Raw genomic sequence first — 72,089 nt, forward strand, 5'->3', positions numbered from 1 at the left:
TTGACAATTACCCTCGCGATAGATCAGATTAAATCTTACTTTCTGTCTTTGAAGAAAGAGCAAGACTGCTCATGTTACATGTATTTTCATAGACAGCATAATGATACGAATCAAAATTAATCTCTCGTTGCTTTTCGCATTGTGAAGGCAGTCGAGTAACCCTTCCACATAAATATATATTATGCATGGGAAAATAATGTCAACGACAAAGACTCTGTAGTTGGTAGTTTACATGTTTAGTATTGCCAACAACGAGTTTATATCGATGGCTGTAATTCTATATAATCAGTTTGACTAAAATACATTTGATATTTGCATTAGCGTCTGACATCTTTATTTGTTAATGAGGTTACTAAGTGTCTGCAATAGAGATGATTAACCCCTTTACACAGAAAAAAGTGCCTACATAGACTGTCTTTCTCTAAACATTCAAAGTACACATGCTGAACCAGTAGCAGGAATTATGTCATTCAAAGCAGACATACCTTATACATTGGGACTGGGTATCACTACCCATCAGTGGTAATCAGAACCTGTTTTCATTCATCACATTCTTTTCATTTTTACTACTGAAAGCTGTGAAACTGTTAACTATCTACAAATAAAGGAAACAGGATAAATGATGATAAATATTCAACATATTGTTTGTTCTTATAATATGAGTACCCCATGGCAGAGCAAATAACAATCATGTTTGTGTAAAATATATTGAACGATCGTATTATCAAACAATGTGTATAGCTATGTGTTTGTAATTGTGTAAAGTACAGTCGTTTGGGCTGACTAGAACTGCAACAAACTGTTTAGTCCTGAGATGACTTATACATCTTAGGAGACGATGGTTGAGGATGTCAAAGGTCCAGGCAGACCAATACGTTATCAGAAATATGAGATCCAATGCGTTGTTTATCTCACTGACAATTTGTAACGTGCACGAACAATATATTTTGTAACATCATAGTGAACCTTGACATTGCTAAACACACTGTTCATGCCTATTCGCCTTTATACACCTTTATTTATTTACGAACTGTTTATATGTTATAGATACAAACATTTGCAGACGTATTGATGGTTGTTTGTTGATACTACATTGATGCGTTTGGTTAACTGTTTTTTTCTTAAACGTTATTGTTAGTTGATGACTCAATTGTATATCTACTAGTATGAATGAGTGAATGAAACAATGTAAACAATGTCAGCTCTGAGATATGTATTATTTGACTCCGTAGCCCTTTGATACCAGAGCTTTGATTTAAACTCGTCAACTGGCATTGATCATCAGCTGCTGACCGTACTCTAGTATTTGTATAAGTAGGCTGTAAACAAGAATGTAAATCAACGCCACACACACGGAAAGAAACTTGTTAAGCATACATGGCAAAACACATTTTACCACTTGGTCCTGTTCTGACGACGATAAATGATTAGTTATTTTATTGTAATTAAATTCGATCGGCTCACTCTAATTATGATTCATTTGAAATTTGCGAGCCTGTCAGATCCGCGTGTGGCTAAGAAAACTTTGTATAATTGATAGTTGTTTTTCTGTACAATAGACGACTTATAGTCCCGGTTATATTTGACAGCTCTCGTTGAAACAGTCTTACGTATGTGTTCTCATACGACGGTTTTCTAGTATACACGACTCTAACAACAGCAAATGAAAACAGAGTCAATTATGTCTAGACATTTATTTCAGCGTTCCCTCTAAACGCACGTACTGCTGCCTGTCCCATCTCTCTCTCTCTCTCTCTCTCTCTCTCTCTCTCTCTCTCTCTCTCTCTCTCTCTCTCTCTCTCTCTCTCTCTCTCTCTCTCTCTCTCTCTCTCTCTCTCTCTCTCTCTCTCTCTCTCTCTCTCTCTCTCCCTCCCTCCCTTCCTCCCTTTCTCCCTCCCTCCCTGTTGGGATTTATATGTAGATTTATGTTCTCGTCCTGTTTCATGTCAACTAGCATCCATTCTACACTGAGAAAGATGACGATATGGAATACATAAGACTGGCATACTAATGTCTACCATATATAAACGTTTATTTCAACACTTGAGTATGGTCTGATGTATGGTCTCCATAACGTCCATCGTCAGTAACATCATGTACTCTGGTTGTCGAGAAATCTAATATGGGAGGTTACAGTTAGGAGATGAACGTAATCTAATTCGTTGCTGTCATATACTTTGATTAGACATCATATAACTGAAACTTGATGAAACAGGCTGCGATTATTTACATTCATTACTGTCTAGGCAAAGGCAATAGTTTTGCCTGGTGGCATATTGCTTGCAATATTGTTGCGATTACCTGCGCCGCCGGATAACTTCAACAAACAGCCTCATCAAAAAGAAAGAGGTCTCATTTGTAGGGATTCGTAACAATCGACCATGCAAATATTACCTGAAGCATAATAGTTTTACACATATTTTCCATATGTACCATTTTGACGGCGAAATTCTTGTTAGTATTTTCTATTTCCTTTTACAGTATCAATATCGTAATGTTATGAAAATAACTCGTCTGTGATACATTTACCACAAACTACACATCAGATAGACGCGATGATCGAGTGCCGAATACCAATTGAGTACTTTAACAGGTCATAATAGTTCAATGCTTATTCGTAAAATTATACGTCAAGAAGTCGTAATAGTAATAAATAAAAATTCAAGGTCGCATGACTTCCAGGAATACGGTTGTAACCGGTGGTCATGACCTTGTCATCCCGACTGTTAACAGTAAACAAAACGTAATGTATTTTGGAAACAGCTTTCTCTCCGGTATTTGTATCAGCATGATCCCTTGTATAAAATGGGTCATACGTGGAACATTTCTTCGATCATAAATTAAGAATGGTTTCAGTGTGATATTATCAAGAAACTATGTCTATATCTTTCTTACAAACCAATTTGCACCAGTCTGTCTGACAATTAGCGTTCAATATACTATAGTACCAAATTTAAAACAACTGATTTGATGTCTTTCACGCCAAAGGTGGTGACTAAAATACGTCGCTAAGTGTTAGAATATCCTGAAGGTACGAAAGCTAATCGCGTACAGTTTTATCCTTTCGAGATTAGTTTCAAAGTGCAACTAGTATTTCAATGTTCGGGATGAATAACTAATATAACTAATAAATGAAGATGGTCTTGGGTGGTCATTATCGGTTTATAGCTGAAATTGAATATTTAATAAACGGATATCAATGTCTTTTCTGTGAATAATTGACCGGTTTATTATTAATTAACATTGCTAAAATCACCAGAACCTGTCTTGATGCCGACAAGATCACTGATCATCAGTTAACCAACTAGAGACTTGACAGCCATTTGCAATCCTTGTTTGTATATAGCGTATAGCATTAATGTTATTGTGTTATCTATTTTGAGGTGGCACTTCCGCATTCTCAGTGACATCACACTCTACTGTGATCCACACACCTATTAAAGGATGACGAAGCCTTCTTATGACAGGCAAGGTATAACGTTATTTTACAAAATCTTCGTACTATAAAAGGAGGACCAAGAAATACAAGAAATTCTGTTGAGTTCTACTAGAAACAAATGATAGTCTTGATGACAATACAGTATCTTTTCTTCAGAATCTGACAATAATCCAAAGGTTTATACCTTCCGGAAGGAAAAGTTATTGTATGTATGTATGTATGTATGTATGTATGTATGTATGTATGTATGTATGTATGTATGTGTGTGTGTGTGTGTGTGTGTGCGTGCGTGCGTGCGTGCGTGCGTATGTATGTATGTATGTATGTAAGTATGTATGTATGTATGTATGTATGTATGTATGTATGTATATGTATGCATGGTGAAGAATGAAAGAATGAAGAATGGAAATATGAAGAATGGAAACTTTCATATAATATATAACATCCATTTACAACAAAAATAATTTGTCCTTATAGCCTATTTTAAAAAATTGTTACAATTGTTAAAAATGGCGAATCTCTCACACAGCTATGGCATTTCTCTCATGATTGTTACAAGCAATCAGTTAACTTCCCTTTTCAGTTCAGTTTTTGCTTTTCAAATCTGTACAGTTAGCAGTAAAATGCAGACCACAAACGTGCAAAAAATACAACTTACTTTTTTTTTCGACCAGGAGACGTAATTAGAGAATGAGACACGTTCATCTCGTATTTTACAAAATAAGTTACATCAATTATTGTGGAAATGAAAGAAATTCCGGTGTTTTATCAACGAATGCTGAGGTCAAACTATTCAATGAACTGTGAAGGTTACGTTAGAACAGTTGTAAATATGGAATGCGTATTCGGTATTAGCGTTAGGTTCAACAGTCGTACATTTTATTGACGCAAGCAACACTAGTCAAAATAGTAGACCACACATCGCAGCGTTAAATTAAGACTAAAAGCAAAGCAGACATGCTTATTACATATTTACATGCCAAAACACTTAAAAACTAAAAAGTATGTTATGCTCGTAGAAATCATTGATAATGTCTTTACTTTACTTTTTGAAACATGTTTAGTGCCGTCAATGAAAAGTCCCTCGGTTTCTAACAACCATCATACATGATTAATTTGCATAGGTGTATTACACATTCCACAATCACGTTCCTTGATAGAGTGTTTTTCTATCAAGCCATGACGTCATTGAACAAGAGTGACATAACTTCACAACTGTTTCAACACACGGGTAGATATACCAATAGATTGGAAAACACGGCACCACGGGTTATGTTACAATATGATCGGTGTTAGGGACCAATTACATGCACCAGCATGACGTACAATCGTGGGTAATTTATTTTATAATTAGCCGTGTTCAGATGACATTTATGAAGCCCCAGACACGACTGCAAATGCACCCTTACAAATACGACAACCAATTAATATATCACGAAGAGAATGCCATGTATTGACAGTGTTAAATGACCACATGAAGGTGTCATAATTTGAAATCATTAGTTTTCAGAGAGACGTGTTGAAAGTCATTTTGATTAATAGGGTTACGTTCTCGTATAACAGTTTGCAAATAACTGTCATTGCCAGTGAAGTACTAGAATAATGCCTTACAGTGGAATAGATAGCATTGTTACCTCGAGCTATAAAACCTAATATCGGGGAATTAATCACAAGCATTGTGTAAAGGTCGAAGAACAACACCTTTAAAGTGGCCATAGTGATACAACAATTATTCCTACTTGATAAATAAGGTGAAATAACAGCTCAAATCTGTGTTTGTAACGTAACAATTGCATAGACAGTTTAATTTGTCTTCACACATTTCTAAATAAACTGGATAAATACACCTGTGCATACTATCACTACGTCACGTCCAGTCTGTGCGTGCGCCTGCCGCTTCCCTATATAATAACAATTTTGATTAATTTGCGTACTTGTGCTAAATGATTACGTGTGATTATTCACTTTGTTCATAAATCACTTAATGTACATACAATAACAGACTTGTACACATTTATTTTTGAATTTTTAGCAATTTCTGCTGTATGTTTTGTTTATATTGTTTCTCGTCCATATGTGGTTTGTATGGCGCATATAGTAAAGTGTTGTTATTCATCGCCTTATTTGATTATGTGCTGGTTAAATGCGACAAAGAACTCGTAATCGTAAACCTAGCGCCATAAAGGTCAATAAGTTGCAATCCCTGAGTAGTCCTACGAGGCCGATTAACAGTAGACATATTACATATATTTATAGTTTCTAAATTTCAGTCATTGAAGTTCAATTTGGCTGATGGACAGTGAATATTGATTTATTCACGCCGGAATAACGTCAATTAACCACCCGATCTAGAAATATAGTTCTTGATTCGTTACCTCATATGCTGAAAATTAAGTGTTTCAAATGAGAGCATTCTCTGGTCAAGAAGCTTTCGCATGTTAATAAATATGTGTATGTGCCACCTTTATCAAGACGCTGTTCACGTTGCCTGAATAACAGGTGTCTTAAATGAATGTATAACTGATTTTAAATGCAACCGCTGTGTTCATTTGGTAAGATGTAAACCTTCTTTGACTGGGGACGTAGCATGCGGCATATAGTATTATGAGCGTAACAATGTTCATGCTGTAGGTTGCAATGTCAGTACGTGTATATTCATGTAGTTATTTTCACTTACAGACAAATACAGGTGGAATATTATACTTAAAATCAAATCGTTATTGTTTGCAGAATGTACCAACAACTTCAAAGCGTAACCTTTCAAGAGTAAAATTACAGAAAGTAAAATACCAAACAAAATACCATGAAGTAAAATTTATTTCATGAACATCGCTCCTACCCATACTTTATTATTTTACATAAATGTTAAAAGAGAAAACCAAATTGTAACATTTAAACATGAATTAATTATTAATTACTCGGCACGATAAATCATTTAGTTTTATGAATAGCAACCAGGGTAACACCTTCCAACAACTGTCATAATCTAAGGTTATTTAAAAACTCTATAAAAACTCTATAGCTATCAAATTAACTGTATTTTAGTAATTACATCAAATCATGCGAAAAATTACTATCATAACAAATCCCTTCTAAATGACTATTCATTAAATTTGCATAAGTTATTAATGATGGCGTTATTGTGACAAGCGCAAGAAGGGATGTATGTCTAGTCTATTCCAGTCTTTTCTTTACACAATTAGTTTCATGAAAACTGCCACTGGAACGTTTGTGTAAATACTGTACATCATGAACAGTATTGCGTCAGTTCTTTGGGTTATGCAACTGTAATATAATACCGTACAGCACATCAAATCAAATTGATTTTGTGGGTCCACACATAAAAATCAACGCCCCAAATGCGATCACGATTACAATACGTGGCCTTTACTACTTGTGGACACAATCGCCCCTAAGAAACAGTATATTGCCTACTTATTGGTATGCTAACGATTTTTAGTGAATATGTTGTTGGTCATCTGGTCGAGAAAAAATAATAAACCAGTTTAACGTTACCGTTAGTGCATCTTTAACATTTGTGATTATAAATAACGTGTACATGTATTTCTGGTATGAGCATGTGTAGAGCATTGTTTGGGGAAAGGGTACCAGATTGACAAAAAAGAAAACGTTAATAATTATGAAAAATTGCATTTACTTAGACCGTACGATTGTATCAGGAACAAATATCCTAGGACGAAGTCACTTTTACGCATGATTTACTTTCAGACTTCAGTTTGTTGTACAAACATTTGGTTATAAAATGTCAATTTACTACCATTTAAATTATACAAAGTGTCATTAATAAAGATCAGTGCGAGTCCCATTGCTAATAATTAACCTCTATAAGCTCGACAATACATGCATTGACTTAATTAAGGTGTGCGGGAAAATAACAGAATAGATCCTAATTTCCTGCAGAAGAAAATTAAGATTAACTGTAATTAAACGTTATTTTGGATAAATATCGTATTTTACGGTGCCAATATAAACAATGTAATTGTTAGATTTATGGACCTCATGAGTATGCGGTTATATACATACACACACACACACACATATATATATATATATATATATATATATATATATATATATATATATATATATATATATATATATATATATATAACCGCATATTGCGGACCCGATATCTCACACAATAACAACCAACACCTTCACACACACAGTACCAACCTACCAACACATAGACAATAGTGCAGTGATGATATATCTATTGTCTGTACTCTATATAAACAGCACACCCAGAGAGTAGAAACCAGTTATCTGATGATCGCACTATGCGTGAAACTTCGAGTTACAACCAAGAAAGAGTTCCAGAACTTCCAAAACCATATATATATATATATATATATATATATATATATATATATATATATATATATATATATATATATATATATATATATATATATATATATATATATATATATATATATATATATATATATAATCGTTTCGAACCAAGTAACTGTGCTGAGGAAGTCAGTGATTCAGTGATGTCATACTAACAGCAGTCGCTATGTACTGAAACAGAATGTGTTTGACCCTTGTAACCTTGGAAACTATGGGTTGTTATTTCTAGTTGGGTTAATCGGTTCGGCCATCCTTCTCACTAATGAGAGGGTGATTATGAACGCCAAATGTTGTAAGGTGTAATTGTATTCAAAACATTAATTAAAAGAGTTGCACGTTGCTGTGTTGGATTACTAAATATCATACAACTGTAACGCCTTTTACATTGACTTTAGCCATTTTGCTTTGAATTACAAATCTCCTTGTGTCGGGCTCCGAATCTGTATTGTTGTCGAATATTTGCCCCTACCTCGGTATTTCTTTCTTTCCTTTCTCTGTGTTATTCCTTCGGTTGTTCTCTCCTCCTCATCTTCTTCATTTCAAAATTTTTTAATACTTCGGGTGGATTTCAGGCACTTGGTTCATTAATTATTTAACTTTAATCAGGATAGGTAAAGTGTTGTAATGTTGCATAAAACTCGAATAGAACACATGATGAACTAGCTGATCAAATACAATGAAAGTCAGGTGGCTTGAAATAGAACGCCGTCTGGCTCCACACGTATATTATAACATTGCAAAATTTTATCATCTGTCGCGACAGAAATATTCATATTACATCATAGTCTGAAAAAAAATTAATGGCGCCAAAATACTAACGATATTTAACTTTAAAGAGTAAAATGTTATTGGGTTTTCACTACCGCACGGCCAGTATAGTTTGTGTTGCTAAAATTGCAACATTGTTTTTTTTTTCGGCTTCATGAAAATATCAATTATTACATACAACTGACTTGACTTTCATAGACTATATAATTATCGCTTTGGTCTTGGTAGAAATTATAAGGAAATAAAAAATCAATAATCTAAAGTACAAATGTAATAAATCAAACAAGTAATTTAAATATGTTAATCGTTCCATTGTTTCGTTTCAAATGTACAGGATATGTACATAGATATAAAGTGAAGATTGTGGACAGTGAGTAAGTATCGAAATAACCTCTGCTGATCTATTTTAGATTTTCATTTTCTTAAAAAGTGGATCAGGTGTTGAAGATTATTTTGTAAATCAATTTCTGAATAATCAAGGGTATGTATTTAAAAAAGGAGGTAAATATTCTAAAATGATAGAGTAATAAGATATCGGAATTAAAAATATAAAGTATTTGTTTTTCGTGCAAAGATTATTCAGTTCAGTATTGCAGCACATTTTTCACTAAGAACAATGAAAATTGAAAACAGGCTACATTTAAAAATATCGTTCTTGAATTTATTAACTTATAAATTGAGACGTTAATTAATGTTTGTGCGCTACGGGCGACAGTGATATGTTTGTGCATTCCAATCAAGTTCTCCTCAGCGGTCGGGTACAATTAGGTTGCCTCGACCCCCGGTCAGAATCTTCCGAAACGCGTTTCTAAATTCTTTGTTGAACACGGTATAAATGACTGGATTTAACGCCGAATTGCACCATCCCAACCACGTGACAAATGAGAACAAAGTGTCTGATAAAATACAATCCCTACACACGCCTAAGATAATGTTCACAGTAAAGAACGGTAGCCAGCAAAGAATGAAAACTCCCATCACTATAGCTAGTGTCCTAGCTGCCTTACGTTCTTTCGCTATTGATATTTGGGATCGTTCATTACGTCGTGTGTCCTTGGCCGGTATATGACGACGAGATGTTGTAGGACTTGAGTGTTCCTCGACATTTTCCACATTGACGTCTCCAGGTTGCACTTGAAGAACTGAGGCAACGGTGGCGATAGGACCAATTGTCCGAGCTCGTCGCTGTGCAGTACGGAATATCTTGTAATACAGAATAACCATCAAAAAACATGGGAAATAGAAGGACACACAAGATGAAATGACAATGTAAAATGGGTCGTCCGATAATACACAACCGCGGGTAGGAAGCCGATTGTTGGCTTTCAAGGCGATGGCGGCAGGGAACGATAAAACAGCTGAGACGGTCCAAACTATGGCGATGTTAACTTTGGCCATCCAAGGAGTACGCTTCAAAGAGTACTTTAACGGTGAGGTCACTGCACGGAAGCGATCCACCGAGATGGCACAAAGGTTAAGGATTGACGCTGTACACAAAAAGATGTCGAGTGAAACCCACAAACCGCAGAATATTTCACCGAAATGCCACGTGCCTTGACTCACTTCTAGAGATGTTGCAAACGGTAATATTACCGATGAAAGTAAAAGGTCTGATATTGCTAAGGATACGATGTAATAGTTGCCAACGACTCTCAAAGTTCGAGTTTTCAACACTGCAACACAAACTAGAATATTTCCGAATAAACCAAGTGACATAATACATACCAAAATTATCACTATTGTCACAGTGCGTGCGACATATTGTTCTGAGTTATTCAAATCCAATGTCACATTTGTTGTGTTTGATTTTGTCTCCATATTTCGAACGAGTTAATCCGGGTAATGCTAAGGGCTTGGTTGCTAACACCAATATCCGAATAGCTCAGCTATGGTTGAAGCATAGGCCAACATATCAAAGGCTCGCCAACACTGTGACCAGGAACATTGGCTATACATAGCAATGAGTTCAATTCACCCGGGGTACAGCGACCTAGCTCTCTCGCTGATGAAAAGAATACTTTCTTTACATACATCCGTGCTTGACACAATCTTCAAGTTCGATTTTCGTTTTCGCGTGTAGTTCGTCGCGGGGAACACGCTGCTGGGTAGCCTCCATATGCAGGTTTCTCCTAGCACGACCACTGAACGCTCGATCTATTCTGACGCATGATTTGGCGTTCTGGCGTTCACAGCAGTCGGCTCATGCGTACTCGACTAATTTACCATGCGTGTGAAAGCAAATATTGCGATACGCGGGGAGTCCTGAATATGAAAAAAACAGCCAGTCAGTAATAGACATTCACTCAAGTATGTACTTGTGATCGCCATTCGCCCAACATGTAACCTGACATAGCATCACATTATCTTAATTCGGCAGTTCTTGCTGTAAAATGTAAAAATTGCCCTACAAAGGAAATACACGAGAATTACGACCATGATATGGCGAGCAGCTGCAATTAAAGTTACGGTCAATGTAGTACGAATGACGTCAACTCATTGTGCCTTAAATGTGCATTTGCAATGTCTCGGAATCAAAATAATCAAACAACATTAAGAACCCAAAAAACCTTGATAGACGATCCGACATTCATTGACTTAACATTTCGATATTGCTATTTAATTACATACATACATAAACGGGATTTAGTTTAGTTAGTGTTGCGATACTCAAGAGACGAGAAACCAGAGCTTTGAAAGCCATCTCTTGTAGGTGATGAATGAAATGCATGGATATTTCTGGTAATATCAGACAGAAATATTCCTTAGGTTAATGCTTTTGTAAACAATCGATAAATATACATGTACAGTTGAACAGTATGGATGTTACAAGCACCTTTACTTGTATCACTAAAGTACTAATGTACGTATTGTATTGCATGCCACATATGTGTTTATATATATATATATATATATATATATATATATATATATATATATATATATATATATATATATATATATATATATATGTGCGTGCGTGTGTGTGTGTGTGTGTGTGTGTACGCAATGAATACATTTACGCATGAATATAGACTATCGTCTTTTATAGGCGATCACTTGAATTGTGGAAACCTCCGTCTTAGACAAATAAAATCGGAACTATCCCGTATCTGTGAACTTCATCTAACGATCACAGTGTACTAGATACGTCTATTTTAGGTGTTTGCAAGGTTTCTGTTAATGAAGATCAGGTGACGTTGAAGGAGGAGGGATTATTTTCCGCCTGGGTACCTTAAAACTCTTAGGAGTGAACAAATTCTTTATGTCATTTTCTGCCATCTAATTACGTCCATTCTATCTATCAGGGTGCGTTTTACGGTTCTTTATGGTACTCGTGATTTTAAGATCAGATTCTGTCTATGCGTACCTTACCGTTTATTAGAATTTGCGGTGTATCATTCTTTTCCGGTTACTACACAGATACAAGTCAGGCTTTATACGTACTTATGTCTTGTCTTTATCCTTATCCTTGTTGAGGAATATTTATTCGAAATGTCGGATTGTGTTTATTGATTGGGACAGTTTTACTCGTTACAATTACAGAATTATATTGGCTTGTATTTTGAAGTATTTAATACTGTTATGCCTGCATGACAACAAGATTAAAGTAATTGTGCTGTAAATACAGTCTCTAATATAGAGTACCAAAAAAATACATTTAGTGTGGCCTTAACTACCAGGTATGTATCTTAAAATTTGACTTAAAATGCTAACACTCTAATGCAATTACTCGTTTATTTCAATATTTGCTGCATTAGATTTTAAGTATAATTATTGCTATATCTTGAAATAATTATGCTGCTAAGCTATGAACAGACGCATAAGATCTCAGACCTTATATTTGTGTCCGTCAGAGCGAGTTCTGTACGTCTGCTGGAGTTACAATGGTAAAATTAATAATCTGATCAATGGTATGGTATATGCAGAGCAGGTTATTTAAAAACAATTAACGTTTCAAATTCACCAATGTATAGGGATAATAGACCATGTAACGAAACAAAAAAAAACGTCGTTGCCTTTATTATTCACCATATTTTGACTCTCAGACAAGGCAACATAATCATTACTCAGTCATGCAAATAATTAGCGATGAATGGAGACAGATTGTTGACCAGCAGGCATATAATTATAAGAATGTATCGGTTAGGCAGATCTTAAACTCATTAATCAAATGTGATGTAATTACCGATAATACCCAGGCCTAAAGGTGATGTCGATGATCATATTCAAAACCCTTCTGGTAGTAAAGTAGCTGTCGATTTCATGATGTTTATTTCCTTCTTTTACTTGACAAGTACATTTCGCATGGTAGTCTTTCAGGGGTGGGGAAGATTATTAGACAATGATAATGACCCGGATTGGCCAGGGTGGTGGTACCCAGTACAATTTACAGAGAAAATAAGTGTTAAAATATAAATTATGAAATTTATTCAATTTTTTCATTATCCTGATAGTAAACAGTTTGCGAATTAAATCGAAGATAATTAAAGTTTACACTTTGCAATTATAACTTTAAGTTGATGGAGGAGCATTCCAATATCACCAATAATAGTACCAGTATGGGTGATCACTGATACTATAGAATATACCACTCCTTGTACCTATGCCAAACATAAATCTTAAGATGACAAATTTGGCAGTAGATTGGTTTGCATCTACACCAGAATCGCGGACTATAATATTCAAAGGAGTACCCTATGGGATGTCATTATGTCTGTGCTTTATTGGTATGTTTGACTGATCATCTGTTGAATGTGGATTTAGGGTGTAGCCAATATCATGTAATACAATAAAAGTATGCCGAGAATACTACAACGGGGGGGGGGATACCATGGCGGGAGGGGAACATTGTGAGATTTTGGGACCAATTCATAATAATCTCTTGTGCTATAATGTAAGGTTGAGTAAAACTACATATTCCTGATCACAATGCATACTGGTGGTTGACAACAAGAGAAAAATACTAGTGTGTTACATAGTATAAAGCTGTATGCCATGCTACTTAGTATTGAAAATATGTAATAGTGCAGGCATATATTTGGAAAAGGCTATACGCCGAGTTTGGTTTTATTTCAGTAATCTCTCCCACCCTATACCATCGTGTACCTTTGAAAACAAAGGAAACCCTATTTTTAGTTATTTAATTACTGTTCTAGTCTGATAATTATCTAAGTACTTATTTAAAACCGCGTATCACAGCTGCAGCTGACTGAGCACTAGTTACAGCCCACTAGCTTGTCAAAGTCATTATGATTGTGACGTTCTCGTTCGTGCTTGAAAATCCAAAAGGAAAACAAGGAGAATAGTGAATTGAAAATGGTCTCATTCGGGAATATCCTAACGCCTAAGGTAACATTCGTCGTTGGTCTCGTTCACCGAAGAGAATTTCATTACGCTCCCATTGTATTGCGAGATATTATTTGAAAAATCACTTGGAAATTTTGCATGCCCAATGAAAACAAAATTGCAAACCCAGCATGAGTAGATTTGATGTTACGCAATTCAACTCTGTGTTCAAACATATTTCGTTTTGTCCAACTTAATTACATAGCCACAACTTACACCTAAGCCAGATACAGAACAGATGGCGAAACTGCCACACAACGGAAATGTCGTAGTTATTGACAACGATTGATATGGCAGCTATGGATTCGTGCTGACATTTGCACATACCACATTTAAATAGCATATAGTTTTCGCTCTTAAACTGCGAGACTTGGAATGTCTGAAAACTCGTACATTAGCACCAATAGTTCTTCATTAAAGGGGTATGCTTAACTGATACCTTTCCAAATACGATTAAGAAAGAGTGGCGAGTATGTCTGAAACACCGACCGTTAGGCTACACTGGCTACAACTAGAACATTTGTTTGAAAATGAGTTATGTACAATAATTTAGTTGTCGTACACCCTGAACAGTATTGCATCACATGTGGGTAAACGTATTTTGTAGCTATGTATATACATTATGATAAATAACTAAATAAATGATTGATTTTTGGGTCCGCACCTAAAATAAGCGCCATCATAGAGCGGTCACAATTTCAACCTATTTCTGTACTTCTTATCATTATGGATAATATCGGCCACTGTAATATCTAATTGTTGGTATTCTAAGTGTTCAGTGAATATATCAATACGACAGAGCAAGATTTAAATTTTCCACTGCACAACCTACAGATAATAATGACCACTAAATAACCATTAAAGTGGCATTTTTAAGTAAATGAAAAAAATAGTGAATATATCTTTCGGTTATTTGATGGAAAAAAATGTCCCATTTGCAGCTAGAGCAGGTGTAACGGACACTGAGTGTAAATACATGTACATAGTTAGCAATTCCTGTGTTTAGCATATTATATTGATCAAGCCATAATACTTGAAAAAAAGAATGGAATTTATCCAAATAAAAAGCAAGAGGTTTTGTCGACTTTGATTATGAGATACATGAACCAACAAACAGATGAACATAATTCTTGATCAATGATTACAAAGAGTTACAATTGAATTTCGCACAATATTCGCCCTAGCGTAATGCTTTAGATAAAGTATTCGTCAATATTCGAAACTTATTTTTTTTACTTGAGTGAATTATAAGCCAGCGAAATGATAAGGTTTTTTTTTTGTTTTTTTTAAAATAATATTAATTTTGCAGAACATATTATGGTTGCAATTTAAAGAAGTTACTGTTATTTCCATATTTAAAAATTCATAAGATCCCGTCATACAATTAATGATAAAGTTGGCAACACATTTTATCACCCCGTGGGGACACTGTGCAAACGACATCCGGGAATTGAAATTAACATTACGTACAGATAGCCAACAACATTTCATTACTGCGCTGTATGTCGGTAAATTGAGCCCTTGGAAAGACGACAATGGCAGTTATTTATTTGAAATAACCCAAACGGGCCCCGAGTTCGTTGAATCCCTCTGCCAAAGAAAAATTTTTATGTGAAAATATTAAACTTTCCTATAGTTGGACAAAGCTTAGGTCAGATATTGTATTTTACAAGTTATATGTTTACTTTATGTAAGCGATACACTTACATTTATTTGTTAAAGATTTGATGTGTGTATTTAAGACGTGTGGATATTGCTTGGAGAATCCCTATTTTTATCTCAAAATATACCAGAATGGCCATTGGGCCTAACTAAATAAATTATGTGGATCCGATTACGCTCAATTTTAGAATAGGTGGGGATAGGTAGATTTTTTATATTTCTTTTTTTTCGTATGTGAGTTTTCCTTTGTTTTCCATATGTCTTTGTGTTATTGGTATCTTCCCATCAGATGTACAGCCATACGATATTTGAAGAATAGTACATTGTATATTGTCTTTTTAAATTTGATGTCAATCATCCACCATTTCTTGCCAGACATCACAGTTTTCGCAAATTTATAAAAAAAATTCTCGAATACGTAAAAAATGGATCGGCATGATAAACGGGGGTGGGGGGGGGGTCGGGTAATCGGAACCAGACATTTTTTTCTAGGCCTTAGACATGGTATCATTTTCCATTTCCATACAACAGGTGTCGCTAATTAATATTCCTTCGTGTAGTTGATACTTCCGGGTCCAGTCACAACTCCCAATGCCAAGAAGATAGCTTGATACAGCTACTGTCTACTTAACGTACCAAACGCAATGTCTCATTGAAAGAATCTCAATGAAACGGTATGACGTCACCAAGAATTGTCTCGAAAATCGTACATATCAATTTTACCATCACCATACCATAAGTTATGATCTTTGGTTCTATTATAGCATACAACTCGATGTAGTGTGTCTGATAAAGAATCTATCGAGCCCGATAGGTTGATTTGTAGTTGCTTCTGAGAAGTAAACCTTCCACGGGAGAAGCACGCGTAGATATCGTGTTTCATTATGTGCTTGACAGTTTCTTAAACATACTGATCATACTAACTGACATTTAAGAGTGAAAGTATAAAGTGTTCAACACGAGATCACAGTGTGTGGTTCGTACATTCATCTTTACAGTATGACATGGAAAACTTCTGAAAGCCTACGTTAATAGTATCAATTAATTCATTGGATAAACACCCCCCCCCCCCCACATTCCTAAATATTCTTTGATGTATGATACTGGAAATATGTTGATGTAACCACCCCACAGTATGCATAGTTGTCATTACTATAGTTTTGGTGGGGTGGGGTGTTGAAATGGGGCGGGGGAACATGAATAATCAATCAATGAATAATGTTTGACGCACTATTTACAATCGTTGTTACGCTCGCCGACCCTTTTGCGATATGAGCAGAAGATAACCACGACTTTAGGAAGTTTCCATTGCGTACATTTTATTTTTTGCATTTTTCTTTTTTCTCAATTATAAAATTTGTATCACTTGGATACTTTTCAATGTCTTAATGATATTGGTCTCAGGATATGTACGTCTGTTCGTTGTTATACTGTAAACATTCAACAAGATGCAATCCAGTCTCTTTTTGTTACGTTCGACTTGTATTCTAATGATGGTGGTGGTGATTATGGTGGTGGTGGTGGTGGTGGTGGTGGTGGTGGTGGTGGTGGTGGTGGTGGTGGTGATGATGATGATGATGATGATGATGATGATGATGATAATGGGGTGGTGGTGATGGTGGTAAGGAGGAGGAGGAGAGGGGTGGCGGTGGTAACGACAACGAGGATGGCGACAATGTGTTTTTATACTTTGAACAAAACATACATGTACTACCTCTGCAATTCAATTCACCATACTACAGAACATACCATGGATAAATAGATAGACTTGAAGAAGTATCTTACTATTAAACTCGAGGCTATTGATATTATGTAGTTGTGAATACATGCTGACAAGACACGTGCCATTTTCAAACAAGATATAGTTACTCTGTATGAGACTTGGCATGCTCATAAGCTATAAATTTACCCCCACAGAAACCAAATACGTAAGGAATGTCCAAATTCATTACTGACATCCCTCGTTAATACAGTTATCTATATTCCGTATCACCACAAGCGGAGTAATCTTGAAATATTTAGCTTTTACTCAGTAAAACTCTTTAACATCGCTAAATTTACTTTGAGGCGATCATAAGATACATCATTCTGCATTCTTGCCACGATTGTGGTGAAATACATTGCAGAACAAATATGAAAAATGAAAAATTGTAATGTTTGACCCAGGATGACATATTTGTTATTTGCACACTTCAGCAATAGTTTATCACACCGACGCCAATTTCTTAGCATTGCTATAGATAACGACGCTGAAAACCATGATCGATTTTTCAATTTTGCCTCGAACTAAATAGTGTAGAAAAGGTCATTACGTTCTAATAGCGATGTAACTTGTTAGCCGCAATCATATGTAGGCTACTGCTGTATTACCACCAAATGTATTTTATTTCCATTAACTGATATCGTGTAGTGTTGAATACATGCTGATCTGTGCCTGTTACACTTTGAATAAATTATTGTCTATCTATTTGCAACGAATAGAGTTAGGAAAGAATGTCCTCCGGTACCATTTTGTTCCAAATTGGGGTAGTTTGTCACGAATCCCTCAAGACTCTGCTGTGTGAAAGTTCTTTGGGGTTAACAATCTTATTTTCAAGGACATTGACAATCTGTTATTTATATACCATAAAGTTTACGCTGTGTTCGCTGGACGTGTGAATTCTAAAATGGATTCATTTTCATATCAGTTCAACCTTTACGTAGACAATTGTATGGTGCCTCCGGATTTATCTCATTTTTTTAGGTTTTAACATTAGATTTTGTTCAATAAAGTAAGAACCCAAGTTGAAGACTTTTTTAAATGCGTATGTTACGGTAATCGTTGAAATTGATATGATTGGTTGTTTGGTTGGTTGGTTGGTTGGTTGGTCGGTCGGTCGGTTGGTTGGTCGGTTGGTCGGTTGGTTGGTTGGTTGGTTGGTTGGCTGGTTGATTAATTGGTTGGTTGAGTGGTTGTAAATAAGGAGTTTTATCTTAAAGTGTAAGACTGTAAATCATATACGTTGATTTTGTTCACAATTTTTAATTTGCAGAATTAGAAGTCATTTACAACAAATATCCTTTCCTGCTAACATATGAATCCATAGGTAACTTGCTCTGGTCATCGTTATATAATGTAATCGTCGTGGTATAATTGAGTCAAGAAATCGACATTAATGTAATGTGTGTTGAAGATAAAACGACATACCTATGCCCGACTTGTTGTAATAGCATTTAGATACACTTTAAGTTATTTACAGCAAATCGGGAATAGATTTCTTGTTTTAGTTCAAACTCAACTAGATTTCAACACAGAAAATAAAGCCTCTATAACACATGAAACTTGTACCGTGATACTAATACGGCACATTAATCTGAAACGATACCTTACCATTTTACCACCTGTTGTTTACAAATTATCGATACATCGACATATAGATGCATTTGATGACTTGAGTTTTGTAATTTTTCAAAGAAAGAAAAATTGACGTTCCTACACGCATTGACGGAATACAGTATTCACTAAATTTGTTCAACAAATGATGCAAATTATTATGCAGGTATGCAAGTTATGCAAATTACATTACAACTTAAAGCTAGAATGGTGATAAGCATAATATGTGAATTACATGTCATGTTTCGTCGCGTATGCAGAAGAAATGATTTCAAATTTAAAAATCTTGTATGGTTACATTATAATACTATCATATCATATTTGTGTCATCTGCAAGGAATAAATTAATTGATGAGTGCTCCCAGACTCAAGGTTGACACCATAGAGCGCGCGTAAATCAATCAGAATGCATCGTAATTAATGTTGAATCTGTCCTGTGACAACACAGTTATGTGTTTGCTATACATTCTTTCTTTAATGGATTCGTAATGGAAAAAATGCTCAAGTTACATATGCCTATCGTCTCGCACAGAGCAACAATATTTGGTAGAAAATTAGTTCCTGTTGGTGTAAGCAGGGTTCCATAACTGCATGGGATCAATTATTGGTACGAAATATGAACAGTTCCGTGGTTGCATGGAGAAAAGTATGGAATTCCAATAGTCGCTAAACGTTTTTGTAAATGTAATCGATAAAGAGATCAGTAAGGGAATAGTTCCTTAGGGTTTGATGTCGGTAAATGAAACTAGGCAAAAATGTAATTTGACTGTATTGCATGCCAACCTTACTTATTATCCCCTCGTTTCAGTTATAATACCTTGAATGGTGTATCCATGCATTATCTGCTACGTAGATGGTTCATAAACCTAAACTCAGAATGAACATTTCTTATTTCCATGGATACCGAACAACTCCGACAATTCACAAAACAACCATTAACAAATTGTATAAAGCATGACAATTTTGTAAAAAAATTCTCAAAGAACTATCCTGAGTAAGCTAAAAGTACATTTTGTTGGATTTAGCCATCTTATACGCTGTGACTTACAACTAAGTACGAGGAACAAATTAGGAATGTTTGCCCTATCGAAATAATCCGTTCTGTAGCAAGGGTTTGGAATTCGATGAATCCTTCCTTCGAGCTTCCTGCCACGTACTTGCGCATATAGTATCTGTAGGATCTGTACCTTTTCAACAACTATGTTGTATTCTTATCAATCCTATAATGCAGACACTAAATATACAATCCGGCACAAACATTGTAGACACAGTCTATAATCATAGACGTTAGAGAGTCTCTTTCTGGCATCTCTTCATTTACTTAAAATAAGGCCGTAAGACTCAAGCAATATGATGATTCAAATCTGTGGTACCTCTGTTCTAATGTGTTTAAATTCCTAAGTCTATTACCACAACATACACATGTATTGGAGCTTCAGCATCTTTCGACAAGGTGCATTGGACCAGAGAATAAATGTCTCCGTCATTGTTCATTATTGAATGATTGCAATTAGCTTTTAACCGTAAGTAGTGAATGATTAAAGTGAGTAGCTCTTATGTACAGATGAGATTGTGGCAATAATCGCTCAATATAATCGGTATATGTGAGTTATTGAAGTTCATGTATGGGATATGGAACCGTGTGCGTGTTTTCTGGTACACCTTGTAGATATTTGAACTTCAATGGTACACTAACTTATTTATATCGGGGGATCCCGTTACGACTAGAGAATGTCGAGATATTCCCGGCAGAGAAGGGGCTGATTTTACTAAATCTAACTAAGAACTCAGCATATGCACCTCTACGTTGCTACTTTTCATAAAAGTTGAATTCAAATACAGACGTACGGACAAATCACAGTGAGAAGGCAAAGTAAAACAATACTTCTACAAGGTATTCTTATCACGATCTGTTTGGCACACAGCTTAATAACTGTACAAAACACTGTTACAAGGTTTCATCAAAACTACATATATAACACATATTGGAAATGAGGGAGCACAACTTACTGTTTACGCACTGTTACTTGTAACTGAAGCTGCGCTAAGAAATTCTCCAGAACAGATTAATTGTAAAATTATATTTCAACTAAATATAATTTCCCTATATCTGGATATCTAATAATGATAAATGAACAATTCAATCTGATAATATTGAAAACTACTCCTTATCCATTATATATCTCAATGTATTTTTGGTTTTCACAAAGATTAAAGGACAGTCATACGTGTGATTGAAATCTGATATTGCTGTTCGCTTCCCTCCTTGAGTGTTCTAGGCTAAACTTAAACGTAATCGTCGCAGGCATTCTCGTGATAACACGGATCCACTGACTATAGTGATTATTTATACGCTTGTTGCCTGGCTATGAAGGCTCTAGTAAACATCTATAACCACAACGAGGGATGGTATATATGCAGTAGCTACTGCGTAGTGTAACGCAAACGTGTCGTTCATTGACAATGATACAATGGCACTGTTCTGTTTTCACAGTTTATAGTTGAAGTAAACTTGTTGCTTTGGTTAAACCATAATAGGATTTTCAAACCGTAGCTATGTCTGTGCTTCTATTTGACAAACATTAAGTTATAATTACATATGCTATACGAAAATATCCCCGTACTTTATGAAGACCCTGTGATATACATACATACATACATACATACATACATACATACATACATACATACATACATACATACATACATACATAATTTGAAGCAACAGAGCGTACGATATACCCCGTGTAAGTGAAGAAACAGTAAATTCCGTCATTAAGTAGCAAAGAAATTTCATTTAATATGCATATAGAAGTTGCATTAAAACTATATGTACAACAATGTATCTTGCAATACAACCATTTATCAAGAACTTAATTCAATGAAAGTCGAAGTTACTCATTTAGCTGATAATACATTCGATTTAAGGTCTTTATTTACAATGTATACAGAATGCAAAAGTTAAAACATAATGTCCACTTCAACTAGCTGTAAATGACACTCAAACTTAATGGTCTATGGTTTATTATGTAGAAACTATTTTACAGGTCAATAAATAGCATAAAGACTTCCCTTGCTAGCTACATTTCGTATAACATTATACGGTCGATGAACTGAGACTTTCGGGAACTACCTTGAGGAAACTCATCACAGGCATTTTAAGAGATTTATTTAAGAGATCCAACTTTTACGGAAAGGTATTCCAAAAGTCCGAATTAGTTGTGGATTTGTTTTGCTTGATAAGTATAGATTCTGATCATACTATAGTTTTCACACAATTCGATGATTTTAGATTAGGTGTCTGAGATACCTCACCGTAGTCTATAAATGTACAAACTGCATGAAGAATTACAATGAACCACCAACTGCAAAAAAAATGGAAGTCACTAAAAAGGGAATCTACCAAGCATCATGCATACCGAATAAACTTGAATACAAAAAGTTGTCATTGCTAAGATGCATTTTCATTTTATAACAAACTATTACTAGATTACTTTGTGTTATTATTTATACAAACAAATCCGTTTATTTAAAAACATACGTTATTGGCGATTCTCTGTTTTGTTTTATGTTGATATTGATTATCTAGTTACATCAATTGAAGCAAGTGCGTTAAACGGACTGTTGTAAGTTATAAAGTCTTTACGTGTAAAGTCATTGGTCCAACTCCCTGATCACAAACCAGCATAGGTATAACTGTTGTGATTAGTTACGTCATTAGAATGACTCTCTTTCGTTCCGCTGTTTATCACGCATGTCTTCTTAGATGTTGCGGCTCCCACATGAAAGTTCACTGATTGGCAGGCTTCTATTTGAGTGCATATATTAGTGCAATGTTGTAGAGTGAAGGCCTCGGTGGTGAGAATAGCGTGATTTTGTAGATATTTGCCACTTGATATGCGGTAGACGCTAGTGACGTAATTTTCAGTACGTATTCCTGCAGAAGGGAATTCGAAAGTAGAGGGCGATTGTTCATTAAAGAAATTTATAATGAAAGGGCATTTAAAAGGTATTTATTATTCAGTCAATTCATTAATTTGTCTGTCTGTCTGTCTGTCTGTCTATCTGTCTGTCTGTCTGTCTGTCTGTCTGTCTGTCTGTCCGTCCGTCCGCCCGCCCGTCCGTCTGTCTGTCTATTTATTAATTTATCTGTCTCTTTATTTGTGTTTATTTGTGTATTTTGTTCAGTTGCTCATGAACTACTCGACCTATACAGATCTCTGTCTGTCTGTATCTCTTCATGCTCGTCTGTCTAAATTTGTTATAAATGGATAATGACCATGGATTGTTGAATGGATAGGTGGATGGATGGGCTGGTTTGGTTGATGGATAACTAGATAATTAGATCGACCCACACATTATGCAGACCCACACAATTATCTACATGTCATCACACTACTATACAGCTAAGTAGTGAATAGAGACACAATAAAATAATTGCTTACTTGCTTCCTTCATAGTGAAGTTTAGGGGTGGATCCGACGCTGGCCCTTCACCGTAACTATTGTACGCTGTCATATGAAACTCATATTCTGTTCCAGGAGTTAGTGACGCCATTTCCAAAGTATGTATTGATGTTGAATTAACGGTTACTGACTTAGTAGTTCCACTCTGTTGATTCCGCTTCCAGTAGTATAACTACGGGTTATGAAACAAAGAAGTTTATGGCAGTATACCAATGTTTGTCAGTGATAGTAATAATTTGTAAATCCAATATTATATGTCTGGACCACAAGTTTTAAAATTCTTCTGATGAAAATAATGTAGTATGTGTTGTTCTGATATTCTTCAAGAAAAGTGAAAATGTTTTGTGTTAACGTCGTAATGTCAGATATCAATTTCAAGCTATATATTTGTGGTTTCTTATATAATTATATCATCTAATTAAGCTTCACTTTTTTGTCTTACCTTGAAGCCGATTATATCGGAATTTTCCGAATCCATTTGAGCCGGATCGCTCCAGGAAAACAAAGCAGCAGACGGGCTTTGTACAGACACTTCTATGTCATTCGGTGAATCAGTCGGATCTGTGTTGGAATTTTGAGAACAAAATAGGGATGTTGTAAAAAAAAACCCTGCTGTTGATGATGTACTTTGTGTGAATATAACTTCACTACTTACAATTTGCAATATCTAAAAGTCATTACTTATTACGTGAAATTTAAATTGTGCCAACTTAATATAATCAATTTAAGCGAACAACTAAAGACGTTCGCTCAAAAAAAATCCAACAGTGACAATTATAGTTTGAAAACCCCAAGAACTGATTAACATTTTCAAAATGTACTCTAACGGTAACGTCTATTATAGCTCATTCCAAAGCACAGGATATATTATATCTCTTTGGAACAGGACAGAAAATAGAGGGCGTCCTTTAATCATGTTCACTTACTATGATTGTCTTCACATATATAGTAATTAGAATCGGCACAGCTTTTATCATCGTAGCCATTGTATTGATCAAATCTTGCACAGTTCTCACTGCCTCCTGAATTGTCTGGTGTACCTGACAACCAGTTAGAACTAAGGTCGTTTTCGTGTCCATTTGCCCATAACCATGTACCTTTAATAGATATTCCAGAATATATGCACTAGTTTACTAAAATGTTCATTAAAATGATTAGTATTATAGGAAAAGGCAAGATAATATTCTGAATGCATTTTACGTGATGTATTCGACGAAAAGTACAAATCGGATGGTGTTTAAAAAAGGAAGATATCACCACCTAATTTTTGTTCACGTGCTCGTTTTGTGGCTTTTGCGTTGCCCATCTTACGTGTTTCCAACACTACATATCATCAAAGAATTAGATATTCGTATTTCAACGAGTCACTGACAGGAACTTAATATATTGTAGAGTAGTTTGGGATCATAATGTAAGGATGTGCCATGGGCCAGTTTCTTATTTCTTCTTACAATTTATACTGCAAGACAGATTTATATGACATTTAATTTATATTATCTCAGTAAATTGTATTGGTAACCCTCTAACTATAGCCAGTCTATCAGCAAGAAAGCGTATAGTTCTTGTAGTGTAGGATATATCGACAACAGAGTATGAAAGTGTTGAAATGACTTAGGCATAACGTGCGACGGTTTCGGACACGTTTAGTGGTGCATGCGGTAGTTGGCCATCTGTTGAGATGTAAAGTTAAAAAGGTTACCAACTATGTATTTACCTTCCGTCGATGTATCAGTAAGTCCAATCCAATAACTCCTGGAGTAGTATCGATATCGCATGTAATGACTAATGAACGTCCATTCCTCGTTATTTTCAATTATTACGAGATCACTGTCCATCGATTTACAGTCACTTTGAGCATTGGCATATGAGGCTGCAGATGAACTAAAATAGTAGCAACTGTCTCCGAGTGACACCCAACTACTGCTACAGCTCGGATCAACCGTCGGTTGAGGTATTGCGGATGCTCCTATGAAGTAGAGCAAACATTGAGCAATGGAATTAAAACATTTGGTCATTTTGATTGTCAACAGTATTATGATTCGCGTCCTCTATTGACGCCTGACAGTACTGAAATTAGGTTGTGGCCCTCCATTTATGCCCCTCGTATCTGTTTGATAGTTACATGATGCGTGTACCTGGGCCAAGTATCTAAATGCGTGATTATGTCACATTGTGATTTTGGTGTGTTACGTCAAGATAGTTGATGGGAAGTAATTAAGCAACATAAAGCAAATAATTTATGAAACCTTGTAGAGACATGGGGATTCCATAAACACTATAAGTACCTATAGCAGCTTTGCATATAAACTGTCGTGACGTTTCTACGTTAGCGTCAATCCAATCGTCATCATCTCGTGCATACATTAGTACGGCGTTTTCTAACTCGTCGCCATTTGGTTCAGAACTGCGCCAATTCGAATAAGAATGGTCAGAGCCATCTGCTTCCACCCATTGACCTACAAGAAAGAGAAAGACAACTGGGATTATTGGAATCACCTTTTAGATGGATATTTACCTACACCATGTTACCTTAAGTATTGTGTTTGACGTTTCTGCTGTCAAATTTGCGAAATAACTATTAATAAAAACAATTACTGTTAATTATCTAATTAAGACACAAATAATAGCTTCCTTTGTCAATGGATTTATCACCCAGTAATACACCATGTCACTCAGGAAAATAATTATGTGTGCCCTACCACCTTTTGTGATCGGATGGGGCATGGGGTTCTGTTATACCCGCAATGTAGTAAGAGTGTTAATGCTATCATAACTAAAACTGCCCTAATCCATTTTCCCTACTGTACAGTATGTAGTAATTTGTATTTCCAGAGTCTTAATCACCGTTTTGACAGTAAAGGTTCACAAAAATCAATCAAAACTTGTTTGCCAAATTATATTTACAACTTATATAGTATATTTTCGACTTGAAAGAGTAAATTATCAAAATCATTTGTTGGCAACTTTGTCTTTCCTTCATTCGAGAATACTACCGTGCATTGAAAAAATGTAATACTCAATGTAGGAAAAATTGCAGAGATACACATTATGCACACCTTCATTCTCAATATCATTGTAACCAATAAGGAAAGTAAACGTAGTTGCAACTGTCCAACGTAACATCCTCCTCAAGAAATTATACTCGTTCTCGTCATTGGTGCTTGTTAAGTGACCTGAAATTTAAAAACAAATTCATAATGCATGCCGTGTCAAACTGGTCATTAAACAAAATAACACGTGGTTGTCTGAGGTTCGCCTTTATATCAAACATTCGATTGGAGCCACTCAGTAGAGTTTTTTCTAAAGATTTCATTCCAACATGCAAAGATAATCTTGTTTATAAATAGTTGAAAATACATGTTAAGTCGACTAGCATAATCCGTATCCTTGCATAAACATATGCTATTGATTGTCTGTAAACGTGTCACCATGCAATAAAATATTATTGTATATAGGTATGCAAATAAGGCTATCTACGATATAATTCAATGGGGCGTGTGTGCCTATGTATGTACTTATGCTTCTAGTGTTTTCTGAAGGACTTTCACTCGCTTTGATCAGCCACAAAAAAAAACCCGCGAGCACTCGTTTAAATACCAGGCTATGCCACACGTACACTCGTGCGGATCAGTTTATAACATTGCGGCTGAAGTAGCAAGATGTACGATGTCACGACCGCAGATATAAAAGGGAATTCACATGCATGACGTATACGTACCTCCGTAACCTTGACACCATGTTTCTGCCTCCAGCCAGGTTTTGGTTGATGTACCAGGATAGTAGCAATGACTGTCATATTCAACCCACCCTGAATCACAATTTTCTTGTTCTGAATGAAAAATGAAATAACAATCGCTTAAAATGACTTTGTTTTCTAGATACAGATATTTTCAAGTTTAAAATATGCACTCACTCAAAAAGAGCCCTGGTTTCTAAATACACTGATACCAGTGCATGTCTAAAACTGCTTACAAGTTACATTGGTAGTTCTGCATACGAGGCCGTGACTAATTGCGGCCAAATATTTTGAATGAATTCAGTGTTTATCAGTTTATTCGATTGCCAATGAGCTGTATGTACAGATTTTGCGGGGACAAGCTGGTCCGTGACCAGTCGTGGCCAACGACTCTGAATTATTTCAGTGCATATTAGTATATTCGACTTGCACGATTAAATTATGTTGCAGATGAAGTTACTTTGAAGATGAGCCACCCTACAACTTGTTACTAAAATCTAATAACAATGCATTACTTTAGTGCTATAACAACCCAAAAAAATTCAGTTCGTTGTGAAAAATGAGACTTTAAGAAGTAAACTTACCATTGAAAAGATTTTCTCCTTCATCAACAACTGTACAAAAGGAAAATTACAACAAATCATTATTAATCTCCAAAATGCTTCAATATTCTTTTTAAATGGTTAGCTTACATGATATTTTATGATATCAATTCCTTCTTGACCACGTCTGAAAAAATCAACCAATTATCATTTACAATTTATATTTACATAGCAAAATTTGTCATTTTCAAAATGAAGGAGAAGTTTGAACATGATAGTAATTAACTGGTACATCTCTTTGTTCACAGGCAAACCTTTTGAATACGAATTCCAAATAGTTTTGTGCAACATGTAATGCATCATGTCCCACTAAAAGAGACTGTGAATGGTATAAAAATATCATATTTTGTGTAAGCTCGAGAATACACTGGAAGCTAGTTAAGGTGACACGAATCTTCGTCTGGCTGCACAAAATATTTACTAAATTGCAACCCTTAATTTTCTATTATTGTATTTAATATCTAATATTGCTAAATCATCGTATTGTTTGACACGAAAAAAATATCATCAACATTGCTACTTCCTATATAGTCTGATAGACAAAAATTCCACGTCATTTACACTTTACTCCATTTCTATGCTTGCACAAAATATACGTTGTTAAAGTGTATATGACTTTGCGAAAATGTAAACATGAAGGTAAGATTTTTGATGAGCCAGATGACGTTTTGTGTTGAGTCAATTAACTTATAATTATGTAGTGTGCTACATCATACTGTATACATATCATGACCTACCTAGTGAAATCATGAAAACATGGCATGCTAAACATAAATGTATGTAACTAATTATATACCAATTATAGCAAGATGTGATGTTTCAAATCAGTTTTATACATACATTTCCTGATATAGATACGATTATTTGATGTCCCGGTGGTGAGACCACCATTCATTATGTGATTGTATTCACTCAGGTAACACTTTCCGTCGTAGTCAAACGAGCGACACGTATAGCTAGTACGAGATGCGCATTCCGCGGCACATTCTTCAGCAGTTTGGTCGGATATTTCTTCATTGTTATTGTTACTAATATACTTGTATGGTATTAGATGGAAGTCTAATCTTGACGTTAATACGTCTGCAAAGAAAACAGAATAAAATGTTTAATATTCCAATTATTTAATATATATATATATATATATATATATATATATATATATATATACAAATACATATATATATCTTATTATATATTAGTATTATCTTTTCTTTATTTCTCCAAATAATTGATTTTTGCCAAAATTTATAGTATATCATTATTGAAACAAAACATGAATTATATATGTTATTAAAATCCCCAAGGAGACTATCTGTGATTAACATCACTGCAACGAGTTCAATAGTGTGAATGCTACATACAAAACTCCAGAAATTCACATTATGTTACGTTTAATCCAGAATTTGAAGGTTTATCTTTATACATAGATTAAGATATCAAAAATGAGCACAATTATATCCCCCTTCCCACCATCAACCCTACACGTCTTTATCTTTGCCCTTTTCTTATCATGTCTGATTAGTAGTTCCAATCAAACAAAAGTTTTCCATTTGTCGTTTGAAAGCTTGTTTTCGGTCACTTTGAAAGCATTTCAGAAATTATGTTGTAAAGAAATTGTCAATCTATTATTTTTCAATAAAGTATTAAACACATTGGCATTATTCAAAAAAGTATGGATGCCACATTAGATCATTGTCATCTCATAATACTGTTAGACCACTATAAAAAATAACTACAGTGTCAGTGGTCTTGGTTGGAACTGAGAAGCGGCTGGAGTTGAGACCACCATTTCGTGGCTGAAAAAGACAACACTGCTAAGTCTTAACTGTGGGATTTTTTATTTCATAGGTTTACTACTACTTTATATATCACCAACCTGTACTCTCTCCTTTACAGTAAAATGCACCCAATGTGAAATATCCTTCTTCACCAGTGCTACTATCGCCAAATCCTAGTTTGGATACCGGTAAGTAGTCTTTATCAGTAATCGTTCCATCGTCATAGCGCCATGTTCCGTCGTTGTTATCACAGTTGCATGTGGAAACACCGTTAGCACACGTTCCTATTGAACGAGAGGAATTAATGTGTGACATGGTTATGCTATGATTTCCCAAAGGATCGCTCTGTGAAAGAGATGTTTTGACAACTCGTTTTATGTTAGTGTTCACTGGCTCTGTTTGATACATTTACGATGAAATCAATTAATTGCCTGCATATGATGTCTTTATTCGTTGACTCCATCAGATTCAAATCAATGTAACCCAAAGGAATATAATTATAATAATTAATAGTGATATTATTTTACCTTCCGTAAGGAAGGTTATATATTAGGGATGAAGTCTGTGTGTCTGTGTGTGTCTGTGTTTGTGTGTATATCACCATTTCCGAAATAACGGCTGCATCAATTCGAACGAAATTTAGTAGACATGTTTCGTAGGGTAACGGCAAGAGCTGATTAGGTTTATGAATATTAATGAGCAATTTACTTAATTAATGGTTTTCGGTAATTAGGCGATATCTCAAGACTGTAGGCTTCAAATTTATTATAACTTAGTTCATACATTTGTGATACCAAAGCGCACTTGTCCTGAAAATATCACTAATGCAGCTTTTAGTTTTAATAAGTTATTGGCATATATTGGTAGGCCACCAAATCGGGGAAACATAGTTTCTCATCGGGAAAGGTTGTCTAAAGTGGTGCGACGATTTTTTGTTACATTTCAACGAATGCTAATCAATCTACTTATCATTGCAGCTACTGTTCTTTTATTTATTACTTTACAGCAAGTGTGTATGTGGGCCACATGTCATAGGCTAGTTCGTGATTAGTTTTGCAGTTGTCTTCACTGGTGGCAATTAATGTAGGGAGAGTTACTTTTGTTTTCCCTTTCTTCTGCAGACTGAATTGGCATGGGAATTGACACGGGAAGGGGGTACTTAAGTGATGGGTGATGTCCAGAATCAATTTTGGCCTTTAAAACTCTTTCCACGGTGAGTGCGATACTACAACGTTCTGTAAAGCATTACATTACATGTTGTGGTTGGCCAGGAAATCACTAACAGCAATGGACAAATAGCAGTCAATGAGCAAAGATAACTTATTGCATTGTTCTGCTGTATTCCAACACTAGTCTGTAGGCACGACAATCTCAAATCTTTACCCTTACGGAAGGCATTCAGTTTAAATCTGGCAATTACTTAAAATATAGTTACTCGCCTTCGTTGCCACAAGCGCAAAGTGTTTGACCGCTCGGTGCCCCTGCCCAGTTGTTCATTATATTACCATCTCTGTCGTACCAGGCAGCATAGTTTGTCCCGCCATATTTCATTATAGATCCGTAACATTCATACTATCAGTTAAAAGAAAAGAATACACAGTTCTGTAATTTCGATCATTCACGGTTACAGGTTTGTATCTGCTAGGATGCTTGGTCCTCTATATTCGTTTGTTTCCCACTATTTGTTTATGAATGCATTGTTCTTTACCGAACACAGTCTGCTTTAGAGAGAGAGAGAGAGAGAGAGAGAGAGAGAGAGAGAGAGAGAGAGAGAGAGAGAGAGAGAGAGAGAGAGAGAGAGAGAGCTCTTAAGTTTCAATGTGAACTTTTAACGAGTGTTTAAATTCTTCGACTATTCACCCATTCAAACCAATGTCTTCTCTATATGAGACACACTCACCTTCAGGTATTGGTAGCAAGTATCTGAAATATCCATTACGGCTTTCATTTGGTCCATTGTAACGCCATTATCATAAGTTATCTCAAAGTTGTACGATAGAGCTGCTTCAAAATCTGTAATGTGACCACGTTGTTCCTGTGCATGGTGGAACACGTGGATGGCTGTAGGTGGAAAATATTTACACATCATAGAAAACAATATGAAATATTCGAGTTTAAAATCAATGAGAAATGGGTGAATATCTGTTCTTTAGAATGCAAGTACATGCTATAGTATCGGGGACATTACTGAATGAGCCTAATGTATATGGGTGTTTTTTTACCCTAGAATTATTTTTGAAGCCTAAAGTTTTTTGATATGTCAAAGATTTTCATGTTCAAAATAACGCCCTCTACAGCGAGATAAAAATACCACAACGTTAGTGATGGTTGCCAAACATTACCGTTTAATTTTCATAGGGTGTGATGGCTCACTGTATCAATGAATTATTCTGAGGCATTGGGACTAATCAAGTATCACCAACATGTTCAAATGCCCCCCTATTTATCAACTATTCCCCATTTACTGCCCATTACTGTTAGGTGCTGTGGTCAGAAACAAATATCAAACAGTCTTTGCAGAAGATACATGCACAGTCCTTCAAATAGTTAATTCTGTATCAGGTTTAAGTAACAGCTGGAACTGATTTTGTTGTTAGATATCGACTTAAAGGGTAACGGGCAGGTTCAAATATAAATATAGTAACAGGTCATGCATGTTAGCATAACAACAAAAACATCTGCATCAGAACACCCTCACCCCTACTCCCAGAAAACCTCAACAAAATACTTACCATTGCTTTCACTCGAAAAATCACAGTAAACTCGGAATGGGTCTACCCCATTGTAAGGACCGTCTGGATCTATAGTGTAGTAGCCATCGTTGGTGTATCCTTTACGTTTCCATTCACCACATGACGCTGTAATAGTAAGCAGAATTTCGGAAATTTATCATTTATTTTAAACGTAAAAATATACATAGTACAGTCAATGCAACGTTTTTAGGATAGAATAGTTTTCCCGCAAATTAATGGCTACAGGGACGGTTTAGGTATAAATCCGAGTTTAACACAACGCCAAATATGTACATACAATGTCTATATATATATGAGCAGGCTACATGACCTGGTACAGAACTTTCAGGGAAATTAGTCTTTACATATACAGGAGATCTGAAGCAACTAAGCGGAATGCTGTTAAAGATGGCCTTACGGTCTACACCTTGGCAAGGGTAAAACATTTGTAAAATATATAAAACAGCTACTGCTAGCACCCCATATGGCAAACCCTGATATGACTGCGCCATTAACACCCCTAGTAGAGGCATTACCAACAACCCTGCAGCAGCCCCGTCAATGTTACAGGGTTGTGACTGTTTAGCTGCGTAGTGCTTCTCTCACAGCATGCAGTAATATGTAGAATGATTACCACTGCTCACTCGTGCTAATTGTATAGAAATGTTGGAATTTGTTTTGTTTTGTCGTCATAATTCCTTGTTTTTTTTTTAATTTTCTCAATGAAAGTAGTGATTTCTTATCAGAATAAATGACGAGAATTATCTAAACAGCACCTACCTACGTCTAGAGGATATTTGCATATATAGCCTTTACTTCCACTACAACTTGCATCGTTCCATGTACCATCAGTTGACCATCGTAATGCTGCACAGTCCTCGACACCATTACCTGGAATTGATAGGGTTGATTGTAGAATATCTCATAAGTAAATCAGCGGCTACAGTATTGCTTACAGGTGTGCATGTGTCTATAGGTGCCCATATATGTGGACAAAGTCTCAACACTCGTAGGTTTAAAATACACACGTAATACATCCGTACACTATAATGTTTGTGTATTATGTTCCCTATCTCGTGATGTCTAAAGATTTGCAGTTTGTTTATCAAATCTAATGTTGGAAACTAGATTGTCGGACGACGTACCGTTGCTTGGTTCACCGGAATACCATCTTGTATAATCGAAAGGGCTTCCGTCGATCCATTCCCACTCGTCCTCCTCGTTCAGGTCATGTGCTCCAATCCAATAGTCCGTATTTGCAAACGTCCACCTAGAAAATATTAATACATGATGATCCACTGACCGCGGTGTCTACAGCCAGACACATATAACGTAATCGGGTCAATGTAATTAAAACTTTCCTTCAAAATTACCCACGTTCAGGGAATAAAACAACATAGTACTGTACATGGTAGAACTTTTAGGATTACCCCTGTTCTGTATGTGACCTTCTTTGTTACAAAATATTAAAAGAAAGTGATATGTCGGGAAAAACCTTCATCATGGGTCCAAAGTTACGAAAAACCACCAAATATTCATAAATAAATAAATAAATAAATAAATAAATAAATAAATAAATAAATAAATAAATAAATAAATAAATAAATACAATAATATTAAACACTGTACATGGCAATGTTTTCACTTATTTCATGACATTCAGAGTCTCTTGTGTAGGGATACGAAACATACCTAACTTTGATGGTGGATTTTTATCTACATTACATAAACTTGCGAGAAATAGTTTTAAATATTAACACCAAAAAAAGGGGCAATTTACAAAATACACTCCACCCCGTTATATATTAAATAATTGCGGCCTGGAGGCTTTTGGTTGGGAAATCAGCCTATCATGTCATTTAGTAAATCTGTATTCTTTTATAATAATTTCGGAAAATGTAGAGATAGTTGATACCTGGACATTGAAAGAGCGTGCATTGTTTCATCGTAGCTATGGATGCTAATTAGGTCCGCATCATCATCGAGAGCACGACATGCAGCCACTGCTTCAAACCAAGTTTTTGTATCTTCATAAATCTGATAACAACCATTGCCATAATGAGTCCACCCAGAATCGCACAAGTCTTCGTCAGATGTATCAACTGAAGCATGCAAAATACCATCAATAGTCACTAGGTATAATGTTAATATAGTAATGAAAAAGCCATTCCTAGTGGTATTTCAATGTGTTGCTTGTCAGGCATACACATCCTCAAATATTGTGACTTCATTTTTATGCTACTCTTGTCATTATCATAATCAAAACAACCAAACTAAGATCCAGGAGACTTGTGGGAAAGTACACGTATATTTTCCCCCTGGGGCGCCATTACAGTTCTTGTTTCAGGGGCAATATATTGGGGGAAATTAAATGATACCCCGTCTGAATTGGCCTAAAGTGACTTGGACATTCGCATAATAACGTTTACACGGGGCACAGTATATCATGCCTTGCAGATCATCCTGACGACGTTGGGCTTTCCGATTGGGATGCCATCTACCATACTCACGTTGGGCAGAATACGCCATGCGCATATCACATACGCTCATAATTGGGCAGTAACATTTATACAATTTTACAATGTTACTTCGTTTCTGAAATTATTAATATATATTTCCTTACAGTTGCAAACGAGTTTGAATACTTCCTACAGTTATGAGCATAAAGGATGGTGGTTTCGGTACATACTAAACGTACAAAGTCAAACTTGCTTTCTAGAAGTCATGAGTCGTACTTTTGATATTTTATCGAAATAGAATCATACGAAATATGGTTATGTTGCGTGTGTTACCCTTATAGTTATTGTATATCATCTCATCATTGCCCGTCGCCACAATGCCTTCTGTTTCCGACCATAACACAATACATTAGTTTGTGTTTCAGTGGTTCACCTACCTGTTTCTTTAAAGAACATAGCGAACACATCAGCACGTGCGGTGTTTCCTGGTTGGATGAAAGAATAATTTACTCAGTTATTTTTTTTTTACATTTATTATGTGCATAAGATCGACCACTCCTGCAAATCTAACACTGCCCACTTACAGTCTGTTATGCTCAAGTCACCAGTAACAGTATCTACCAGTCTGTTTATTGCTTTTATGTATCGGCTAAGACCACAATAAAGTACAGTGGTCTGGTCAAGGTATCGGTGTGGATAACATTATCGGTGACTTAAATATATGTCAATAGCATTCTCTCTATGGTGAAAGTCACGAGAAAAATCTCGTGATGCAGAGGTGGTAAAAGTCATGTTGCTAGCAAATGCGAAGCACGGGTCACTCGTGCTTCGCACACACGAGGCAACTTCGGGTCGCCCTCTAGTGCTGAACTTAGCAACAACGCCAGCCAGTGTGGTGAAAGTGGCTTATTGGACATCAACTGAAACAGCTATAGGACGATATCAGTCAAAGTCAGTGTCAGTGTGCATGTTCTGTATTATATTTACCAGAGGCCCAGGCCTGACGTGTGGTAGATGTACTGTATATGAAATTAGGCCTTGTTTCCATGTTCTCCCAATCACATCCTCCACTGCTAGATGTTGGATCAGATACACATACCCAACCTGCGTCGCCATTACATCCACTGTAGTAACTGCTTATGAACCAATGTCTCCCAAGAGTAGAAGTACTGTGTCTGAAATTGAAAAAAAAATTCTTCGTAGAACACACGCCTTCCTCCTCAAAAGAATTACTTCTATAAACTTTTTGGAAGCTTTAGACTGCGTGACTTGAAAGAAAGTAGTGGAAAGAAATGAATACTACTATGTCTGTGATATGCAAAAAATATCTTGATTTTGATCATTGATCCTGGACTTCAAAGTCGTGGTCAAAATCCAAGTTCACTGTTCAAGGTCTTAAAAGAAAGTTTATACTTGATAATGTGGGGATAGACACTCGAAATGAGCGGGTTTGTTAAAAGATTTCAGTTATGTGGCAAAAAATATTTGTTCAGTACAAATAAGGGTATGTTGCGAAATAAGGTGACATCCATATGTCCTATATGATATATGTCACCCCTGTTCCAGGTTTGAATGGAATTGAAGATTTCGTGTCAGAGATATGACGTATTGACGGACGGAAGGACATTGTAATAGTCTTCCATGGGGAACTAAATTTATATAATCAGCTTTTATCTTTGGCATATCCTTGTCTATGTCACGATCGACAACGCACGTCTACATCATTGATGCAGTGGTGCTCAAAATGGTCCCATAATATTCGAAATCATCATTATTTGTCGTGATTTCTTTCATAAATTATGCTAATAGAGATATAATTATATTAATTATTCATTTGATTGTAATATTTTCCTTCATTAAAGCCGGAAATTTACTCGTGACCTCAGGGTTTTGTCATTTTTGGTGTCTTTTGACTTGATCATCATATTCTCCCGGATTCGAGTACTTACCCTGACATGGAAAAGTAGTTCATACTTGAAGAGTATATATCGGTATATGGGGCATAAAGTAAATAGCTTGATGAATAAAAACTTGTCTTGCTGGTACCAGAGGCATCAAATACCAAACTCATCTTTTCAACACCGCTATCATAAAAGGCAAATTTTATCTGCGAATAGACCACATGCAAATGGATGACTAGGAATTTTCACTCAAATTTGATATAAGAAATTGAACTTTTCTCTGTCTGTCTATCTGTTTGTTTGTTTGTTTGTGTGTTTGTTTGTTTGTTTGTTTGCTTGTTTGTGTGTATGTTTGTTTGTTTGTGTCTCTGTCTGTATGTCTGTCTCTCTGTCTGTCCGTCCGTCTGGCTGTCAGTGTCTGCCGTTCTATGTCTCTAAGTATGTCTGACTCAAATTGAAACTTAAGATCTCTCTCTCTCTCTCTCTCTCTCTCTCTCTCTCTCTCTCTCTCTCTCTCTCTCTCTCTCTCTCTCTCTCTCTCTCTCTCAACAGTGCCAATAAAGACACACACACACACACAAATAATATCGTCATAACATGGCGAGATTACCTGTTGGATACTACTTGTATCCCAGGTGTTGGCATCAGAACTTTTGTAATGTTTAGAGGTGTACGATATATATGGTGCATCGGTATCGCCATCATTAAGGGTATTCGTACCCGACCATAAATCCTTACTAGCCAGGCCGTCGAGGCTTGAGACAATTTTGAAAACAACCTTCCACTCTGTAATTATAATTGAAACATAGACTATTTATTCAAAAAAAAACAATACAGTGATTCTGTTTTTGATTTATATCTCTACTTTGCAAATGTACATGTTACAATGAATTTAGATAGATCAGACTATCACCATATGATGTTAAAGCTCAAGGATCGTGCATTGCGTATTTCCGATGCGCATATATTTTAAGATGTTTACAAACAGTTTTGCGGTTTTTCAAGCATGATATGTAATCCCAATCGAGCTGTTCTCTTGTACCGAGTTGATTCCATTATGTGGTGGTTGGAGGGGGGGGGGGGCGACGGCGTACTCAAGTGACTTGGACGACCACTGTATTTTAAACTGAGCAATACCGAACAGAAAGAAGCAAATCGATACAAGAGAGCTGAATAACCAAGATTTACCTCAAGATTATGCACGATACTTGAGAAAACCACGAAAACTTGTAATTTTAGTTAATCCCCCTAAATATACTTGATTCTTAAGGTGAGTTTAGATTCATGTGTTGTGGCGTACGTTTCGCTGTCATTCAAAAGGTACCCGGTATTCTACTTACTGAAACAAGAAGTTTACATATTTTATTAAACCATCATGTGCACTTGCCTGAACTTTATTACGTTAAAACCTATAAACTCTCCAATGTAATTTATATACATAAAATGTCGAGGAAATCCCTAATTTGCTATCATCTTCTAACACAACTTGATGTCAGATTGTGTAACTTTAATTGACGGAGCTCATATTTTACATTTCATTTGTTGTGTTTATTTTTTTGTTTTTAATTTATTCATTGTAGTGTTATCTCACGGTGAGTTGATACAGTCACTGGTCTTAATAATTCAAAGAACCAAACGCATGCGAATCAATTAACAGAAACACTCACGATCAATGGGATCCGAGTAGTCTTGACCGCAATCTGATGAGCCACATTCAACACACTGATTTGGGTAGGATATACCGCAGTTACATCCACCATCACGGCAGCATGCACAGTCGTACCTTGTGGTATCGAAATAGCATTGACATCCGGTCTGGACCGACGTCCATTCCATAGGAACTAAAAATCAAATCATAATAATCAAGCATTAGGAAGACTTCAGAATCAATAGATTGTTCTTGATCAATCACAATAGTAAGTCTTACTAATTTGAACGTGGGCCAGGGTGTTATTATTTCATACGCTAGACTGCGATGTTATGGGTGTAAAGACTGTCTACATTCTGTCCCGTATTTTCCATTTATCAACTCTATTTCTGATTCTTTAGCAATCATCCAATGTAGGTGATAAAGTGTTTGTAACTCACTTTCAAATTACTGCCTGCTTTACTTTATTGTAGGTGATTAAATTATTATTTTAAACCAAAATATGAACATTTATGAAATGTGCAGTATATATATGCCATTGTAAGTTGAAAATTAACAGTCTTACCTTTGCAAACGAATGGTCGTGTTGTAGTGCATGTATAATCATCCCATTTTCCAGATGTATACATGCCTGCACAGTTACCTAGTCCACTGTTACCACTTGGTTCACCACTGTTCCAATTAGTATACACAACGGATCGACCATCGCTCCACTCCCAGTCATCCTCCAGTGACAAGTCAGTGAAACCTGTGGTGACACCAAAATATATATAATATGTCTGTCTGTCTGTCTGTCTGTCTGTCTGTCTGTCTGTCTGTCTATGTATGTATGTATGTATGTATGTATGTATGTATGTATGTCTGTCTGTCTGTCTGTCTGTCTGTCTGTCTGTCTGTCTGTATAATCGAAAAAAGAGAAAAGACTTTCAATTCGTTTTTTTTGGCAACCGAACGAAAATCATTTATATGTAAAATCATGAAATGACTCTCCAGAACTCCACGTTTATGCAAACACTTTTATTTTCTGGAGTGCTGTTCCCTTTTGCCGAACTAGATTGCTATTTCACTCACTCACTCACTCACTCACTCACTCACTCACTCACTCACTCACCCACTCACTCACTCACTCACTCACTCACTCACTCACTCACTCACCCATCCACCCAATCAAGATCACCCACCTACTCACTCTGCATCCTACCTACCAATATGAATGTTAGTGCCTATCATGCCCAGCACTTGAGAATTTTCTGAACTGCTGTGAATACTGGCTAAATCACCGCCATTAACTATATCACGACACCATTCCATAGCTGCATCCCATGAATATGAATTGGAGTTATAGTAATAGCAGTTGTTGTCATATGCAGTCCAATCCTTACGGCAATTTGTGTGGGCATCTGTGTACATAAAACAAATCATTGAAGTTGCCATTATATATGTATACCTTTTACTTAGTGCTTGCCATGCTTAAATTATAGCGATTATATTGTTGTTTGACTATTGTCGGACAACATGAGTCGCAATTTGTTGAAGCGTTCCTGAAATACATTGGATCATTCGCTGCAAGTTATAAGTACGCTATCAGTTATGTTAGGTGTGTACATCGGGTGTGTGGATGACATACATGTGTTGTTTGCCATTGAAACAGAAGGGGCAAGACTCCCTACACAGATAAACGTTCACTTGAACACCACATCCTAACAACTATCAAACAACGTAAAATTATCGTTGTTACGAGCCCTGACGAACTCAAATAGTTCCCTTCTAAACACAACAATGCGACGTAATAAGCTCAGCCTGACAATGAGAACCCTATATACTGTTCACGCTCTCCCGTTTTCGTATTGTTTCAGATTAAGTTAAGACGTATCGACCCACTGCTGTAGTGAAAAAATTGATATTTGAAGTTGCTTAAATCAGTTCTACCAAACGTCGTTAAAGTGTCGTGTATATGTCTGAGGATTCAATATTCCTGGCTTTCCGACAGTTTATTACCCTCCCATACGGTTCATTAATAATTACTGAACTCGTGTACCTATTCCAGGTTTTCAGAGTAGACTTTCAAAACAGATAGTCACAATATAAATTATTCATTGTCTGTCTTTGTGCCTAACTTCAGAGGTACAGATCGATAAATGTGATCGATTATTTGCGTCTTGCTAGCTCTTCCATTTTGTCTTGAATCGTGAAATTGTACTAAGCGATACGATTTTCTCAATATTTCAACAGTTTAACATAAAACCAAAACTAGCATTGCGGTATTTACAATATCTATACAGTGCATGTAGTGTAGCCCATATGTAATAGCTGCATAGCGACGCCCTCATTTCTTCAATTTGAGACATGGCATATAAACACTGGTCGAAGGTTTCGCACACATATGAATGTACCATCGTGTATCAAAATCATGCCAGTCAATATGTTCGTTTTCGCCCCATACTGCCATAAATTCCGAAAGTGTTGGACACCGCTAGGAAAGTTTTGTTTGAATTCATGAAAGCAGAAAAGATCATATTTTCCCCACGCTTTCCTGTGTAAATTTCCAGAATGATCTATACTTACCGACTATTGAAGCCTGCTGTACCAGTATGACGTACAGGAAAAATCCTGAAACAACATGAAATCGAAATCCAATTGAACAAAAAAACATCATCAATCACGGATAAGGGAAGTTTAATAGTCAACGTCGACTTTGCATACGCATAAAATTGAGAACATGATATCATGGCCGTGTTAAAACACAGCGTCAAAACAAGCTCAACAATGGAAACATTAGGCAATTAGTCTTTCTCAGTTTTCAAAATCAAAGAAATCTCTCATCGTGGTAATTCTACTTAAAATGTCCACTCTAAGATTCATGCAGAACTGTTTTGTTTTTTTAAATCTTAGAAGACTGGTTCACTTATTATCGAACAGCGTACCACGGATAAATACATAGTTGTGTCATAACTGTTACACTGTCTGCGCTAACCAACACCGGTTAGCCTCAAATACAGAAGTCCAGTAATCAAAGCAACTGGTGTTGTAGATAGACAATTTTCTTACCTTCAACAGCTTTCATATCCATCTAACTGTAGAAGATTGTCATTCAATTTAAAAAAATTCACATGACGACATGAAAATGGCTTCCGACTGATTCTTCTCTCTTGGATTAAGTCGTCACGTGATCATCACATCGATTGGAATCCGTAAAGCAGTCAAACAACCATGCATACATATTAACCCGAAATATTTCAATATGAAAACGTGGTTCAATTTGCGGACATATACGAATGATCGTTATTTGAATTTTATTGATATTTGTTTTCAAATAGGTAGACCTTCAAACGCTGATATAGCTTAAATACCTATTTTTCCTAAGTAAACACATAATGTTGTCCTTCCTTTATAATTCACTAAATAAATGAATGAAGGAGAGTATGTGCCTCATAAAAGAGAAGATTAAACTTTATTGCTATAATTACCGTATTCTAGAAACTGAAACTCATTCTCAGTTAAAATCGAAGAAAAGAACACGGATCGCTACAAAGTGTTTTTAAAAACAGTCAAAATTATATCAAAATTCAACCATTTAAAGTCCAATAAGGCCGTCGGATATTTTGTTAACTCTATGGAAAAATAGTAAAGGGGAATTTCGATTCCGAATCCCTTGGAAATAAGATGGTTAACCGCCAACTTTATATCATTTAAAAAGTCAAAAGGACCAAGAATTATCTTTCATATTTTAAATTTACCCCCCCCCCCCCGGGGCACATTCTGTTACTTCAAGAGGAGTCATTAAAAGAAATACGATAAGGTTTAGATTGAGGGGAGGGGGTCCAACAGGCTGGACGCGCATATGACCTCAACCGCACATATATTTACTCTACAAAACCGCTGTATACATTCTAGCTATAGCGCTCTACACAGTCATACGTTGGTAAACAATTATGATTTATGTGTCAGCAAACTTATCATTCGACGATGCGTTGTGTGTTTGTGTCTTCTTTCGTAGCTGTATACACACAATATTCAAACATTTAGTATTCCCACAGCTGCATTGACTGGTGGACTATATTTGTATAAATTCATCACATATTGTATGCATGAATATTTTAATAATAATTAGAATTTAAACGGCAACGCCACTCCTGGAAATGCACAATGAATATTAATTTATCTGAAGGTATACGTAGTAAGCATTTAGGGGTGTCATGAATATTTTTTTTCGAATTCATCTCATGCATATGCATGTCTTCTGACTCCCATAAGGCCTTACTGGATAAGTGGGAAAACACAGCACGGGAAATACATGTAGCAATGACTTTGGAAAAAAGTTTTAATTTGGTGTTCTTGGCAATTGAGCCATATGTATGTGATATCAAATCATGAATGCCTCTCCAGAACGCAAAGTTTACATGAGATGACTTTATTCCTTGTATATGTAATGATCCCATTTAGTCACAATCATAAGAAAGATTAATATTGCAGTGTTGCGTGAGGTGTAACTTCTAGCTTAGTGCTGTCCCAACCATCCAATCACTCAAACTCTCAAATCGATATCAAAAGTAAATTTAAAAGCACATGTTCCAATCTGAATCATTTTTTATTTAGCTCTGATCATGGAGATTGGGATGGCTAGTATAAATTCTAACATGATTAGTTTGAATTCTACAACACTTTGTACTGTAGCAACATAAACACTTGGAATTTTAAATTACCTACGTTAAGTTATTACATATTTGCATAAAATATATCATGAGCTATATATGACATTAATAACAACAAAATATATAGATAATGCATTTAAACACATCTCAAGGAAGAACATGTGAGAAGATGCGTTTCGACAGTATAGTATAAATTTGAACGATATTGCCATTTTACAGTGATACTTGGGTTTCATATAGAAAACATATCTTGCCTATTTTAAGTCATTTAAAAAAAAGCCACGTATATTATTGCATTCAATAAATATTCAATAAACAACACAAATCATCTAACAGTATTAATTTTCAAAAGATGGAAATAATGTTTATACAAAATTAAACCAGTCATGGTAATGCTTATGGTAAAATTAATGAAATACTGAATACATGTTCATGATTCCTTGACAGTTCTTCAGTTACATTATACATTATACAAAAGCACTGCATCTAAAAACAAAGTCGTTCACATTCCAGCGTAAATGTATTCTAAGTCGGTCGTAACATCACTCGAATAGGACTCTTTCGTGCCGTCGTTCAATTCGCAGACTTTGGGAAATGATGGGCCTTTGGTGTGATAGTTGACGGACTCACAGCTCGCCGTTGCCGTACATAGGTTGCAACACTGTCGAAGTGTGTACGCTTCACTATTCTGTATCACGTGATTATTAAGATATTCTCCAGTCGAAGCTTTGTATATCCGTAATGCATAGTTGTCCCCTCTGATTTCTAAAATGAGACAGGCAAGCATGAAATAATTATTAAAAAATATATAAAGAATATCTGAAAATAATACTATGTTATCACCCATTTATTTGTTAGTTCGTTCGTTCGTTCATTCAATCATTCATTCATTTATATTCATTTATTCATTTATTCATTCATTTACTAATCATTCAAAATCAACCTTTTGTTTAGCCGAGAAGGATGCATGATGATGCTAGAGATATATGGACTCAAGTGTCTGCAATCGTATTCGTAAACTTAAACCCCCACGTCTCACTGAAAGGGATTGTTTTTGTGTTACCGAAAGTTATTGTTACCCTACCTTGGTCTCCAGGAGAATTTGTGTAGCATTCTGAGAATCAAAAGAAATACACCAAACGTCATTGATGACAACATTTAAAAGGAAATAGTAACGCGTGTTAATAAAACTAGACGATTCATTGCAATATTGAAGTTAAAAGACGAATGCAATTCACAACTGCGTTTAGTGACGTCATTAATTATTCATCGTTTGAATACTGTTGTCAAAAACGAAAGATCAATATCGTTAAATTATTCACGCCATCTCTGTGTACTCAACAGATAAGAAATGTGCAGCACAATAATGGTTGCTCGTAGAAAACGCAGTAATCAATAGTTTTGACCTTCCGGAGTTTTTATTTACAGTCTATGTAAAGAGAGTAACTTTTACAGAGAGAATATCTGTATTAAAGGAAACCCAATTGTGACGATAAAAGTAAACAGACTGAAGCCAACCGTTTGTATAATTACAAGTATTTACCATAATTCGTATATGGTATATTGTGCACGCTGATTTCATCATAGCAATTTACAAGTTAACAATGCAATAAATGTAACTTCAGTTTCAAAATGTTACTGAGTGCACACACAATTTCAACACTATAGTAATCTACAAATTATCAGTTCAATAGACCCAGTCTGACTTAAGTTTCAAAATGTTACTGAGTTTATCAGTGATATTATTAACATCAATGAGAAGTTATTCTTCAGTTATTCTGTACTTACCAACAACGGCAGACCATTGAAGAAGTGCAGCTAATAATACGAGGAAACTTTCTGTAATGCAAGAGACGAGTGACGACATGTTAAAGACGGGGTAAATATTTACAATTATAGTGGCCCTGAATGTATATTCTTGTCTCTACACGCGCCACTTTGGTACATTAGATTTTACAAAAGTAACAAAGTATTACAGATATTGTGTCGAAATTCAAAACAAGTTATCAGATTAATAGATATTTCTTGAATTGAGATACCATTATTCATGACAGATTGTTTTTTTTCTCTCCAACAACTGGAAGTATACTATAGATGTATACCATACATGATTTTTAGAGACTTCTCGTAATGTTCCACGCTTTAACGGGGTGCACACTACGTTTTGAGGAGATAATTATTCTTCAGAATTCCACTTGCTATTGATAGAACTCCAACCTGATATTCAGACATAACCCGTTAATGATCCGATGACATAAAAAAAACCTCACAAATACGGCTTGTGCGTGTGAAACTTCTATCCAAGTAACATATATTTAAGAAATAGCGGGTAGGGTGTAAACTAACCCATACACTCACCGGTAATTCTGATCTTCATGGTTCACAGAAGTTTGGAGATTGTAAATGTACAAGCTCGTTTGCACGCATCTCTTTATCAATAGATGAGATTTGGGTGTGGAGTTCATGTACTTGTCATGTGACCTTTCGTCACTCATATTGAGAAAATCGTTACACGCGTTCAAGCCTTTGTTCGATCGCGCGGGGATGTATGCGGATAGATCTCAGACGGAATTGTACCCCTCAGGTTCCGAACATCAACCCTTTTGTAAGGTAACTTTTTGCATCGAAAGAGGTCACCATGAGGTAACACCAAGCCTAAACAGTACAGACCCATGAACTGCGTTTATTCGCCCAAATATGATTAAATAATGTATTAACATTGTTTTCTCCAACAACAATTATCAGAAGAATAGGAATAAAGTTATCGGGGAGTCAAATTTTCGGGTGGTGGAAACCTGCATGGGTTTCAAGGACAAGCAATGCCATCAGTGTAAATATCATTGTCCGTGGGCGGACGGTTTAACATCAACACCCCAATCCCAGAGATTTTTAACATACATACATACATACATACATACATACATACATACATACATACATACATACATACATACATGCACTAGATAGATAGATAGATAGATAGATAGATAGATAGATAGATAGATAGATAGATAGATAGATAGATAGATAGATAGATAGATAGATAGATAGATAGATAGATAGATAGCATGATTTGCCATGTTGTCTTATACAGTTGGGTTTTCCTTAATATGCTCAAGGGGTAATTTAACAGCAAAATTAGATATATGTATAATTGACAGTTTAAACATTCATTGTCTCTAACCAAAAGTAAAAATAAAGTAAATCTCGTAGAACTGTAACGTGTAAAAACAGGCCATGTGACACTATAAATGGGTCAAAGCGATACATTGGGAAGGGGAAGCATGATAATGCAGTTAAATAACACAATGAGTGAACATGAAACTTTGTACCCTCAGTCCTTTTTGTTTTTAAATCATGACCCTCCCCGAGAACCCATGGCCATTTGTAAAAATATCACCCCTACGCCCCCAGACCTCCTCTCTTGCAATTACTATTATAAACGGCACCGGTTCCCCTATCATACCAAGATACAAAGTATAGTTTACAATTGTTTAGACAATTTTAATATTAGTTTACATGTAATTACAAAGTTCAAATAGTTTATCTGTTGGAATTAATCTCGATTAACCATAACGCAAACATATTTTCAAAAGTGTACTTGGGGGCGCATGTCACTGATGTACACACTATCTAACACATCCTGAGAGGCTCGTATATTCACAGTTTATCCGTACAACGTTCTTTCACATGTATCAACTGTGTTGGTAGGTGGCAGTGCTTCATGACAACATATATCTCAATTGACAGTGTATACTAAGAGTGCACAAGTAATTTATCAGTCTGATGACATTATTTGGTCAAATGAAGTAGTTACAGAAAGAAACATATTATAGTAGAAAATTTGACGTTATTCCTGTTACGTTTTTAGACAAAACGCCATGGAAAGTCAAGGAATTGTCGTTTGTGTTAACACTAATGACAGTTACAAATGACTACATACTGTCATTCCAATCAAATGTAAAACTAACTACTAACGGTAAACTCTTCAATGGGTGATCTCACGTCCATTTCAATTCATATATTAGAAGGATAATCACCTGTTTTTGTACCGCTTTTCATCTCATGCAATCAGCTTACATTGTTGTCTTCCCAGGGGCACCGTTCCATGTCACGAAAGAGTATTTCAGTGCTTTCTGTCGATCAACAACCTGCAGCTATACTAATCGGTATGCCATCGGGTTACATTTGATTTACAGCTCGAATGGCAGTGTCTACAGTTACAAAACATACATGTTGAAAACAATCCCTTCTATAAGTTCACTCTTTCAATATCTGATCTTTAAAATGTCTGTAAGTATTATAGAATGAAATACCTGACCTTAAAGACTATTTCACTGCTCTTTATGCTTTATCTTAAAAAAGGGGAAAGGCAACGCCAAGGATTTCAAGTCAAATGCGATTTAGCACATAGGCAAAATTTCAAATTTCTTTGATGAATTATAATGGCCACGATCTTGTGACAGTTTCTTTTATCAGAAACACGACTGGGGATCAGGTGTTTATGATTGAGTGATTATGGTTTTCTCAATCTGCATCCTGCTCATTTTAAGAGGATAGGTTTTTACCTATCAAACTCGATTGTGAAAGCATTGAGTAAGATGCGTAGCAACTATCATTAAATCTGAAGCGGTCATACTTCAGTTTGAATGTCTTTGGACAGTTATTGGGGAATTTTGCGTGAACTTTTTTTTTGAATTCACACAAGCGCTACATTTGGTATTTAGTCGTTTGCAAATTCTTACAAATCCAAATTAGGTACCCTCTAATTTAAAAGTGTCCACACGTGATATCGAACATATCCTTTCACTGGTAAGTTAAAATTAAACAGCTATATAGAGTTCAAAGTAATCATCGCATGTATTTTAATTCTGCACAAGTGTACGATAAATTGGGGATCATTTCCTACCCATCTGTCATTATAATATTACAACTAATGAAATTCGTTTGAGTCAATCGGTTGCAATGGATACTTTCGACCTTAGATTGTAATATTGATTGAACTCTGAAAGTCTGATATCACCTTTACTGTTTGTTCAAAGTTAATCTTCTCTGATTCCTTGTCATTTGTCATGTTGGTTTACTAGTTTCGGCTTGCAATAAGCAATACGTAAAACTAATGATTATGTTACATTGACAATAACATTAACATGACAGTGTAGATTACATCATTAATGTAGTGACTCATTTGTAGTATACACGACTCATTTGTAGTATGTGTGGAATTCTCAATCTCCTAGAACAGATTCTCGACATATATCCATTTCTGTAATGGCAACTCCCCCCCCCCCCCACCACCACCACTGTAACTGGAATCCATATACATAATCAACATATTTTGTAAAAACGTTTCACTGAAGGCAAACGCTTCAACTCTCTCCATTAGCTCATTTCAAAACAACGGCTACCCTTCATATATATATTCATATGTGTCTTACTGGAGAAAAGAGTACTCGATGCTGTGTTAGTAACAGAGCATTATAGACGTATAAGTCTATATATAGTGCGTGTATATATTATATATTCTGTATAATTACCAATATTTTCACTGTTAATGCTAAATGCAAAATAGTGTACGTATATAAGGTGAGTAAAAATATCCTAAATATATTATTTAAATCCCCACATGCACCGTTGGATTTGTCATAAAATGCGAGAAATTAGATATTAGTTTTAGTATAGTAGTTGAAAGCAGTGTTAATCATTTAGATAAGATATGATTTTCATTCTAACACCCCCCTCCCCCAGTAAGTTTACTTTCTAACGTCAATACTGTATTTGCATACGCTGCCCTCTATCGACAAAAAGGCTACAATCAAAGAGGCTGACCGCATTGACTTATTTTCCACTTTATATAATGTCTTTTTTCTGAAATGAGTTCTTGAGAAGTACTGGCAACTCTTAACCAAGTAAACCAAGACGTTGATACCTTCTTATCGAGATCCTTGAGGGAAGATTTGAAAACAACCTATCAGCGACCTGTTTTGTTCTTTATCTTAAGTACTTTTTTTTCATTTCCTGGATTGTTTTATGCTGTCGGTTAGATCTTTTAGAAGATTTTCAACTTGTCCCTTCTGCTGTTGAGGGAATAGAAGATGAAATTGCTGTTTAGCCTGGAGAAAATGTTTTGTTCATCTGAATAAGTCATTTCAATACCATTATCCTTATATATCTGCATGTACTTCGACGTCGTTATTGCAACCATTGTGAATGTATGGATTCATGGAGGTGACTTTAGTCTGTATGTCACTTTTACAATAGAATCCTGCCAACCTGTACCAGAATGTCGTCTGGTTCGACAAAAAAACCTCACTAATATTTAATTTGCTACATTTTACCTTTCTGATGAGCGATAGTAATCGTCCTAGCATTGCTGTATTTTATTGTCCAGATCTGGCCAGACACAGACATTTTAAATCCTAACAAGAGTGCATATAAGCTTAGGATCGCCCACGCATTAACGTGTAATATTGTTAGTAGGATATTTCTAGCGCACGACAATGACGTGTATCAGTGTTTGGAAATTTTTTGTCGACACAAGCAATGAATTAAACTGTAGCAATATTTAATAGTAAGATTTTTTTGAGAAGTGAGCGGATTTTCTATTTCATGTTACAGCTAGAATTTATAATATCATTACTAGCTTCATACATGTATGTAATCTAATATATGTAATGACATATCTTTCAATTGTATTTTATGGATCTCTGACACAGCGCACTTTTGAAATAATTATATGATAGAACACTATGACGCGCGTGTGCCAACGGGGCGCGCATACGCGCCAGTGTTTTCCATGATCTCTGCGGCCGTACTTTCACAAGCGTAGTGATTAGTAATACAGTGCTGTTACAGAAGAAAACGTTTACAGCACACGTATTACACTGGCGCTCAGGCGTCATGGACTTCTGTTGTTATTAGATACATTTATCGAAAACAGAACATTTCGATTTGAAAACTTCTTAGGTTCGTCCATGTAATAAATGTCGTCAAACTGTCCACTGAACGACAACACGCTGATTTGCATACACCGTACACGTATGTTATAATGCTTTCGGTATGGGTGACCATATTTTATTATTTTTTTATTATTTTGGGTTTCTCATTACGTTTTCATAGTCACTATGGGTGGGTCTGTCGGTCTGCTTTACACTTTGGGTTTCTTCAAGTTTTTCTGCCTCTCCTTCTCTTAATCTCTTTTTTATTTTTATTCCCCTCTATATAGAGAAGGGAACATTATGGTATCTGCATGGTAAACCACAAAGCCAATGTTTCTCCCCTAACCCATGCCATCCGCCCTTCTTGAATAACCTCGGTCATGAATGAAATGCTCTGTTCATGCAAAAGCGTCGCCGCCGCCGTCATGACTGCAGATGACGTGGATATTCTACACGATGCTTTTTCTTGTCAGAGAGGGCACTGTTATGTAGGCGAAAAAAAATAGTTTGATGTCGGAGCTGAAAATGTGGGTCAGTCGGGTACAAAATGATAGGGTCGGCTTATTGCACTGCAGTGCAAATATCAAAAGTATGTATGCTCAACGATGCAAGGCCTCACTGGTACATGACTAATATTATAATGCGAGGAATATTAAAAAGTAGGCGGGCTACTTTCAATACTTACCAATTACATTTACGAATTATCTTTTTGTTTTTTTCATTTCATGCGTGTTTGGATTTGTTATTTTGTACAGATTACTGCTCCTCGAAAGAGTTTAAGAAATAGAATTAAAAATTTCAGAAAGTGATAATCGGTCAGTATACTGCTTCGCAGCGTACATGATTATACATGTATCATACGAGATTACACCTAATGGTTGAATGCTCTGACTAGACGATTATTTTTTAACAAATCATACTGTAGCCTAAAATAGAAACTCGTTAGTAGTGAGCGTCACAATCCACGTACACCATATAAGCTTCAGTGATTCAATCATTATAGTATTTACAAAGCTATTCTCACGGAAACATCAGTAAAGTGGAGTTGCGATGTAACAATTTGAAGTTTATGTTTTGATGTTTATATACACTTATTGCCTGACTATGAGGGCATTAGTAAACTCCGAGGCTTAAATACTGGTGTCCGAATAAGGCCAGGCAATGTACGTTTTATAACACATCATATGTTCGTTCTTTAATCAAAACAAACCACTGGTAGGACTCTCATGCTACATGAATAGTGCCCTGGGGAAACTAACATACGAATAGTGCCCAGTCTATGTAAATTGATATCACTATGGGTCACTATTCCATACCTCATGATTCAATCTAATCCAATCATTGAAGGCTGAATGCAAATTGTTAGAACGCATCACAGCAGCCAAACGTACCTGTGACAAAGCTTGATTCACTCGAATATCCTTTTCAATATTTGCAATGTGATTGATACCGATAAGAGGTTTGTTGGAATAAATTCCATAAATTGTATAGCGGTAATTGTAATATAATATTCAACGGATTACCTCACGCTCACTTTTGAACATCTATTCATTTTTACTAATCAAGCCACACAGTTAATTCTCGTCAAAGTGCTCATGCCCAACAAGCCAATTGCATGAACTAAAACCCCCATATATTGTAATTTTCAATTACAATGACACCTTCAAGAAAAGTCCATACGAGAGGAAACCGCAAGCCTCAATGTCTGCAAAAATCAATCTTTGAAGCGAACATTTCTGCTCCTAAAGACGACCGCACGTTTAGTCTGTATGTAAATTGCTAAAACAAAGCAAGTTATGTTTAAATATCGTTTGTGAGACTCTATTACAATAAATGTTCACCGACTGCATCTTAACATTTGCCAACAAATTGTATGTTTCTTTGCAGTAAAGGTATTTCCAGTATATGCTTCAAAAAATGTTAAGAAATATGACATATACCTCCATTGTATTTTAAAATGGCCATTCCTTTTCTCAATGTAAACATTCTGAAATACTTATTATATTCAGCGTCGGTGAGCTAAGCATTGAGTTTGCTGTAGAAACAAGCAAATGGTATGCCTACATAATCCACAGTTGCAATGATTAGTGTTGATTGTATCAAGCACCCTTTGGAATTAAGTATGGCTTTGATGTTAACTACACGTCATTAATCTGGCAATAGCGTCCAGCCTTTAGATGATTATTCTTGGTTGTAGTCGGCACTCCTTTGCGGTAATAAATGGTTTTCATTGATTCGGTTGATGTAATTGAAACCCTGTTATACCACTAATGCTTCCTCTGGTGACTAAATGTAATATTTGCCAGTAATTACTGAAGTGACGAATGTTACTCGTTTTTTGAGGTTAACATCATATCAAGGAAATTATTAACTACTAGTGTTCCTTCTATGATCAATAATAGCCAATGACATAACTTTTGTTACATTAAAGGGAGAGCCACTCCTGGAAATAAACGTATTTTCAAAAAAAAACAAACATTTGGTTGTGGAGAGTCATTTCATGATTTCACATCACATGAATTTCACACGGTTGCCAGGAAAAACCAAATTGAAACTGTGTTTCACATTCATTGTTCTTTCAGTGCACACACTGTTACCTTGTGGCTCATAGCCGACATGAATATTTATTACATGAACAGTGCATATTCATGACTTTATCTGAGGAAATAAGCACTTGGGAGTCATGAATATTCAGTGTTCATGTATTAGATGAACACTGTATACATGATTTATCCGAAGGTAATAAGCACTTGGGAGTCATGAATATTCAGTGTTCACTGTATATTCACGACTATCTGAAGGTAATAAGCACTTGGGAGTCATGAATATTCAGTAATCATCTCATCTTATTGCCTATATCTAAATAGCAGGTTTAACGCTTATAATTGCCAGTGCTGTAACATGAACCACTGTACAATATGTTACCCACACTTTTCTCAGACATAATCCCCTGATGTCAGACAAATCTCGCCAGTCTTCAAAGTTTTGTGAAAACATTGTTGACATTTTTAAAGCGTATAATTATTACTGATGAGTTTCTCAATACCTATTTTCACTGATTCAGATACGGATGATTTATTGTATAATGAAATACATGAAATATAATTTTTATAAATGTATCAGACTTGAAAGACATGCAGAACATGTGCAAGAACACTATTGATAATATATACTTGTTATGACTTCTAAAGATATTAATTTCTCTGAATAGGCATGCTACAAGAATGTTACATGTCTATACTCTTTATACAGACTCACTAGCTAAGATGGTGATTTCTTGACATTTTATTCAAACCCCTTTTTACTTTTAGTTTCTTTTTCTTTTGGATATATTAATAACAAGATGTTATAAAATAAGAAAAATTTAAGCATAAAGCATGTTCTTGGTAAAATATTGTACAGTGTAACACGGTTCAACAGAAACGACGTGTTAGTGCATACAACATTTATATTCTATGAATCATTAGAATTCAGCCTGCATAAGAGTTTTAATGTATATTCCGATCGACGAAGATGTACACGTGACATCAAAGTGGAGAAATTTAAAGTCAATGTCCTTGCTTTGCAAAAAAAAAGAGAAGGGCACTTTGATGCATCCTGATGGGAATTCTTGGAGCAGCTGCCCAAATTCAAATTAATACACGTTGAAGTGTGAAATCAATTAACTTGTTGACAAAACGCAAAATCAATGCCCTTATACGACAATAGCATGTCGTGGTATTTCTTCTTTAAGACACTTGGCGATTACTTTGTCAATTCCAAACGTTTGTAAGAATAACACGTTTCTCCCAAGCCTGTAATCTCCTTATTATGTGCCACTAAAACTCAGTATTCGTATCGTAAAACATTCAGTGCGTTTGCCTTTTGTCTACATTTATCATATTTTGCCCATTTTAAAATACAAAACAAATACTTAACTGATTTCGATGCTAGTTGTACTGTCAAGCTTAAAAATATCTTCAAATACAAGGGACAGAGAAAATAACAAACAAAATATATTATAAAATGTTATCAACTCATACTGAAATGATATCTGGACTACGGAGACCCGTTTCATTACGCCACTCTATTGAGTGTACTTATTCCTTAATTTTAAATTAAATGAAGGCCATTAGCTTCCAAGGCATTTCATCTAACGAAGAACGTTTACGGCATTTATTGTCCCACTTTTTTTTGTAAAGCCAGTTCTTTTTAGAAATGTTCATGTCAGTTATAAGGTATTGTGACGTATGGACAGGAAGTGTTTCAAAGGCATAAAGCAAATGGAGTTCCGGCTAGCACTTGGGGTTAATGCAGTGTGTCACTGAAATTCTTTCAAGTACCCGTTGAATGATGGTGAGAACATCAAACGTATATAGAAACATTTCATGGGGACCGACGCGAGATTCTGAATTCTGAGAAAGTGAGTCTATATCGAATAAAAATAATGAAATAGATGGTTGCCATGATGGACAACAACAACAACAACAACAACAGCAACTCGCTTACAATAGCAAACGCGCGAGCCACAGTGGGCATACTTGAAAATGAAAAGGACTATGTGGTTATTTATTGTTGCAGTTGAACTTAAGCTAGGATGGCCACAGGGATAGGCATCATGTAAGGCGTTTGAGAACCAATGTCATTACCAAATGTTGATAAACAGTTTCAATAACTGTCATGCTTGTTAACGGTATGACACCATTTCAATTCCACAGTGAGTTCAAAAGGTACCTCTCAATATTATTCGCGTTGGTGTCTTTACAATCGCATGTTATATATTATCGCTAACGGTTGTTCTCCGTGGACATTCAATGAAAGAATTCATCAATACATGGCCATGTTCACACAACCGTGCACACATGTACGTAAACAGTCGATGTCTTACTTCGACAGACACACATGTATTATTAACATAAAATGATGAAATGCCTTAGTTAGGTGTAATTTTGCAGAGGAAAAGTGTACTTACAAGTGAAGTAACCGCACCAAAGTACATCCAACTTTTCTCAAACTGCAATAATGCATATGGCACAAATAGACAATCTACCTGTTCCGGAAAGACGGATTTGACTATAAACTTTCAATAAGAGATGAAATTGTTGTTATTCATGTTGTACCATATCTACCTTCCATCATAAAATACGAACAGCAATAGTGTTAGTTTTATTCCATGCTAAAAGTTACTGTCCAGAATCTAAATCTGAGAAGAAGAAAAAATTGATCGATTATTCCTAGTCTATATGACTTTGATTTTGAATATGATTATGTTTTATGTCAGTATGAAAAAAATAGCAGTGTGAGAAGGGTAACAGTTTTTTTTCCTTTTTGAGGACAATAATTTGATAAACTACTCGATTAATTACTGATATCTCGTTGTTTCGTTTGACAAGAGGGCTTCAACGTCATATATAATTAGATGTTTGTTTGGTATAAATAGGGGTACGAAAAATGAATCAATATGATGGTTTTCCTGTCGGGATACGTCAATAATGAAGGCTTGCTACCTAAACCCCACGATGATAATATACATGATTACATTTTGGAAGGTGAACTAGTAATTGACATGACACCATGAATGCATTCAAAAAATGTAAGAACAAATTAAATGCCTACGGCATTTGTACTGATACAACAGAAGCGTATTTCACGTAAGGGAGTTACTTGTAAAGCCTAAATTGGCCCCTTAGTTTATAGTGAATGACGTCACTGGTTGAAAAGAAAGTACACTGTCCTCTCGATTTGACCCCTATCTTTTGAAATACGTATACACGATTATCATTAAGTTGAAATCAAATCGCTTTAAATCTCTTAAATGTATCATCATCTAAATGTATTGCGTCCCTACTAAATTCCAATTTCAGAGAAATGGATACAAGAAGTCTGGATAATCATATTAATGGGGTCGAAGTCTTCCGGTTACAAACTTTAGAACGTCTGATGACATTGTCTGCAACCACATATCTCAAGATTATATTTGCCATTAAAAGACAATCATGTAACGTACTTGTGTATCATTAATTACTTAACTGAGTGTTCTAGCCTAAGAATAAAAGTTCATTCGTACTTTCTACAGAAATGAACACATTGGCTGTTACGAGACCGGATTATCATCAATTTATAATCATAACAGCTGCTGAATTGTCTGTGCTTTTATTTGCAATATCTAATACATATCTCAAGATAATATCGTAACATTAGCATGGAAAGGGTTATAAATAGAGTGAGATATGTATTTGATAACATTTAACACTGAAATGTGTACAGTGACCACTAATTGCATTTCAGGGCCTTCTATATACAATTTTAAGAAACCAGATTGTCTCTTTGATTAAGTGCTTCTACACAATCACATGTTGAAGCCCCAAATTCCTATATCTTGTCATATAAATGTATGGTGTATCTATAGATTGTCATTATCATCTACAATATACTTCATTCCTCTCCTCCCTATAGTGTTGTTGTCTTAGTCTCATTAGCATACATACATTTGGTGGTTCGACATAACTGTTACAGTATACGAACTTTTTTTCGGTGACATGATTCCTAACTCATGAAAAATATTATACAACTAACAAAATGACGTATGTGCGTAGGTACTTACGTGTGTGTGTGTCTGTCTGTCTGTCTGTCTGTCTCCGTGTGTCTCTATCTCTGTATGTGTGCATGTGCATGCATGCGGATGTATGTATGTATGTATGTATGTATGTATGTATGTATGTATGTATGTATGTATGTAATTTTCTGTACGTATGTACAATGCGCATGCTTATGGGGCCTATAGGTTGTTATGTAATATCAACAGATAGGATGATAGCTAGGTAGTTATGTTAAAAGGCATATATTGAGGATATGTAATTAGTATGTGAATATATTTCAAGTACGAGGGTGTGCTAAACTCATCATAGTCATGGTCTCGATCAACATAGAAATCACCCTCGAATTATAGCTTTGTAACATCATGTGTGTGTGTGTGTGCGGTGTGTGTGTGTGTGTGTGTGTGTGTGTGTGTGTGTGTGTAAGGGTTAAACGATAACTGAAAAGAGTGAAAAAGTATAACCACGCTATCATACCTTCAACTCAGAACAAATGACATTTCGGGATGATTGGAGATTTTTTCACAATAAAATATATGGTTTTATATCTATAAAACAATTAAACACACTTATCAGGTAATGGAATTAATTTCAAAAGAAGCACAAGTGTATTACGGTTTTGAATTGAAAGTTTAAAAAAAGGCATATTAACCTAGTGTCATTATAAGTGTTTATCATGTTAAACTTTTGAGAACACAATACCTAGATTCGATGGTGAAAAGGCCCACATTCATTTCACGAATAAGATAATAAAATACATAACCAATGGCTTCAAGGAATAATTGCGGTTCTATGTTCTTCCTGCTGACCAGTGACGCTCTAATGTATGGTAAATATCGACATCCTGTCTTTAAGCGCACAAATCGGCTTGCAAATCACAAGCTTTGGGATGAGAAACGCGGTGAGACACACTATACATACGCATAAACGCTTTGGGGGAGTTTGTTACCATGGTTTTAAGACGATTATGGAGTTAGGTAAAAATGGAAATCGCTGTCTCTTTCATTGCATACTCTGGAGGCTAGTCTACTTTCTTCTGTTTTTCTTTTTGTCACGACAACTGCTTCAAGCTCTACAGACGTGCTTTTTAGTGGAATTTGCAGTGTTATCATTTTGAACTATCTAGTAGTACTGTCGATATGAACTTGTTGTGATATGAAGGTGTGTTATTGACTCCCATAACATGGAATTTGACGTGGCGATCAAACTTTATAGTTTACTACAATAACCTAAGGATGAATCTTGCTATTAACTTGTATAGAAAGCAAGTTGTCAAAGCGTCAAGCTCAAAATGCTTTTAGAATATAAATTAACACTTTGTTGGGAATGCTATCATGCTAGTTGAAATTAAAGAATTCATAAACGAAGATGTAGAGGTAAAAGATGTAAAAAAAAATATTTATTTTTAAAACATAAATACTAGACACGTTATTTTACGTAATGATACCTAAGAGTTGATTAGAAGTCAAATGTAACCCACTTCAATAATCTGTTCTACAGACTAAGATAGTTTGCAGTTATGTAACCTGGTCCATGATTTCCGCTTATCTGATTTGACTAAAAGGAAATAAATGTTAAAAGATTCGCTTGGCAAAATATCCCCTTTCAGCATTCATGTATGCTTAAATGATTTAGCCATGCTTGCATGTGGCTGTATGCAAGCAACGGGATACTTTACAACACTTTTCTTCATCTTCAATGTTATCTCGCCTCCTATTAACGTTTCAATAATTGATCAAAATCTTACAGAAATCTACATTAGATGATTCGAGAAGTGAAAATTTGAGAGATTGAGATATTAGAATATAATATGCAGTTATATGAGTAATATAGAGTATTTTTGATATTAAAGTATCATTAACATAATTAACATGGTTTAAATTGTTCATAGTTTCTGTAATTTCTTGTAACTTTATTCCAGCAGTTGATGTATCATATGGCACTTACGGTCAATTATTAGGCCACATATTTTGTGAATGATAACATACGCTGGATGTCAACAGGAAGAATCCGATACCATCGTAATGGTTGCCTATACTCAGAGAAACACGATTCACTTTCGATCACTATCTCATTCACGCTTTGAATCCTCAGCCAATAAGACAGTTTTCTGACCTAACGAACCCCAACCTACCGTATAAGGGAACAAAACATCTATATAACATATTCACATGTGTAAATCAAATGATATATCTTTTGAGGTAGAACGCTCTGTTGCTTCTCTAACATACTCAAATAGAATTATTCATTGAAAGATGAAGTCTAAGAACATGGTGGGTCAGTCTTTTCCAATTGAATGCACTCTTAAAGGACACAATCATGGCGCTGATTTTCCGCTTCTGTAGCTTTAACAAATGCCGCTATGACGTCACAAAGTACACGGACCTTCGAGAGATACCTTGCCGGAAGTGTATAATTAATTATAAAGGAATAATCGTACGCTGAACTTTTTGTACAAAAAATTATCAAATATAGTGCTTCGACAGTTTATATAGAAATTGAGTTTAATCAATGATTTATAGAAAGGCAGTGCCATTTAATAGAGTTTGCAAAGAAAATTGGCCAAGAGTTGAATGAAGCAGATAGTGGTTAACCATAGCTGTAAATTGAAAGCCTCGAAGTTGCAATCGCGCAATGAAAAATCCCTGCACGATTTTTGCATAAAGTCAAATTATGTTCTGCTTCTAATGCAAACATTATCATATCATATTACAATAGCAATGCAATGTGTAAAATATAAAGAAAGGCTTCGAAATGTTTCTAATAAAAAATGTGAGAGTGATTTGATGAAAACCAAGGTCCTTTATACCACTCCGATGTCCCATAACCAAATGGCGGTAAGTCCAACAGCCACAAGATTATTTTCCCGTGATTTGTAAATCTGGGGCAAGAAATATAATACTTAAACATGACCATATTTTGACCATATGCTGATCATCCACATAAACGAAAAGCCATTACAATGCAAAATACTGTAAAAGTATAATCTCGTTCATGCCTCAAGCATTTCATCATTTCATTATTTCAAATACAAATGTATGACGAATTTCCTGCTCCATTGAAGCTGAAATCGCCTATGGAAAAACATAATCTTATCGTGGACATTTTAATGAGGAATTCCTTTCAACACATATGACAAACGAAACTGTGACTTGCAAAGCTGGGGTTGTCGGTGGCCGAATGGTTAACTTATGTGCTTCTTTACTGTCTGGGTTCGAGCGCGATCAGCGTCGACTATTAAGGTTGACACATTAACCAGAACTGTGTCATGTAATTTTTATGAACTAGTTTGACCCTACCGAGCAGTGCATGGCTTCTAAGGGTAACCTTTCTTTCTCCCGCCGCTTAACACTAAAGGCACTTGAGTGGTGAATAGGAGGCGACCAATTTCAATTTGTCAATTTATTTGGATCAATAAAGTGCATTATTTATTAAATGTTCGACATAAACTCGTCGATTTTATGTACTGTTACGCCCTCCCGATGTAATGATATTGCCCCAAGAAATGTCAACAGTGTGCTAGGCCCCATCTAAGCCATCCGTTAATAGGTAGGTTAACATGTTCAATTTGTCAAGTTTGGATATTATCACATGTACCACAGGTATTGTTCATTAGTAAGACACACGCAATTTCCATTAACTTGGAGCTTGACTTCTACTTTTATATCACTCTATGCAGTGAAATATACTAGGGCTAATATAGCTGTGTCTTGCAACGAAATATGTACGTGGCGTTTGTATCTGGAAAAATAACTTAAATAACATTACATGTAGTATACATGTTAGATTATCGAAGCATGAAATAGATATATCTAAGGGCACATTCGGAAAAAAAGGATGATGTAATTTATATAGGGGTTGGTGAAAGAGTGCGATATTGCACTGTACCTACGCTGTTAGTGTGATCCAACTTAAAGATTGCTGATGTGAACAACACTGCATATATAATAGTACATGATAGAGATTACTGGCAAATGTTACTGAAATCGTTTTATCATGTTTTAGGGCATCAACCATCCGCGATGTAGCCTTATAGGAATTGACACATCAATATGTTGCAAGACAAGGATTGCTACTATTAACTGGTTCAGCGACTAATTTAGGTACATTTCACTTCAGTAATACTTTCACACTGCGTTACTACATCACACTGAGAACGAAATCGAATGTACGTAACAAACGCAGTCAGTGGGGCTTACATACAAGTCTGCAAATTTCTTTCAAACACTTAAAAGGGGAGTACAATCGATATCAAATAAATACCTTTGATATTTAATAATTACTACGAAATATTTCTATCACGTCAAACAATATAAACCTTTGCTCGCTGATATTTTTAACTTTACTTCATACATGTCAACAATTCTAAAAACTTAATATGCTTTTTTAAGAATAAATAAGGTTATTTACAGGGATATGTTTGTAAAGACTTTTAAGGCAGGAGCTTAATGAATGTTTCCAATTTCAATGGCACCTACTACGACAATTTATATTGTACGTTATCCGTCGGATGTTGGTTCTTCCAATACCTCAAAAATGTTCCATGCCAATCAATTCGGCATCTAGGATGAAGAAGTGGTTAATCCACTTTACAGGTATCTATGTGACGTGCGGCAAAATGCTTACACTGTCAATAAATGATCTCTATTGTACACACTTCTATACTTGGCTCGATCGAGCATTGACCTTTCCCACTTTCGTTCGATTTCCTGAAAATGAAATTTCATTTCAAGCATTGACGCTGATTTGACAGTACTTTCTTGAACACACAGTCAGGACCATTTAGAACAAACGTGTCCTCTATTCAACGTTGATTTTATATTCAGAATTGTCTCCCGAGAGTAATAGTTTCTGACCTGTTAAATTAAGCGTAAGGAAATGCGCAATGTTTGCAGTCATCCATAGAGATTGCAGGGTATGATGAGTTTATAAAGATCATTGAGATCTAGGTCGGAAGTCACAAAGAAGTCATATCAATTATAAAAGTTTCTAAGGAACACGACATGTCTTGGTGAATACAAATGTGCCTTTGAAATTAGGTCAGTGATAGATTAATAGACATATGCTAGCATATAATAAGTGTACAATGTAGATAACCACTAGTGTAGATAACCACTAAAAGATTGTAGATAACCCTAACTACGTAAAATATTTATCTTTTAGCAAGTGTTGATAAGCCCTCCATAAGTACTAAAAAAGGGAAAACAACTAGATATATGCAACGTAGATACTCGTAAACGTGTCATAATTGAAAGTAACTGCGGTCACATTCCTACAGTATATTGGACTTTGATCATGAGAATACATGCATATGATTGTGCATAATTTTATTACTAATCGGAGATGGATATTGGATTTAATCTGGATTACAAATGCTACTGACGTCAAAGGAGGTCTATGTACTATAACACCACACCCTTATTATATAGTTGTAGAGGGAGGTAATGGTAGAGCTACATATCTGTCACTTTTTACACTGTCTTTATCTCATTGACAACGCCATCTTTAGAGTAGAGAGCTTGTTTGACCTTCTACATCGATAAAGTTAACATATATGCCTGATCTTCGCTTAAAGTGACATTAGTGAGATGTAGAGAATTATCATTCTTTGACCTTTGTAAATAAAGCGTCATGAATATCCTGAAAAAGGTTTTGTTAGTTTGACACTAATTGGTAGTCATGTTCATTTGTAGTCATAGGTGGCATTTGCTATTTTGATTAGGTGGGCATGGTAATTCATATGAGTGTGCCATTTATCATTGTATACAAATAAAATAAAGGAAGTTAGTAAGGCGAGATTTTGCAATAATTAATCGGTACTGATGACAGATCAGGGTAATGCACACAAGTTGACATTTAATAAGTTACCCAGCATATGGCAGTTAGTGATACAGTCATACAATCCAATAGCTATAAACAGTCACATGCAGGTTTGTCTTACCAATAAGTGTATCTTGCCTAGACTTGCAAGACAAGATTACAAATAAATCAACTTTATTGAAACTTTCTCTGCTATTTATGCCGTACTTTAAAGAAACGATTTATTCACCTATTCACATTAATCAATTGAAAGGATTAGTGACAAAAGGGCCTAACTCCAATATTTGTGACATTTCGCTTTTAACAATTCTAATTTAATTTTGCTTTCTTAGAAAAGGCCAACCTTTATTCTGAAAGATAGCTATGAAATAATATGAATTAAGTTAGCTCAGAATCAAAAGCGCCGTGAAAAGAAAGAGTTGCTTATGTTAGTCGCTAAAATATTCCCTAAAATCACTGATGACATATTCCGATAGTTGCTGTTTCTTCTATTATCTTGTCAAAAATTGTTCTGGAGGAAGACGGATACATATGCGGAAAAAAAATCGTGATTTAAGTTTGATTTATGGTCACAAAGGCTTAGTGCTGAAAATGTCAAGGTATTTTAGACTTTTTTTCTCAAAAGAGCTGTTTTGTAGTTACTCACAAACCTCATCATTTTTCATAAGCAAATTAAAGCGATCATTTCATTTCCAGACATTCCAAGTGCAATATTACGGATTCTATGCAACTAACTTGGGGCATTTATTTGAGTTGCACAATAAGTGCCCCAAGTTACTTGCATGCAATCCTACTCAATGTGCTAGATCATTGATATATAGCGGTCGAAGGCTCTCAGCTTATTCAATTATGTTGAGTGTATTAGTTGTTCTCTTGATACCTTTAATTTTACCTTACTGTCTAAAATTAAATTAATTGCCAGCTAAAATATATTAAAAGGCAGATAGGAATGTGAACTCAAGCATGGGTTCAAATAGATTAAGTAGTAGCAATATAGGTCGTTGAAATAAACCTAATGATCTGACAAACTATATGACTGTGAGCAACACTCCCCCCATTAACACCTAGACGTAACGAATCAAGCAAATTATTTCACAGACAAAGGACTAAGAAATCAGTAATCGGATCATTTCAAAATGAAATCCTCCTAAGGATGATTAGGGTGACCTTAATTTTGTTTAAGTTTCTCATTACTTTTTCATATCAACTATGGCTCGGTCGATCGATTTAAGGAAAAAATCATGTTCTTCATGTTTCCCTACCTCTCGTTTTCCTCCTTTCTATCTTCTTTGAATTGGATTCCTGATAACAAGCCCTTCCCCAGCTTGTCTTCGCAATTGACCTGTTCTCAGCCCCCCCCCCCCCCCCCCCATCGTCGTAAGCGACAGCTGCAACGTCATTAAAGAAGTACTCTGTTCGTAAACAAGTATCGCTGCCACCGCCATGACTGTATACGAACGATGTCGACAGTCCAGACTTGCTTTTTCTTGTCGAAATATAGTAAGGGTGACGGAAAAAATACCCACAATTATTTGATGTCGAAGCTGAAAATTAGAGTCAGTCTGTTAATGAGAAACAGAAAAAAATTGGGTCACCCTTAGATTCCATTATCCTTATGAAATAGTTTCCGTTGGCGTTCATTAAGGCGGAAATTCTAGTGAGCGAATTAGAGTTATTTACGTGTTTTAATATCTGAGCTTAAACACAAAACTCTTGAGAGTTCTACAGAAAATGGTCCATAGAAAGAAGGCATCAAGGTATTACGGAATGTACAACGTTGCTTTTAAACTGTTAACAGGAAACCGTTCTATTCCGTTCTTAAACGAAATAACCTTCAAAAGAAATGTAACTTCGGATGAATTGAAAAAGGTGATTTTGCACTTATCTTGGCATATTCACTTGCTGAGCGGTTACTCTCCAGTGTAGATATCTGCAAAGTTATGGTATTGCGTCTATAAATTGTCAGTGTAATCATTATTTGGCAATAAACCTTACACCTTGACCGAAACGTTTACATAGCAATCTGTTATTACCAACCATACTGCATCAAATCGAAAAATATTTTTAGCTTAAATTTGTATTTTGATATATGCAAATTTGACTGAATGGCGGCCATATCTGTAGTTAGAAATTAATATTTACTGCATAACTAAAAAACTGTAATACACAGACACTCTGTTTATGTATCTACACCCATGTTCTCAGATGTAATCTATCTTTTGAGACCTTGACCTTTGACCTTGACCTTGATCTTCAGGGTCAATTATCAAAATCCAGCTAATCCCTGCCTATCACAGACACGATGTAGTATTTACATATTGCTAATTTCTTTTAAATCATGTTTACATGTAATATTGAAGAAAGGAACTATACACAAGCATTTATTTTGGTGCTTATGTAATTTTACCCATATTCATAGTAAACAATGATCACTATATTTAATGCTACATGACTATTAGATAACTTCGATAATAGACACTACATTGCCAGGTTTTACCCTTTGCTTTGTTCATTGACCTTTGACCTAGACCTGGATCTTCAGGTTCAGTTACTGAATTAGAAATTCCCTTCATTATTACAAACACTCTCTAGTATTTATGTGTTGCCACCAATTTCTTTAAATCATGTTTCCGTTCAGTCACACTTAGGGAGGGACCATGTCGTATATGAAGACTTGTTCAATTTTTGTTTGCACAAATTGCAATAATAAATTGAAATTTCCAATTCTATCTATGGGATGAGCCCTTGTATGGTATTGTCCTTGTTGTAAAGAATATTGAACACCACTCTTTAGTAGATAACATCTGAAGGAAGAATATCCTTGAATAGGTATATATTGGTTCAAAGTTCAGTGCCATTGACACGTAACCAAAGGTCATAAGATACAGCAAAAGAGTATAGCCAATAACATAATATTTCGATGCAGTTCGAATAACAATAGAAACTTGGGATCTTAATCTGTGCAGGTAAGAGGATATCAACGAAAGATAGTTATTTTCAGAATTGATTTTGGTTATGTCTATGTACTTATATTTTCGATAAAGTTAGAATGAATATATTGCATTCACGAGAAATATCAAGTATAGATTATATAGTCTAAGATTACAATAAGGAGATTGGTAACAGAAGATGTTATATTGTTCCATGTGCATATTTTCTCTTTTCATACACATGTAGATTACGGATGTGAGATGATAGACTCCCCAGTGACGACCACATAGAAATAATTACTCTGTGATATCATTAACACTGAGGACCTTGTAGTTTAATGTGTTTGCCATTCAGAAATTCTGTATACAGTAGAAGGTATAATGTGTTTATAGAGATGATGTACAAATACAGACGTATATTTGTTGTGTATACACAATGATCAGATGGACATACACAAATAGTCGACATACACGCATACCCAGAGAATGTAATAATATATTCTAAATATCTTTTTTGTGGAAAGTGGTAGGTCGGTTTTACTCTTTCATCATTAAACTTTAGGTATTAGGATTTCAATTTTACCACCTATCTCGATATAGTGTTTGTTTTACAATTAGAATGTTATATTCATACAGATAATATACTTGTTTGCTTCATTAATCTAACATACATACATACATACATACATACATACATACATACATACATACATACATACATACATACATACATACATTCATTCATACATACATACATACATACATACATACATACATACATACATACATACATACATACACGCATGCACACACACACACATACATACATACATACATACATACATACATACATACATACATACATACATACATACATCAGCGTGCGAAATTAACGCCGGTCCTTCGGCCCGAGACCAACAGATTTCCGTTCGGACCGACAGTTTTTCAGAATTACAACAACGTATCGGTCCTTATGACCGACTGAAATTTGATGTAAATAATAACATTTATTCAAAGATATATCCAATTTCACCTACACGAATCTGATCTTGTGTTACCTATTTTACTCTCGACATCATCTCGTTCAAGTCAAGCGACACAGAGCTAGCTCGCTACGTGTTGTTGTCAATGTTGATATGTCTACATATGACGTATCATACAGCATTTACTTTATGAAATTATGTTAGCAAACACATGATTGACCGATTTTCTCCAATTATTTGTGTCTTGACTAATCAGAACGTCTTAGACATTCAGACCCATTTTACGCATTCAGCGCATGCGTCTTTTCCCGCCATGATATAGTAATTGTTGTAAAGTTTACTGTTCTAAGTGTATGAAACTTTTAACGTGTTTGAGACAGTTCCACGTTGTATTTATAAAGTATGTGGCGATATTTAGAAGGCAGCAATGAACTTCCGAAGAAGAAGACGAATTTAAACAGATACTGTTTTTTAAAGGCTGGTATTAAAGCCGGTAAATGTTAGCGGGTTTCCCGATCAATTCACCGGAGTTCCCCATGTATGTGGCCATGATCAAAACAAACTGACGGAAAACATATAATTTAAAACTACTCTGAAAATGGCGTTTTAACTAATAAAGAAGGCAGGTACACTTCGTAAAATATCTTCAGTACGATTATAGTTTTTTTTTGTAAAACAGTAAAAAAAAATGCGTAGTCTGATTGCTTTCAATTTGATTCATATGATAATGTATGTCCTGTCATGTTGTAATCAACGTATAAACTTAGAAATGTTGCATTTTTGTTGCCATTGTTGTATCTGGAAAATTACTGCATCGTGCCAAACACGGGTACATATAGTGGATGTCACATTACAGTACAGTTACCATATCACGCTCCCACGTCAAAAAAACTTGCATTGTAAGACATGTTTAGCCATAGTTCTCTTCATCATGGTCAGATTTCTTACACAAACAGTCGAGTCAGAAACGATAATCAATACACCACGGTAGGGTATACGGGTAGGGCTTTATGGGGGGGGCTTCAGTACATATTTGAAGGAAGACGAAACTGCTCCATGTCACTTTTGTGGATGGAAATTGAAATAAAGTGAATACACAGTTTTCAAGAGGGATAGTTATGCGACAAAACTTTTATTTCTGCCATGATGAATTTGTGCGTCTACGTTCGCTAAGAGTTGGAAAGCTACATCAGCTGTTGCCACAGACGATGAATCTGACTTTGGATTATGTGATTCAGAATTTAGTGAATCGTACAGAGAGGAAGGAGAGGACTGTGATCTCTTAGAGATTGCAGATAATGTATATTTAATGATTCATTCACCCATATTATCTACAATCTATGGATATGTATTTCTATGGTGTAATGAATACATTCAGTCTCAGACCACTTTAGTCTATAGGATCAGATTATGCGAGAATGAATATTCATAGTCTCTGGGTTCATAGTTACAAATGAAAATCTCTACTCATAGAGTCAAATATTTCTTGGTAGTGAATCATAATTTACTTCCAAGTTATTTGTTGACTCTGTGAGTGGAAATTTTATAAAATAATAGTGGATAGTGAACAATTCGTTGTACTCTCTTTTACTTTAGTATATCTAAAGATATGTTGTATCATATTAAAGTTCAAAATCATTTAATCTGTAAATGGAGGGTATATAAATATAGGTCGCGAACGTGAACTGCATTGAGTATGGACCAGCAGTTTTCCTTAAGGACCAGCAGTATTTGCTACATGTCGGTCCTTATGACCAGTAGTCATTTTCCCTTAAGTTCACACACTGACATACATACACATACATGTTTTCACAACAAGCAATCAATAAAATTATGAAACTGTTTTTTCGCGCAATAATATTTCTCACGGTCGATTACATTTCGATGAAAAGTTACAGACACTTTGTCAATTAGGAGAACCGACTGTTGATGAAAACTAATGTATATCTCATAAAGACAATCAACAGCTGCCCACGATATCATAGAAGTATTGATTGCATATCAAGTGAACACTCAGTGTAAGTTGGCAGCCTAGAAGACATAAAGGGTGATAAAAACAACAAGAGGTATGTGCACAAGCCAGAAATTATGCAAATATTTTCAAATTTTACTAAAACATGAGGTTAGTATTTCAGTATTTATACCACCTCCATGTATAATGTATACAATGTTGATCTAGATTTTATCATTCTGACATAATATTCTGTGCAATACCTTTCAATATATTTATTTTTCTGACCTACACTCGGAAATAGTATGTGTATAATTCTAAAATTGGCTTTTTAAAGTTTTAGGTGTAACTACATTAATATGGCCATATGGATAATAATTAGCTATTCATTCTGGATATTTAATTTGTAAATCAATTCTACTGTTTTTCTACTTAAAATAAGAATGTGAAATACTATATACCAAGCCCTTGTGTTTAACTAAAAAAAATGCAAAGAGATGTGTGAATTCCTTGTACGTAACCTTTAACATATATTTAAAAAAAAAAAACTTTTTGCAATATATTGAGTGAGAAACACGACTTTGCCGATGCTGAATCTTTGTGATTTATATGCCTTAGTACGTACACGACAAAAGAAACAAATCTTTTGACAGTTGGGTTTAATTGTGAATATTCGCGCTCCTGTAAAAGACAAGGATAGACTTGACATATACATATCGATAACAGGAAGCGTATTTAGAAGAGTAACTGTTATCATCAGTGTCCAACACTCCCGGAGCGCTGAATATCGTGTGTTGAGTCTGTAATATAGTAACAAGGAATACGTATGAGTAGAATGAAATCATCGTCTATGTATTGTGATAGTCAGACTTGACATATCACATTTGGCTCGACAGGAATATCATTCACAGTGCTACATGTTATCGTCTAGCATGACATACATGAAAGTACAGTTGTTACATTTTATATCCAATGACATGCCTGAAAAGTATATGTTGCTACAATGTATATGAATTGGCGACGTTTGCGACGTTCTGCAAATATAAATATAATGTACCTCGTGTAAAAAAATGATGCAATGTTTGTTAATACTCACATGATGACAAGAAGCAGTGTTAGTAAGATTGTTGTCGAGCCAGAAGCTAAAATGTAACAAATAGTGTTAGTAAGGTTTTCGTCGATCTACACAACAACTTGTTTCTAATCAACTGATTTAGTTTAATTCATCTTTTGAGCAGGCCTGTGTGAAAAAAAATATGAATAATTTTCGACCGTGATGGTGGCGGGGGGGGGGGGCGAAGGCAGTGATGATGATGATGATGATGATGATGATGATGATGATGATGATGATGGTGATGATGATGATGATGATGGTGATGGTGGTGGTGGTGGTGGTGGTGCTGACTGATACTGATGCTGTTTGTGGTAGTAGGGTGGTACGGTGTGTGATATGGTGGTGCTAGTACTGGTGCTGGCGCTAGCATTGGTAGTGATGGCGCTGCTTGTAGTAGTTGCGGTGGTGGTAGTAATCAGCAATATTATTTATTGAAATACCATGGATGTCATACTTCACGAACTCTGTGTTAAAAAACCTTTATCTTCCATTCAATACAATGTACCCTCCTTTATTTCATAATTGACACCGTTTTCTTAAAAAATAAGTCAACAGTATTTCATATCAGTCACGTGTCGAACGTGCCTTTTTCCCAAACAACAGTGTATAAAGTAACAAATGAGCGTCTTATTTATTTAACTTAAACACTACCTGTTTGTACCTTCTACCGACGTCACAACAGTCACGCTTAAATGTTACGACAATTTAACGCCTTTGGAGAACAACAGGAACACTCTCAATACGCTGCTGTATGGTTGGTAATAATAGGACTGTAACATTTTCTGTTCGAGAAACGAGTCGTATTTACCTTTACACTACATGGTAATTGTAAGGGGTTTGTATCTTTAACGTTGGTATTTACCGTTTCATGGCTACTTTAAATGCAAGTAGATGATTACCCTGGTCATTTGCGACATTTATGACGTCAGATTCTGCTTGAACAACGATGAGGTATTTAATAGCTGTCAGTAGTTCTTCAAGAGCCACGGGGTGATATGTCCAATGGCTTTATAAAGAGCAACGGCATGGATTTTTTTGCAATATTACTTGGTTCATGCGAAGATTAATCGGCGAACTGAATAACTACTACTTGAGGCTATGCTGCTGTATTGACCGCATGCATCTTCCCCCCTTATACGTGATACAGGCATGTGAGAACATTCACTCTGTTACAAGGAAATAAGTCGGAGCATTTTGAATGTCAACGATCCCTTTTAAATTTAATGAAGCTCGGAAGCTTTGACTGCAATTCAACATCATAAATTTCTTTTGAAGTGATTGTTAAGTATTACTCTTTTGGAATGATCAATAGTAGATAACTATCGTGCCATGTTGGCTAAATGTATATCGAAACAAAATAACATGCTATCGAAATCGAATTTCAATCGAATATGATAAGTTTGTATTTCACGCAATCTGTATAAAGCATGACTTATATTGTACAGTTTTTATTGGTATTTTTCATTGATTTTATGTCATCTAATGGATTTGATATATTTTGTAAAATATGATGTTTTTAAGGCTAATCTTTAAATATTAACACGTTTTTGTTTCAGTGAATGACTTATTTATCACATCTTATCAACGAGTAGCCACGAGAAATATGATCTAAATGCTAACAAAATAATGAACAAATGGTATACCAACAAAGATTTTGTAGATATTGGAACATCAAATATTGATTTATACAGAAAATATTGGAATGTCTCTGTACTTGGCGACAAGGCAATACAATGTCCTTTTCAGACGTTCTATGTATTCCAAAGCATCAATTCAGAGGATTGAACTTGTTAGGGAATATAAAAGTATTTGAAATCTGTAATGGCACATACTAAGAATGACTAAACTTGGGATAGATAGATTTAAACCTTTACAAGCTAATAGAAAGATTTGGTGGTTGTATGCTTGCCTTCTTGGTTGCCGGCTTGCTTAAATGTGGTTGGATGGTTGATTAGTTGGTTAGTTGATTGGTTGGTTGGTTGTTTGTTTGTTTGTTTGTTTGTTTGTTTGTTTGTTTGGTTGGTTGATTCGTTGGTTGGTTGATTGGCTGGTTGGTTGTCTGACTGGCTGTTTGGTTGGTTAAACTTCAAGTTCTTTCACGTACTTCGTTACAGGATCTGCACAGGCTGGTTAGAGATGTATTCTGCCTGCAGATTTCTAGCTGTGCATCCTTCAAACTTGTTTTTTTATACAGACTGTTTTCGATATTTATGACTTCATTGCATTCAGAGCAAGTTGTATTGTATGGGTTGAAAGTGACACCCTTAAGGAAAAACGTTAAAGAGAAATCCTTGATAAATATATTGAGGAAAACACTCCGTGTATTCCTTCGCAATGATATATTGAGTGAAACCCTCTTCATTTCTGTACTTAGTCATCCATATCAATCGTAATGTAAACATAATACACATTCCAATATTGGCGGAAGTAAACCAGTTACAGATCGTTAAAGGATATGAAAGGAATGACTACAAATATCAGAGCGAAAATAAAGAACTGGGTCTGACGGAAGGAAAGAGAATGGAGAGAGCTGTCTACTCTAAACGAAAGCAAAGCAGGTGAGAGAGTTGTGAACGATGTCAACAAAGGAGGAGTGACTGATGAGAACAAGAAAATGTCATCATTACTAGTAGGCACTCACCCGAAGTGTTGTGGACTGCCTTATTTAACGTTCACGCTAATGCAACAAAATATATTTTTCAAAGATGACAGTTTTAACCATAATTCTAAAACTGAAAATCAAACCAGGTATTTTCAAGGAGAATAGTTTGTTACCGAAAATCATGCTGTGTTTCTATACCATAACCATTCAATTTTGTTGTACATTTGGTAACATTTC

At 35.5% G+C, this 72,089-nt stretch overlaps 2 protein-coding genes across 2 annotated transcripts; both read right to left on the reverse strand.

Moving 5' to 3' along the window:
* Positions 1-9,331: 9,331 nt before the first annotated feature.
* On the reverse strand, positions 9,332-9,808 carry LOC144446223 (5-hydroxytryptamine receptor 1D-like). The gene has a single exon (XM_078135975.1). The coding sequence runs from the start codon at positions 9,806-9,808 to the stop codon at positions 9,332-9,334; it is 477 nt and encodes a 158-aa protein (XP_077992101.1).
* Positions 9,809-22,639: 12,831 nt separating this feature from the next.
* On the reverse strand, positions 22,640-41,357 carry LOC144446224 (uncharacterized). Its single transcript, XM_078135976.1, has 26 exons — positions 41,336-41,357; positions 40,853-40,897; positions 39,493-39,687; positions 38,853-39,035; positions 38,307-38,480; positions 37,250-37,425; positions 36,688-36,845; positions 35,726-35,913; positions 35,176-35,223; positions 34,195-34,381; positions 33,425-33,549; positions 33,060-33,170; positions 32,280-32,405; positions 31,448-31,608; positions 30,987-31,119; positions 29,646-29,831; positions 28,630-28,849; positions 27,752-27,795; positions 27,150-27,260; positions 26,488-26,604; positions 25,717-25,887; positions 25,146-25,397; positions 24,358-24,528; positions 23,874-23,992; positions 23,411-23,603; positions 22,640-22,902 (listed from the first exon to the last, which is right to left on the reverse strand). Exons 1-26 carry the CDS (start codon positions 41,355-41,357, stop codon positions 22,640-22,642), a joined length of 3,879 nt encoding a protein of 1,292 aa, XP_077992102.1.
* Positions 41,358-72,089: the final 30,732 nt, after the last annotated feature.

Source organism: Glandiceps talaboti, chromosome 15 (genome assembly GCF_964340395.1).
Source record: "Glandiceps talaboti chromosome 15, keGlaTala1.1, whole genome shotgun sequence".
NCBI classification, from domain to species: domain Eukaryota; kingdom Metazoa; phylum Hemichordata; class Enteropneusta; family Spengelidae; genus Glandiceps; species Glandiceps talaboti.

Coding starts and splice junctions, on each gene's coding strand:
- LOC144446223 (XM_078135975.1), bottom strand. CDS start 9,808: ATGGTTATTCTGTATTACAAGATATTCCGTACTGCACAGCGACGAGCT.
- LOC144446224 (XM_078135976.1), bottom strand. CDS start 41,357: ATGGATATGAAAGCTGTTGAAG. Junction 39,036..39,492: donor AGGCACTAACATTCATATTG/GTAGGTAGGATG, acceptor GTGTCACCACAG/GTTTCACTGACTTGTCACTG. Junction 25,888..26,487: donor CAATGATATTGAGAATGAAG/GTGTGCATAATG, acceptor TCTTTCTTGTAG/GTCAATGGGTGGAAGCAGAT.